The 61,801-nt window shown below is 37.7% G+C and overlaps 7 protein-coding genes and 4 pseudogenes across 9 annotated transcripts; 8 read left to right on the plus strand and 3 right to left on the minus strand.

Moving 5' to 3' along the window:
* Positions 1-3,727: 3,727 nt before the first annotated feature.
* LOC103930796 (2-hydroxyisoflavanone dehydratase-like) lies at positions 3,728-4,890 on the plus strand. Its single transcript, XM_018643391.2, has one exon. The coding sequence runs from the start codon at positions 3,794-3,796 to the stop codon at positions 4,757-4,759; it is 966 nt and encodes a 321-aa protein (XP_018498907.2). The 5' UTR covers positions 3,728-3,793; the 3' UTR covers positions 4,760-4,890.
* Positions 4,891-9,810: 4,920 nt separating this feature from the next.
* Positions 9,811-12,375, plus strand: LOC103930797 (annotated as a pseudogene).
* Positions 12,376-13,937: 1,562 nt separating this feature from the next.
* LOC103930798 (2-hydroxyisoflavanone dehydratase) lies at positions 13,938-15,125 on the plus strand. The gene has a single exon (XM_009340171.3). It carries the CDS (start codon positions 13,995-13,997, stop codon positions 15,012-15,014), a length of 1,020 nt encoding a protein of 339 aa, XP_009338446.2. The 5' UTR covers positions 13,938-13,994; the 3' UTR covers positions 15,015-15,125.
* A 6,451-nt stretch (positions 15,126-21,576) lies between these two features.
* Positions 21,577-22,718, plus strand: LOC103930823 (annotated as a pseudogene).
* Positions 22,719-23,693: 975 nt separating this feature from the next.
* LOC103930799 lies at positions 23,694-29,836 on the plus strand (annotated as a pseudogene).
* A 4,699-nt stretch (positions 29,837-34,535) lies between these two features.
* On the minus strand, positions 34,536-34,871 carry LOC125477295. The gene has a single exon (XM_048584251.1). It carries the CDS (start codon positions 34,869-34,871, stop codon positions 34,536-34,538), a length of 336 nt encoding a protein of 111 aa, XP_048440208.1.
* A 2,827-nt stretch (positions 34,872-37,698) lies between these two features.
* On the minus strand, positions 37,699-38,703 carry LOC103930824 (annotated as a pseudogene).
* An 819-nt stretch (positions 38,704-39,522) lies between these two features.
* LOC103930825 (hydrolase 3-like) lies at positions 39,523-40,032 on the plus strand. Its single transcript, XM_009340211.2, has one exon. The coding sequence runs from the start codon at positions 39,523-39,525 to the stop codon at positions 40,030-40,032; it is 510 nt and encodes a 169-aa protein (XP_009338486.2).
* Positions 40,033-43,237: 3,205 nt separating this feature from the next.
* LOC103930801 (40S ribosomal protein S16) lies at positions 43,238-43,915 on the plus strand. The gene has a single exon (XM_009340172.3). It carries the CDS (start codon positions 43,293-43,295, stop codon positions 43,728-43,730), a length of 438 nt encoding a protein of 145 aa, XP_009338447.1. The 5' UTR covers positions 43,238-43,292; the 3' UTR covers positions 43,731-43,915.
* Positions 43,916-47,256: 3,341 nt separating this feature from the next.
* LOC103930802 (RAN GTPase-activating protein 2) lies at positions 47,257-51,052 on the plus strand. 3 transcript variants are annotated; one of them, XM_048584388.1, is made up of 2 exons: positions 47,257-47,639; positions 49,003-51,052. In XM_048584388.1, the coding sequence occupies exon 2, from the start codon at positions 49,014-49,016 to the stop codon at positions 50,643-50,645; it is 1,632 nt and encodes a 543-aa protein (XP_048440345.1). In that variant the 5' UTR covers positions 47,257-47,639; positions 49,003-49,013; the 3' UTR covers positions 50,646-51,052. The 3 variants fall into 3 exon arrangements, with proteins under 3 accessions (XP_048440345.1, XP_009338449.2, XP_009338448.2); XM_009340174.3 differs by having other exon boundaries at positions 47,257-47,580; positions 48,990-51,052; XM_009340173.3 differs by having other exon boundaries at positions 47,257-47,580.
* Positions 51,053-51,629: 577 nt separating this feature from the next.
* Positions 51,630-60,553, minus strand: LOC103930803 (probable ATP-dependent DNA helicase CHR12). Its single transcript, XM_009340177.3, is given in 16 exon segments — positions 51,630-52,124; positions 52,126-52,299; positions 52,301-52,507; positions 52,509-52,699; positions 53,101-53,461; positions 53,463-53,704; positions 53,873-54,026; positions 54,116-54,323; positions 55,945-56,160; positions 56,364-56,623; positions 57,187-57,543; positions 58,187-58,336; positions 58,759-58,947; positions 59,181-59,245; positions 59,856-60,015; positions 60,331-60,553. Coding segments are annotated over 16 exon segments (3,252 nt in total). The 5' UTR covers positions 60,508-60,553; the 3' UTR covers positions 51,630-51,983.
* Between the last annotated feature and the right edge of the window lie 1,248 nt (positions 60,554-61,801).

The following is a 61,801-nucleotide window of genomic DNA, read 5'->3' on the forward strand; positions in this document are numbered from 1 at the left end:
ACGAAGTTCAATATCAAATTCGGCTTTCAATGTGCCGAATGTAGTAACTTGTAACAACTTACTTCGCTGAGAAGGCTAATGAGATGACCTCTGCCAATTAAGATTCGAAAATCCTTCTCGACCGAGACTTAGATAGATAACCAATCAGCCTTGACGAAGTGCTGTTTGTCTAAACTGAAGGTGTTCCGCGGTTGAATGGTTCTACGGTAACAGTGCTTGTTTATCCAAACTCAAAATGTTCGCTGGTTGCCTTCACAGTGTTGTTTATTCAAACTGAAGACGTGTTGGTGGAAAAAGAAAATAAAAAATCTCAAGATGTTTGAGAGGTTTGCGCAGGGTAGTTGTGTGTTGAATTGGAGGTCCCTTTTCCATTGCCATTGCATCTGTATTTATAAGGCTAAAGTACTTGCTTTGCACGATCATATAATGTTGCAGAGTTTAATTGCAACTCTAATACCTGAAGTTGATCCGCATCAGAAACCAGGGCATATCCTTCAAATTGAGCCGTGGGATTTGTTCCAAGACTTTTCAAACCTAATAAAAGTCCATCTAGGCTTATCACATCACATTTTTGGCCCACCTAGGCTTCTCATAAAAACCCATCAGTAGCCATGCTTTATCTGATCATCAAAACATCATAGAAAAAGGGCGAGCCTACTTAGGTTCCTTGCGTTATCATTATCTAAGACCATGATTTTCCCTTATCCTATTATTCCTCGTGGTTCTGCATGCAAATCCATTCAAATATGGAACTGTGCAACTAACTAAATATCAAGCTGCATCCATCACCTAACCTTATTAGGTTTCCTATTCACCATTATCTTCGGCTTGCAGATCCATGTTAAGCCACGTGAAGTGTCCAAGAATTTGTACAATTTATTTTGCATAAGAAGATTAAGATAATTTATTAAAAGATAATTATTATGAGTAAGAACCATAATATTATCTCTTAACAATAGCAAATTATCCTAACTTTCTTATCCGACGATTAAGAACCATGCTTACTCAACGACCTCGATCGCTTAGGGCCGATGGTGTAAAATTGAGTCAAAACATTGCCCTCCAGTTTTCTTGAACTTCGGCTCGTAAGACGAATGTTTAAGGAAATTAACCATTTGTCGCGAACGACATTTCATCGTATTGCCAAAGCAAATTTTGTTCCTCGGCATCAAAGTCACCTCTGTTCTGCCAATGTCGTGATCTCCTTCTGCTAATTCACCGTTTGTCTCTTCCATGCACATGCATGCATTAACATTTGATGGGTACCAATTATTTTCAACAGCCCATTTACAATGGTAGAAAAGCTGCAATGTAGAGCAGAAGGCAGAAAAGAACTGGGGTCGAGCTCGGCTGACGGGTCGAGGGTAAAGTAAAGCCAAGAAGAATTGAGGTCGAGGTCGATAAAAACCGTTCCTGGAGCTCGGCCTGCCTACATACACATATCTATAAAAGTAGCATGATTGTTTGATGTGATCTGCCAGCCATGCAGTTGGCATGTATATATATATACACGGTACCAAAGCCATAAACTCAAATCTTGGCCTATTGGCTGTAATGATGATGTCTGCCATGCATGTCTCTTCGACTTCGGCCTAATGGTTGGTCGAGCGTAGGCCTATGTCAAAATTTTTATTTATTTATTTATTTTTGGGCCGAGACTATTCCACCGAATGGGTCACAATAACATCACCATATTTTAGTCACATTAAATCTCTCTTACCTGCCCCAAGGCTTTTCAAACCTAATAAAAGTCCATCTAGGCTTATCACATCACATTTGTAGCCCACCTAGGCTTCTTATAAAAACCCATCAGTAGCCATGCTTTATCTGATCATCAAAACATCATAGAAAAAGGGCTAGCCTACTTAGGTTCCTTGCGTCATCATTATCTAAGACCATGATTTTCCTTTATCCCATTATTCCTCGTGGTTCTGCATGCATATCCATTCAAATATGGAACTGTGCAACTGACTAGATATCAAGCTACATCCATCACCTAACCTTAATACGTTTCCTATTCACCATTATCTTCGGCTTGCAGATCTATGTTAAGCCACATGAAATGTCCAAGAATCTGTACAATTTGTTTTGCATAAGAAAATTAAGATAATTTATTAAAAGATAATTATTATGATTAAGAGCCATAATATTATCTCTTAACAATAGCAAATTATCCTAACTTTCTTATCCGATGATTAAGAACCATGTTTACTCAATGGCCTCGATCGCTTGGGACGATGGTGTAAAATTGAGTCCAAACAAGTATCAAGGCTCATGTAAGATCATTCTCTACAGAAATTATTTAAAATAATTTATGTTAAAATCAAATCTTTATTTTTTTTATTTAAATTTTTGGAATAACCGATATTATCTACATAGGGAGGAGTGGGCTAGCCTCACAATAGGCTAGTAATAATGTGGTTCAAATTTGCCTTTGGCGAGAATCAAACCTAAGATATCTCACTTACAAGTGAAGAAGAATACCACTAAACTGTATAAACCAAAGCTTATAAAAGATTGATTTTGTAATTTAAATAATAAAAATGATTTAATAAAAACAGTTAAATAAATAAGGAAGAAAACAATTTTTTAAGTAAACCAAATTGTAGAAACACGATTTTGGAAAACAATGATAAAAAGAGATTATAGTTTTGACGTCACCTTAACAATTTTATGTAGTTTTACCATTTACTTAAGAATTACACATGCAACTTCGAAGATTAGGTTTTCCTAATGCATATTCCACTTCTGGCATTCACGTTAGAACTTATATCAAACATAGAATCCTTTTATGGCATTCAGATCAAATATAAATATGCATAACTCAAATAAACCCAAAGCATCATTTTGACAGCTTCATGTGCCGATCCTTTATTTCATAGCCATAAATTTGGTAGAAAAATCTGAAACTTTTACACGAACAAGTTAAAAGACTCACAAACAACCTCAAATTGGAATTACTCCAATATTCATCCGTTTGTTCACTTTTTGCTCAAAAAAAAATTGTATGTCCTACATTTGAATTATAATTCAAAATATCAAAATATTATCAAGACAATTATCAAAATATATTTAAAATAAGAAAAAATATATAATATAAAATCGAATCATCGTTGTGCCTCTTGAAAAACTGACGAAAGAAAACTGGAGTTGGATTGGAAGAACATACTAGAAGCAAGTGGAAGAGCCCAGCTTCGTCAGCCTCCTTTAAGGAAGAAATGAAATAAATAAATAAATAAATAAAGAAAAAAAAAAGGGCAGATGCGGTAGAATACACAGTATTTTAATACAAATGGGTTTTATTATTTTATTATAGTTAATTTGATCGTTTTACCTCTGAAATGTATCTTCAACAACCTCAAAAGTTTATCAGCCGTTGGATTCATTAAGTGCCCTCCTACAAGCTAATGATGGAAATTATCAGCCGTTGGATTCATTAAGTGCCCTCCTACAAGCTAATGATGGAAACTTTCTGTTCGTGTAGGGAATTAGGTAGGCTGAAAATTATTTAAAAAATTATTAAAATTGTTAGCAAGTTGTTTGTTCATCGTCGAGTGATTAAAAATTATTATAATTTTTTTATTTAAAATTGAATAGAAATAGTACTTGATGAAATCTGACCGTATGATATACGATGAACGAACGTGATTAGAGGATTCAGAAATCTTCACCAAGAAGATACGAGAGGGTTCTCATACGTTACTAACATATAGAAGCAACTAATGCTGCACGCCCCAACAAGAAATCTGATATTTTTCAACGACGACAAAGGTGCGCATAATTCTCTGAAACTATGGCTTGCATTGCCAAGGAGGTAGAGACAGAGCTTCTCCCCTTTCTCCGAGTCTACAAGGACGGCTATGTCGAGCGACTCTTAGGCTCTCAATACGTTCCCCCGTTGCTCGATGACCCCGAAACAGGAGTCTCCTCCAAAGACATCACCATTTCACAAGACCCTTTGATCAAAGCCAGAGTCTTTCTTCCAAAACTCGATGAACCACATCAGAAACTCCCCGTCTTGGTCTACTACCATGGTGGGGGTTTCTGCGTTGAGTCCGCCTTCTCATCCGATCACCACCGCTATCTTGACGGGTTGGTCTCCCAAGCCAAGGTTGTTGCTGTGTCGGTCGAGTATAGGATGGCTCCTGAACACTGTCTCCCTGCTGCATATGAAGACGGCTGGGCTGCTCTCCAATGGGTCGCCTCGCATTTCGCTGAAAACGTCATTGATGACGAGCCCTGGTTGACAAATCATGGAAATTCGGAACGTTTTTTTCTTGGTGGAGATAGTGCAGGAGCCAATATGGCTCATAACATTGCCATGAAAGTTGGGAAGGAGGGCTTGCCTGGTGGTTTGAAGGTGTTAGGAGTCTCTCTCACACACCCTTACTTTTGCGGTTCAAGGGAAATTGGATCGGAGACTTGTGAAGATCCTGAGGACTTTGGAAGTCTGGTTTGGAACTTTGTATACCCTTCAGCGCCAGGCGGTGTTGATTGTCCGATGATCAATCCGGTGGCTCCAGACGCACCGAGCCTGGCGGGACTCGCGTGTTCGCGGTTGTTTGTGAGTGTTTCTGAGAATGATGAACTGAGACACAGAGGCATAGCTTACTATGAAGCAGTGAAGGAAAGTGGGTGGGAAGGAGAAGCTGAGCTGGTTGAAGTTGAAGGAGAGGATCATGCATTTCATATTTTGAAATTTGAGACTCCAAAAGCTAAGGATTTGACCAGAAAAGTGGCCGACTTTCTCATCAAGTAAAACCGCCATTTTCTGTTTTTTTTCACTTGATTTGCACTGTAATTTCCAACAAGAGTTTATCCAAACCCCCACCTTTTCATGGCTGTAATCTCTATTTGAATAATTGGAATCAATAAAGAGTTTTTGGTTTTTTTTTTTTTTTTTTTCTGACAAGATGATATTCTAACTAGTGTAATTCATAGGGAAATTTATTATAATTTTAGATGCAAGATTGCAGAAGTGCTACCCTAACTAACTACCAGTAACCACTTAAACCTAATGAAATTGTCTATGGTGCTGTAAAGTCATCACCTACTCCAGTATTACGAATTTAGAAGTTAAAAACATAAAAATAAAAAAAATAAAAAAAAAAAGAAAACGTTTTAGGGGTCAAAGTGACCACAATGTTTGAATTGAATATGGAAAAATATGAGAACGATCGAGGCACCTCTCCTTGGCATATCCCTTTAGCCTCAAAATTCACGTTCAATTCCATACTTTTTCTTTATCTTTTATCTAAAATCTCTCCAATGTCTTCCAGCACCAAATTAATGAGCACACTTATGGAACGCTTTTGGGCTCTCCATACGTGCCCCATCTCCAAATCAAGAAACCTGTCTCCTCCAAAGATATCACAATCTCAGACAACCCCAATATCTCTGTTCGCCTTTACCTCCTTCCAAACCTTCCTCAAAACCAAACCCAAAAACTTGCCATCTTGGTCTACTTCCATGCCGGTGGGTTTTGCATTGAATCCTCCTTCTCATTTCTTGACAACTGCTTGGTCTCGTGATATGAGTAGGGATAAAAACACTTAAAAATACTTACAAGAGTACAAATTTATCGTAGTATTGTAGCTCAAGTAAGGTTGTTTTCCACAGAGATTGAATGAATAATTTGTATATAAAACCAACTCTTAGTTAAACTAAAGTTTGGAAAATGTTGATTTTGGAATTTAAAATACTAAAAACGAATTTTATATAAAAACAATTAAATAATTCAAAAATCAATTTGAAAGAAAAGGGTTTTATTTTTTATTTTTATTTTTTACATAAAAATAAATAAATTGTAAAAGCACCAGAGTTTCGCCGTCACCTTAATAGTTCTATGTAGTTCTCCCAATCACTTATGAATTACCGATGCATATTTTGAAGGTTAGGTTTTTCTAAAGTATGTCATACTTGGAACGTCCAACATAGAACGTATATCTGACATGCAACATGTCCGAACGTTCAAATCAAATATGAACATGAAAGACTTATTAAGTTTTGTGAAAACACTTTGAAAAACCATGCAACCCTTAAGACGTGGTATTCATCCTAAGTGAACTTACAATTATTAACCACAAGAAGCCATCGACAATTTCAGAGAACCTTCTAACCAAAATTGCATCAAATTATTTTTCTAGATATTCTAATGGTGGCCAATCATCAAGACAATTAGATAGTTTCAAACGCGATGATTAATAATTCAAAACATGCATGCATAATATCACAAGTAAATTGAAAATAAACTACATATTCTTGCTTAGGCTCGTGACCTTGCCCTAGCAAAAGCAATTAGTTACAAACAATCATAAAACAAAATATTATTAAGAATATGGATAGAAAACACCTTATAAATAAACTTAAATTGTCAATAGCTCTCTAAGCCGAATTCTCCAAAGTAGTGCGTCGCTCCCTAACGGCTAATATCCTTACTTATACTAATACAAAATAAAATCATACCTAGAAAAGGTCTTAGAATAAAACTAGGAAACATAGTAAAATAATAAATTAGCAATTAAAAGGTTTTCTATTTAAACTGAAATTTGGACTGTAGAGAAAATCAGACTTTTGACCAACCAAATCAACTCTGATTTGATACCAAAAGGTCTCTTTTGAAGGATTTGGATCTCATATGGATCCAAATTATAGAGATCTTAGGGATTCTCACATTCTAGCCGATCATCATACATCGTGTATCATAAATCATTTTGAATTTTTTTATTTAAAATTAAATATAAATAATATCTAATAAAAATTGGCCGCACGACGTATGATAAATGGCTAAGATGTGAGGATCCCTATGATTCTCGCAAAGAGGATCCGGAGAGGATTTTCATCCTCTTTTGAATTGTCACCAACAAATCCTCAGAAAGAATCTTTCTCAAAATATGCCATCTTGATCTCTAAAATAACCAAAACGTCTATAAACGCCAATCTGGGAAAGCTGCCCGGTAAGTCTTCTTTTCTTCGCCGTAGTCAAACGGCTTAGTTGAAAAATTTAGAATTTTGAAACAATCATCTTTGAAGACTCATGAACATCCTCGAATTGAAATTACTCCAAAATTCATCCGTTTGATTACTTTATGCTCAAGAGGAAGTTGAATATCCTACATTAAAAATATAAATCAAAGTATCAAAATCTCACCAAAATAACTAATAAATTATAACTAAGAATATGGTAAAATATATAGTAAAATATTGACTCATCATCTCGAAAGCCAAGTCCTAGCTATCTCTGTTTGTGAGTTAAAACAATCACCGTTGGCTCGTAGAGTAATATTTTTTCTCAGTGGATATAGGCTTCACACTTTGGCCTATAGACCCTTCAGAAGCTAAAATATACAAGTTCAAAGGTTGGCCCCTTCTTGGTGGCATCAAAACAGGAGGTTCTGCCATATACTGCTTAATTTCATTAAAAGCTTTTTGGTGACAAAGTCCACATACAAAGTTTTCTTCCCCAGATAATCAAATGGTGAATCCGGCAGGTGAGGGTGCACCGAGCTTGGCTGGGCTTACGTGCTCTCGGCTGCTTGTGTGTGTTGCTGGAAAGGATGAGCTGAGGTATCGTGGAGGTGTTTGTTATTACGATTAGGTGAAGGAGAAAGGGCGGAAAGGTGAAGTGGGGCTGTTTGAAGTGGAAGGAGAGGGTCATTGCTATAAAATCTTGTGTGAGCTTGAGACTGAGATTGAGAATGTTAAGAAAATGATCAAATGTTTGGCTTCTTTTCTTGTCTAAACAATCATTTCAAGATAGTTTGTAGGATAAAAACAAAACTTCTTGTTTGAATTGATCATATTTGTGCATGTGGTCCAATATTTTAGTAGACAAAGTGTAGAGTTTCTACCCATAAGTCCCGGGTTTGGACTACCCCTCCCCAGAACAATCGTAAATTTTTAAAGTAAAAAAATTTGATCAAGCTTGTGTTTTCAAGGGGGTTTTGGCTTTTCTCAACCAGATTCCGCAAAATATGATTCCCTAAATCAAGTACATCACTAATCAATAGAGTGATTCAAAATCTTTTTATCAAGGTATTAAATATCAGTACATTCAAAAATATTAACATACTAAAATTTTGATCAAGCCTTTGAGCCAAAATCAATCCCTTTATTTTCCATTGGAATTGCAGACCGTCTGTTTTGGGCATTATTTTGGTGATCCGTTTGGTAACCATTTCAAATTTAGTGTTCAAAAAAATGTTAATGGAAATTAAAACCAAGCCAAAATTTGAAACCTCACAAAAGTATAGCCATTACGTTTTTAGTTTTTCGTTTTCACCTTTTGAGGCAAACATGGTGCCAAAATATATGAACGTTAGTTTTGATTTTGTGTGCTTTTTAATTATACATTATTTTGTACATGTATCCACCATTCTTTCTCAATTATTCTATATATATCCCTCATTTTTCCCACGTAAGCTGAAAACCAAAAACAAAATGATAGGACTATTTATGTTAAATTTACTATGTAAAGAAGAAATTGATGGCTTAGTCAAATGTCACAGACTATTTTTGATATAAATCCAAAAGAATATACAAAAAGTTTTGAGGGGTGAGAAGATCTCAATGGGCTTCTTAAATGAGCTTCTTGCTAAATTTTAGAGAGGATTTCGAAAAAGCCATCTACAATGACACTCTCTGTCCACCTCCTAAGATCGGGATTCTCCTAAGAGCTCATAAATCTAGGGAGTAAGAAAGAAGCTCCTAGCATTGCTTACTAATATTTTAAATAAAAACTCTATTCCTATTGTAAAATTAACAAAGAGACAGGACAAAGGTCCACTTCCAACAACACCGATACTGTCCCCAACTTGGTAATTACCACCTGCATAATCCGTCAGGTATGAGGTATTAGTTGGAGTGGGGTCATGATATTTAGACCATTCTTTCTTTATTTCTCTAGCCGATGTTGGATTTCAACACTCCCTCTCACGTGGGACCCAATTAGTGGTTCACATGTGGGAGATTCACACATTGGCAACCATGTGGAGCCGAGGAGAATCACCCTACACGTGGGGCCAAGAGACCCACCATTATCGCGCGGGGCCAAGAGGACCCACCCATCATGTGGCAATACGTACAAGCCCGCTCTCTGACTCTAATACCATGTAGAATTATCAAAGAGACGGTCCAAGGGCCCACTTCCAACAATACCGATATTGTCCCCAACTTGGTAATTACCACCTGCACAATCTTTCAGGTGTGGAGTTTTATCACAAAATGCATCGGTATTAGTTGAAGTGGGGTTAAAATATTTAAACTCTTCTTTCTTTATTTCTTTAGCTGGTGTGGGATTTCAACACCTATTGGTCCACAATTATTATGACTCTAACCAGAGAGTGTGATTGGAGTACAATTTTTAGAGAGCTCCAAAAGTAACTTTATAGTCCTTTTAATTAACTTTTTTTTTTTGAGTACATTAATATTTTTACACTAAGGGAAGGAGGAGTTCGGCGAAGCCACACAATAAGGAACCTAATTTGGTATCGAATTTACCATCCACGAGATTCGAACCTAACCTAAGACCTCTCATCTCTAGGTGAAGAGAAATACCACCAGACTGTAGTACTGAAGGGCAACTAAAAATTAATTAAAATATGGAAAACATAATTAAAGATGCTGCATAATTTATGTTGCTGGATGATGACCTAGCGGCTAATTTGTTTGATGTTACTGCATGGCAACCAATTGTCAACCATGGAATCTCTCTTTATTTGTTTTCTAATGAGTTAATGCAAGCTCCTATATTAATAGGCACATTCACACCCTCAAGTTTCACACATCTTCATAACTTATCCATCTTCTCTAATGGCTTACATCACATTTGAATTAGCCTTTAAAAACCAACCTTTCCTCAGAGTCTACGATGATGGCACAATGGAACTGCACAGTTTCGATTCATATGTGCCCCCATCTCCGGATCAAGATCCGAAAACTGGTGTCTCCTCCAAAGACATAACCATTTTAGACAACCCCAACATCTTCGCTCGCTTTACCTCTTGATAGAGATTTTTACCACCTATAAAAATAAGGATAAAAACACTTAAAAATACTTGTGAAAGAATAAGGTAGTTGTAATATAAACGGCTCAAGTAAGGTCGTTTTCCGTAGGGATTGAATGAATAATTTATGTAAATGCCAAATCTTAATTAATTATATAAAAATAAAGATTGGAAAAAGTTGATTTTATGAGCTAGAATATTAAAAACGAATTTTAAATTAAAACAAATAAATAACTTGACAAAGTAAAGAAAACAAAAGGAAATAGTTTTGAAAACCAAATTGTAAAAGCCTAGGGTTCCGCCAGTCCCCTTAACAATTCTATGTAGATTTATCAATTACTTATGAATTACCCGTGCAACTTTGAAGATTAGGTTTTCCTAATGCATATTCTACTCATGGTATTCAAGCTAGAACGTATATCAAACATGCAATCCGTCCGTTTTTAGATCAAATATAAACATGCATGACTCATTACGCTTTGTGAAAATCCTTTGAAAAATCATGTAACCCTTAAGACGTGGTATTCATCCTAGGTGAAATTACAACTATCAACGACAAGAAGCAATACTCAATCCCTTGGTGGTATTCCGATCGAATTGCATCCGATTACTTATCTAAACATCCTAATGGTAGTTAAGCATTAAGATATAGAGACAGTTTAAAGCACAGTAATTAATAATTCAAAGCATGCATGCATAATATCATAAGCAATTAAATAAAAAACTACATATTCATGCTAAGGCTCAAGACATCGCCCTAGCAAACGTAAATTAGTTACGAACAACCATAAAACAAAAGGAATTTTATTGAGATAGAAAAAAGATAGAAAATACCTGGAAAATAAACTTCAAAAACCCTCTAGAGTAGTGCGTGCGTTCTCCTCCAATGTTGCCTAGAGAACCCTAATGGCTAACAAGCCTTATTTATACTAATACAAACTAAAACCCTAAAAAGTCTTAGAGTAAAACTAGGAAACATAATTAAATACTAAAACAGAAAATAAAAGGTTTCCCATTTGAATTAGAATTCGGAGTTATCAGAAAATCACACTTTTGACCAACCAAATCAACTCTAATTTGGTCCCAAAAGGTCTCTTTTGAAAGTTGAAGACGTCCCCTTCTCAAAATACGCCATCTTGACCTCCAAAATATTCAAAACGTCTAGAAACGTCAATCTGAGAAAGCTGCGCGCTGACCTTAATTTCATTGCCACGGTCAAACGGCTTGATAGAAAAATCTAGAATTTTGACACAATCATATTGAAAGGCACACGAACATCCTCCAATTGGAATTACTCCAAAATTCATCCGTTTGATCACTTTTTGCTTTAAAGGAAGTTGAATGTCTTATGTTGAAAATTCTACCAAAATAATTACCAAAATATACTAAAAATAGGGTAAAATATATGGTATAATATGAACTCATCACCTCCCAAACATCCATCAAAACAGAACCCAAAAGCTCCCCATCTTGGTTTACTTCCACGGTGGTGGGTTTTGTGACTCGTCTGCCTTCGGAGTCTTCAACCACCGCTATCTCAACCGCTTGGTCTTGGAAGCCCTGAGTGGTAGCTGTCTCTGTTGACTACAGACTTGCTCCAAAGAACCCACTTCCTATTGCTTATGAAGATTGATGGGATGCTCTTCTCAGGGAAGCAACAAAGACTCAGCTGGTAACAAAGAGCCATAGCTAGTCAACTACGGAGATTTTAATAGGCTTTACATTGGTGGTGACCGTGCAGGTGGAAATATTGGACATAACCTGGCTATGAGGGCAGGAGTTGAGAGCTTGAGTGGTGGTGTCAAAATTTTGGGTGCATATTTGGGCCACCCATTTTTTTGGAGTTCCAAGCCAATTGGGTCAGAACCCAAAGGTGAAGATTTTGAGAAGAGTCCAATTCGCAAATTTTGGGACTTTGTTTATCCATCAGCTCCTGGAGGGATTGATAATCCAATGGTGAATCCAGGGGGTGAGGGTGCACCAAGCCTGGCTGGGCGTACGTGCTCTCGGCTGCTCCTGTGTGTTGCTGGAAAGGATAAGCTGAGGGATCGAGGTGTTTGGTATTATGATTTGGTGAAGGAAAGCGGGTGGAAAGGAGAAGTGGAGCTGTTTGAAGTGGAAGGAGAGGATCATTGCTTTCATTTCCAACCTGAGATTGATCCTGATAGTGAGAATGTTAAGAAGGTGTTCAAACGCTTGGTTTCTTTTCTTGTCTAGTTAATTTAATATCATGCTAATAAGTTTCATCATGGAGCATACGCATGGCTTCTTTTCTTGTCAATTTTATATCATGCTGATAAATTTCTTCATGAAGTAGAGATTGACTGTACTTTGTTTGGCAAATAAATAAATAAAATTAAATCTGAATTTATACATTGTATCTTGTTAGAATGTACGAAGTATCCCAACTGCCTTTGTAGATCAAAGTAAAATAAAAAGTGACCTAATTCTGGTGTACTCTCCTAACTTCTTATGAAATATTACTGGAGTGAGCAATTTCTTTCAATCCTAACTGCTCAATCAGCATTGCTAATTATAAATATTTTTATTACCTTTGTTATTCAATTATTCATTTCTTTCGTCATTTAATCGAGCTGCTTCAAGTGATACCATAGCGGGTTTATTCCGAATCTGTCATCGTTAGTTTTACATGACAAGCAAATACAGTACTGGAGTTAAACGTGTCTGAGTGACGTTCCAATGCAAAAGACAGTACACCAAATCGAATTTTCCTTAAAAGCAAACCATTTTTATTTGCTTGCGTTTGTTGGACGGTGGGTATTTTCCATTATTTCTTAGTTTTCTAATTTAATGAGTTTGTTTTACAAATCTGTTCACTCAATTCTTTAGCTTGTTAAAGTAAGAGTGGCAAAGAATCTAATTTCATTTTCTTTTCGCACAATTACTTATATGTGAAATAAATCAAATTCTTGGTGCACTATCTTTATTTAACAAGGATGGTGTCCAACAACAAACTCATCACCAATCCATCACGCAACTAAAAGCTTAAAATGCCTAATAAATTCTGTGATGGTGTAATCGATCAATTATCTATTTGGTTTGATGAGTATGACAACAATGTGTGATGACTTTTTTTGAGTGTGAATTGTTGGAGCAATATTAGAAAATATGAAAAATAACAATATAATTTCAATGATAATAATTATAAAGAAATTCACAACATCAATTATATATAAGATTAATATAAACAATTAGAGAAGGTTAGAAAAACTGACAAACTTGAAGATTGAGGCTTGCATAAATGCAATATCCTAAAGACAGAATTTCGCCCATCCTCTTGTGCTTGTAGTCCAGTAAGCGTTCGTCTCCTTGGATTCAACAATTTATAATCCAAAGTTGAAGCACTTCAATATTCGAATTCTGTCGAACTTTATATATTCCGTACTCTCAAGACACAACTCGATATTTGACAAACGAAGAATGAGAGAAATAGAGTGGAGAAACCCTATTTCTCAAGAGTAAAAATTAACTCTAATTTTATATATTAAATGATAATGGTTTCATGGGTTTATATAGAATCCATTGTGTTGTTTGGTGTAAGGATGCAACTTTGCATCTATGTAACCTACACCACTCATCAAACTACACGTCCCAAATTACAAATAATATGATGCAATTCTTTGCATCAGACGCAACACTTAAGAATAAACAAGATTAATTTTTTCATTCAATATTTTGAAATTAAATACTATAATATCCAATAAATATTATAATATAAATTTCCAACATGAATTTCGTGAAAACAAAATGCAAAAAGTTTCAAGAGTGAGAGAACCAGAGTTATTGACTAGACGAAGACGCATGGTTGCTACTTTCTTTGCTGTTACGTATTGCATTACATCTAGTTTCAAACGCGACGTCTCTCTTCATCTGTTTCCTAATGAGTTAAAAGGAAAACGCTCCCTCTATTAATAGGCACATTCACACCGTCAATTTTCACACATCTTAGTTATCTATACATCTTCTCTAATGGCTTCCATCGCCAAAGAATTAGCCTTTAAGTCCTATCCTTTCATCAGAATCTTTGAAGATGGCACTGTGGAGCGCATTCCTTTTCCGTATTCTTCGTATGCGCCCCCATCTCCTGATCGAGATGCAGAAACTGGCGTCTACTCCAAGGACATCACCATCTCAGACAACCCCAAAATCTTGGCTCGCCTTTTCCTCCCAAATCTCCCTCAAAACCAAACCCAAAAGCTTTCCATCTTGGTTTACTTCCATGGTGGTGCCTTTTGCATGGCCTCTACCTTCTCATTCCTTCACCAACGTTATCTCAACCGCTTGGTCTCAGAAGCCAAAGTTTTAGCTGTCTCTGTTGAGTACAGACTTGCCCCAGAGAACCCACTTCCTATTGCTTATGAAGACTGCTGGGCTGCTCTTCAATGGGTTGCTTCTCACTCAACTAACAAAGGCTCCTCAGATGGTAACAAAGAGACATGCTTACTCAACTATGGAGATTTTGACAGAGTTTACATTGGTGGTGATAGTGCAGGTGGAAATATTGCACATAACCTAGTTATGAAGGCAGGAGTTGAGGGCCTGTGTGGTGGTGTGAAAATTTTGGGGGCATTTTTGTCCTGTCCTTATTTTTGGGGTTCCAAGCCAATTGGGTCAGAGCCTAAAGGTGAAAACTTCGAGAAAACTTTGCATTATTTGGTTTGGGACTTTGTTTATCCATCAGCTCCCGGAGGGATTGACAATCCGATGGTTAATCCAGCGGGTGAGGGTGCACCGAGCCTTACTGGACTAGGGTGCTCTAAGCTGCTTGTGTGTGTTGCTGGAAAGGATGAACTGAGGGATCGAGGTGTTCAATATTACGATTTAGTGAAGGAAAGCGGGTGGAAAGGAGAATTGGAGTTGTTTGAAGTGGAAGGAGAGGATCATTGCTTTCATGTCTCGCTTGGGATTGAGGCCAAGACTGATCAGACGGAGACTACGACTGAGAATGTTAAGAAAATGTTCAAACGCTTGGCATCATTTCTTGTGTAGCTAAATTTATGTCATGCTAATAAGAATCCTCAATTCCTCATGAAGCACAATGTAACTGTCATTGGTATACAAAATAAATAAATAAAACTAGATATGATGAATTATGTATAACATCTCATCTTGTTAGCGAAGTAACCCAACTTGCAAAATAGTGACTCTCCTAATTTTATATGAAATATTTATCTATCTATTCATCATTTAATTAAGCCGCGTCAAGTGGTACCATCGTCAGTCTCACATAATAAGCAGATACACTAGTGTAGTGAAAGGTCTCTGAGTTATTTCCAATGCAAAAGAAAGTGCCTCAATTGGAACTTTTTTTAAAACAAAACAATTCTATTTTCCTGCTGTTGTTGGAGGGTGAATTTTTTCCTTAATTTGTTTGTTTTCCAATTAATGAGTTTGTTTCACACATCATTTTGCTCAAGAGTGACAAAGAATCAAATTCTTTGTGCACCATAAGCATATGAAAGTTCTTTGTATGGCGATCTAAATTTTGATCTTTTTTTTTTTTAATTTTTTTTTTATATTTGTGTTCTTTAATTCATTATGAAAGTCCTAGGATGAGTACTAATTTAACCTAGAGCTGTAAATAGATTCCAACTTAAAACTAATTCAAATTATAATTTAAATTAACCAGTTTACAAACTAAATCCTACACAAATATTCATCATAAATATAAAGAGCACATGATGTAGGATTTAACGAGGCAAAACCCACCATTAGAAAAATCCTCGGACTACCAAGCCAGGAAGCACTAAGAAAGAAAGAATACATAAAGACTTACAAAAACTCATCAACTAGACACCCATACTAGCTAGCAGCTTTGTCTTCGGGCTTTGCGACTCAATCTTTCGTCAACCTTCGAGTTGAAGTGGCACGACACTAACGTGGTCGTCAATCACCTTTCCCTCGAACTTTGCAAGATACTAACTCAATCATGCATAATGTATATATGATGAAGTGTTTGTTGAAAAACAATCAATTACGAAAATCACAAGACACATTTTCATAATGACATTCAATTAAAAACTCAAATGAAAGTAGCATGAAAAATAATATTTTCTCTTAAAAACACATGCTGTCGAAAACATAAGATAGCAGCACTATAAAAATTATTTTTCTTGCTCAAAAATACTCATGCATGTTTTCTCCAAAGACCTGACTTCTCATATATAGACAAAAATCACTGCACACAAGATAAGAACATGAAAACCATATCAACATCCAGATAAACAATAAGTTTATTTTGAAAGCATGCAATCAGATAAATCGCACCAACAAAAGATGTGTTTTAATAATAAATGTAGAAAGGATAACTCATCTTAAAGAGATAAAACACATGATGGGTAAAAGTCCTATCCCAAATACAATAACATGGGATATTTGACGAATGTAGTTGGATGCGTGCATGCAAACGTACTTGAATAAGTATCTCTTTACATAACATTCTTGCGATCGAAAGTGTGAGAGACATCCTTAGACGTAAACAATTACAATTGAAAATATGTAACAAATCTAAGCTATTACAGACTCAGGCATTTTGCACTAACACATTATTTTGAGAACCAATATTGGTTCAGTAAACTTAACAACGTATGCTGGTTTATAAATTTTTGGTTGTATATATAGTCATTTTCATATGCTTATATGACAGTCATAGAGAGTAGCATTCTTATGCAGGCATGTCTTTCTTCTTTGAACAAAAGAGATCATTTTTGGGAGAAGGATGAAAGACATGCCTACATAGAGGAGGTTTTATTACAATTTGTGAAAAACTTGTTTAGATATAGATGCCTTTTATCCGTTTTCTTTTTACTAAATATTTGTGTGTTTAAGAATATGTTTAATTTTCCTAAGTATCACAAACAAATGAGTTATTCTTAAATTATGAAAGGTTCTCAAACCCAAAACCCGACCCACTGCTTTTGTTTTTCCCTCACCCGTGACACATCTCTCCCTTCTTCCCCTTGCTTGACACCTACGTCGCACTCACTCTCTCTAACTCTTAAATTCTCTCATTCTCTCTCTAAGCTCCGAGAGCTTTAGCCTTGCTCTCACTTTGATTCTCTCACAAACCCAACCCCAAAATCACATATTTGGAATCCCCGAGACTCAAGGAACTCAAATACATCCTTGCATGTACCATCAGAGCACCATTTGAGTGATCCACCATTGGAGTCGAGAGCTTCAAACTTCAAAACTCAAAACCCATGTGAGATTTCTCATTTAACCTTTATATTCATGGGTTAAACCCTATCAGGTGATGATTTGAGGTCGAGTTTTGGACTATCTATTCATGCATGCACTCTGCTTTCTATTTCCAGATTTCTGGTGAGGTTCCAGCTAGTTGCAGACCATTACTTTGTCTTGTTATATCTTTGGTATAATATGGTTCCTCATTAGTTTAGCTTTGTCTTAATGTTTAAATGTTGAATTTTGGTCGAGTTTCAACCCTGAATTGGAGCTTGGGAGTTTCCCGGCCAAAAGTTCGGTTTTTTTCTTCGATTGGTTCTGTGACCCGTGAGCTATTTCAAGTCGACCCGACTCACAACCCAAACTTAACCCAAATCCAACTTATCATCTGGCCTAGTCCACTAACCTTTAAACCTTTAACCCAGGCCCAATCCTTTATACCAGGCCTAAAACCCTTAGCCCAACCCAGCAAACCCGATTCAACCCATCAGACCTGAGCCAGATCTGACCTAACCCCAGCCTGAAACCCAGATTCCATGGCCGACGTGTGGGTTGCGTGTGGGTCAGCGCGTGGGCGTTGCCATGGCCGGCACGTGGAGCACACGCTCCTCTGCCGTCGTCCACGACGACATTGGTGACTTTTTCGGCCAACTTTTCAATGACCTAACTCGGCATGTGGCCTTCCAGGTTGCTGCTTCGTGGCGTGCGCGTGGGGGAACTCGAGGTCCCTCCTTAGGTTTTTCGACATGCCGAATCCAAATTCGTTATCCGTTTTCTTAAATTCCATCGTTTTAGTAGCATGTTATTAAATAGTCTCTTTTTGTGTATAGGTGCATCGGATGGAAATGATCCAGTCCTCCCTAGTTCGAGCGGCTCCCCAAGAGCGGAGTATTTATGAGTGGACCCCTTCTCAAATTGAATATTTTATAACTATTGGTCTAGCATGCATTTCATATTTCATGATTTGAATATGTCTTATATGATGCTTTACTTTATGGAGTTCTACATTTATGATTTATCGAGTTTACATTTTATGAACGTTATGAAATGTTTCACTCACACTTTATGAAAGGTTACGACTATCGCTTTTATACTTTATGAGATTTTACTAATTTTATGAACATGGTTTTTGATGATGATTTGAGCTAGAAAGTTTCTATGATTTTATGAGTTGATGCTTTGAGCATTTGAGCTTCAGCGCTTGATACGAGTTTTAAGATATGTTTTTATTGATTATACAGTGGGTTATCATACGACATATACACACAACACGGGTATTAGTCTATGGCCATAAGACATAGTTGAGGATACTTATGTTATACCCCTAGCTTCACTGGCGAAACCAGTGTTGGATAGCTTCACTAGCCACGGCTAGTGTCGGTGTGTTATGCTATATATAGATATATTTCTTCTCTGGCGTAACCCAGAGTTGTACAGCTTCACCTTCGAGTGATGGGGCCTACCATATTTCTTCACTAACGTAACCCAGTGTCATATAGCTTCATCTTTGGGTGATGGACAGGTACTGCCTTCGAGCGACTATGATACCTCTAGAGAGTACAATTTTGATTAGATTTATGGATTTGCCGTCGGGTGTTTATATATCATTTTTAGAGATGATTTTATGATTACAAACATTTCTTACATGCTAGAGTTTCAGAAAAACATATACGTAGTATATTATATGTTTTCAAAACAGGGGGTTATTATGTTCATAAAGAATTCAGGTTTTGAATATTATTAGTATTAATATAAATTATGGTCCACTCACCCTTGTTGTTTTTATGCCCCCTCAGGACATAGTAATGAGGAGTACGACCCAAGCATCGAGGTATTTCCCTACCAGTGACTTTGTGACCTTCCATTTGTGTATGATTCTCTTATGATAATTGTAATTTGATTTCTTATCTACACTCGTACTTCTGTGTTATAGTGCACTCTGGACATAATTGTGCATCTTTTGTTTCGGATTTGAAATTGTTGGTCCTTCCGTTGCACTCACGTTTAATTCGAAATCTTATTCTTGTTTCTCGGCATTTGTATATTCAGAATCATCCTTGTTTGTTATATGACTTTTGAATTACAAGTTCTCTTATATTCTTGTGTATTTATATATTTATGGCTTTTATCACCCTTGAGTATCGGCCAGCACATGCCATTCAGGTATCATTAGGATATATGGGTTGGGGCGTGTCATTGAGCTTGCCTGGCAACCCGTTTGTTGGTTTTTTTTTTATTCTATTTTTTCAGATAAATACCTAAGCCATTTCTACATCATTTCTCATATCCTTTTCATCTTTCCATACTATATTATCTCATTTTAATCCAATTCTTCACATTTTGTTCACCTTAAACACTTTTTTCATACACACCCTTCTCTTACCTCTTCCAATAATCTAAATTTAAAATTTTCAATATTTTTTCAAATGACACTCAAAATATGTCTGGATAACCTTATTCATTTAGCAACAAGTGTCACTCAAAATGGTATTTTAATTCAATTAACCAATAATGTTAAAGAAGATCTTTAAAAATAATAAATTATTGAGGGGTCTGACACTGTTCATTTAAAAATAATATCTTATAGGCTATAATTTTGGACGGTGCTAAAGATAGCCTATTCGGTTGGAGATGGCCTAAGATATGAATTCTCCAAAGATCTCCTAAATCTAGTGAGTAAGAAAGAAGCTCTAAGTTCCTGAATCTCACTTAAATGCCTTCTCTCTCTCTCTCTCTCTCTCTCTCCCCTAGTTTCTCTCTTTAGAAACCCAGATCCAGAGCCTCTTTTTCAGCTTCAACTTTTAGCCACCGCCCTTTGCTCTTGCTCGGGGTAGGCGGCAACCCGCTACCTCATCATTCTCTCTTTCTCTCATTCCCTCATTTGCCTTTTTCTTCTTTGCCTCCCCTTTCACTTCCTCTACTTCATCCCCTCCCTTCATCCATATCTTCCTCCCCTCTTTGCAGTCTCCTTATTTTGTTTTAATCTTGGTTCTCTCTGAGTTTATCTTAGTTTTCCATGAGATGGGTCTCAACTATCCTCTATATTTGTCTCAGATCTGGGCTCAGTGCCTCTTATTTGGCATCTTTTGCCTAATTTTACGGTTTTCTGTCTTTTAACTTTCTGTCCTCCCTCCTCCTTAGTTGTGATACTACATTCGCATCCCAACATGTACCCAGATAGGCGGGCTCTGATCAGGAAAAGGATACCAAATCTACTACCCTTCTTCACTTCCCTTCCCTCAACCGACATACCTATGACGGATCCCCATCAAGGCCAAGTGTTGGGTATTTTACATACCCTTTTAGCCTCACCCTTCTACCCGTATGATACTTTTCTTGTATATATTTGCAGGGGTTCGTGAAGGAGATTTGGATTTGGTGTCTTCTTTCCCGATCCGGAGTTTAGCTTTATCCGAGGATGTGACGGTGATAGTGATGTGGTCTTTGCTACTGGAGATTAGGGTTTTCTACTGCCTTCGTGCCTAAGCTTATGTGGGCCTCCTGTTGTATCTTGGGTTGCTACTCTTATTTTGCTTGAACCTTTTACTTTCCCTATAGTTGTTTACCATATCCTTTTTGGGCCTTGTACTGGTTTTTATCTTAATGAAAGTTGACTTTCTGATATATATATATATATATATATATATATATATAAACAAAGAAACTCCAAGCATTAACTACTAATCTTTTAATAATATTTTAAAATATATATAAACAAAGAAACTCCAAGCATTAACTACTAATCTTTTAATAATATTTTAAATAAAAACTCTATTCCTATTGGTCCACAATTATTATGACTCCTGAACTGGAGATTGTAAATGGAGTATAATTATTTAGACAGCTCCAGAGTTTATGTTGCTGAGTAATGTTATTCATACTATGTTTTTATACCACATTTCTATACCACCTTAGGTAACATTTGATGTGGATAGCCACATCATTTGAAATATATGCAAAACCCAAGGAAAGAAAGGAGAAAGACTCATCGTATACCACAATCATCATTTAATTAACTAGTTTTTCTTAATTATCAGTTTATTAACTAATGAACTAAATTTAAAAATCTGATTAATTCAAATGATGTGGCTGTCCACATCAAATTCCACCTAAGGTGGTATGAAAATGTGGTACAAAAACATGGTATGAATAACATTACTTGGCTATCGACATCAAATGCTAGTACAAAAACATGGTATGAGTAGCATTACTCGGCTGTTCACATCAAATGCTACCTAAGATGGAATGAACATGTGGTACAAAAATATGATTTGAATAGCAGATGATGACCTTGCGGCTAATTTGTTTGATGGTACTGCATGGCAACCAATTGTCAAATATGGAATCTCTCTTTACTTGTTTTCTTAACTTATCCATCTTCTCTAATGGCTTCAATCACCCTTGAATTAACTTTTAAAAACCACCATTTCCTCAGAGTCTACGATGATGGCACAATGGAACTGCACAGTTTCGATTCATATGTGCTCCCATCTCTTGATCAAGATCCGAAAACTGGTGCCTCCTCCAAAGACATAACTATCTCAGACAACCCCAACATCTCCGCTCTTCTTTACCTCCCAAACATCCATCAAAACAAACCCAAAAGCTCCCCATTTTGGTTTACTTACACGGTGGTAGGTTTTGTGACTCTTCTGCCTTCGGAGTCTTCAACCACCGCTATCTCAATCGCTTGGTTTCGGAAGCTCGAGCGGTAGCTGTCTCTGTTGACTACGGACTTGCTCCAAAGAACCCACTTCCTATTGCTTATGAAGATTGCTGGGATGCTCTTCAATGGGTTACTTCTCAGGCAGGCAACAAAGAGCCACGGCTAGTCAACTACGGAGATTTTGATACGCTTTATATTGGTGGTGACAGTGCAGGTGGAAATATTAGACATAACCTGGCGATGAGGGCAGGAGTTGAAAGCTTGTGTGGTGGTGTGTCAAAATTTTGGGTGCATATTTGGGCCATCCATTTTTTTGGAGTTCCAAGCCAATTGGGTCAGAACCAAAAGGTGAAGATTTTGAGAACAATCCAATTTCTTAATTTTGGGACTTTGTTTATCCATCAGCTCCTGGAGGGATTGATAATCCAATGGTGAATCCAGCTGGGGAGGATGCACCGAGCTTGGCTGGGCTTGCGTGCTCTCGGCTGCTCGTGTGTGTTGCTGGAAAGGATAAGCTGAGGGATCGAGGTGTTTGGTATTACAATTTGGTGAAGGAGTGGGTGGAAAGGAGAAGTGGAGCTGTTTGAAGTGGAAGGAGAGGATCATTGCTTTCATTTCCAAACCTGAGATTGACCCTGAGAGTGAGAATGTTAAGAAGGTGTTCAAACGCTTGGTTTCTTTTCTTGTCTAGTTAATTTTATATCATGCTAAGTTTCCTCATGAAGCAGACGCATGGCTTTTTCTCGTCAATTTTGTATCATGCTGATAAGTTTCTTCATGATGTAGAGAATGATTGTACTTTGTTTGCCAAATAAATAAATAAAATTAAATCTGAATTTATACATTGTATCTTGTTAGAATGCATTAAGTATCCCAACTGCCTTTGTTGATGGAAGTAAAATAAAAAGTAACCTAATTCTGGTGTACTCTCCTAACTCCTTACGAAATATTACTGAAGTCAGCAATTTCTTTCAATCCTAACTGCTCAATCGGCATTGCTAATTCTCAATATTTTTAATTACCTTTGTTATTCAATATTTCATTTCTTTCGTCATTCAATTGAGCTGCTTCAAGTGATACCATAGCCAGTTTATTCCGAATCTGTCATCGTTAGTTTCACATGACAAGCAAATACACTACTGCAGTGAAACGTGTCTGAGTTATCTTCCAATGCAACAGTACAGTGCCTCAAATGGAATTTTCCTTAAAAGCAAAGCATTTTTATTTTCTTGCTGTTGTTGGACGGTGGGTTTTTTCCATTTTTCCTTTGTTTTCTAATTTAATGAGGTTGTTTTAGAAATCGGTTCACTCAATTCTTTAGCTTGTTAAAGTAAGAGTGGCAAAGAATCTAACTTCATTTGCTTTTCGCACAATTACTTATATGAGAAGTAAATCAAATTATTGGTTCATTTGCTTTTCGCACAATTACTTATATGAGAAGTAAATCAAATTATTGGTGCACTATCTTTATTTTATAAGGATGGTTCCAACAATAAACTTATCACCAATCCATCACACAACTAAGCTTTCAATGCCTAAGAAATTCTGTGATGGTGTAATCACTTATCTATTTGGTTTGATGAGTATGAAAAAAGTTTACTAGGGTGAGAACCAGAGTGAGAACCAGAGTTAGTTGACTAGACGAAGACATATTGGTTGCTACTTTGCTTGCTGTTACGTTCTGCATGACATCAAGTTTCAAACGTGACATCTCTTTCATCTGTTTTCTAAGAGTTAATGGAAAACGCTGCCTGCATTAATAGTCCCACTCACACACTCAATTTTCACACATCTTAGTTATCTATAAATCTTTTCTAATGGCTTCCATCGCCAAAGAATTAGCCTTTAAGTCCTATCCTTTCATCAGTATCTTTGAAGATGGCACTGTGGAGCACATTCCGTTTCGTATTCTTCATATGTGCCTCGATCTTCTGATCAAGATCTAGAAACTGGCGTCTACTCCAAGGACATCACCATCTCAGACAAGCCCAAACTCTCAGCTCGCCTTTTCCTCCCGAATCTCCCTCAAAACCAAACCCAAAAGCTTTCCATCTTGGTTTACTACCATGGTGGTGCTTTTGCATGGTGTCTGCCTTCTCATTCCTTCACCAACGTTATCTCAACTGCTTGGTCTCAGAAGCCAAAGTTGTAGCTGTCTCTGTTGAGTACAAACTTGCCCCAGAGAACCTGATAAAGTTTGTTTGTTTTGGTGTTTTGATTGGTTTGTTTGGATTAGTTTCTTTGGTTGAACTTGACAGAGAATGGAGATGACCTTTTGGAGTGTGTTTTACAGCTTCAAAGGCTGTGAAAAATCCAGCAGCACTGATTTCATTAAGTAAAGGAAATCTTCTAGGGTATGGCGCATTGCCATGACCCATACTTGTTTAAGAGAGTGATTGACAAGAGGCTTAACAATCATTTCAACCTTACTACCCCAGATTCAATCCTAGCCCTTTATTTGGGTTTTAAATGATCTAATTTGGAGTGTACACTTGTAACTCACACATACATTTAAAGTGAAAAACTAGCCGTTTAAACCTAAACCCTTCATTTCTTCTTTCTTCTTCAATGCAGACAGCAGCCATGCTCGGGAGCTCCTTGCTGCCTTTGATCCCTCAACTCCAGGTGCTGTTTAGCTTCCAACACTCCCTTCTAAACTACTTTGGTGAGTCATTCCGAGCAATCCCCTCAGGTAATTGAATCTCTCATTCAGTAATGCTTTTGTGAAAATGTCTGCGATCTGATCTTCTATGCTGCAATAAATTAGCTTGATTGTGTTGTCTTGCAATGCCTCTTTGATGAAATGATATATTCTTTTGATGTGCTTTGTTCTCTGATGAAATACTGAGTTTTTGGTCGTGGCGATTTCAGAGGTGTTGTCACACAGAAGTGGTGTGGCATCAACATGCAATTCGCTTAAGTCTTTAAGTATGAACCTTAGCCAAATAGCTTCTGATGTAGCTTCTGATGCACTTACATACTCTGCCTAGACTATGGACAGTGCAACACTTTGTTGCTTCACAGAGGCCCACGAGAAAACCCTGAACCAAAAGTGAAAGCATAGCCCGATGTGCTTCTGGTATCATCTTCATTACCACCCCAGTCACTGTCACAAAATCGAATTAGAATAGTTGACTTCCCCATTTCATACTTGATGCCATAATCAAGTGTTCCTTGCACATATATTAGAACTCTTTTTGATGTCTTCATGTGTATCTTGCTAGGATTCTGCATAAACCTAGAAAGTAGGCTTGCTGAGAACATTAGATCCGGCCTTGTTGTAATTAGGTACAATAGACTGCCAACAATGCTTTTGTAAAGACTAGCATCCGTAGGTTCACTTCCATTATCATTCTTAAGCTTCTCATTTGCAATTAGGGGTGTAGAGACCAGTTTGCATTTCTTCAATCTAAACTTTTCAAGCAAAGTTTTAGCATACTTCCTTTGATGAATGAAGATGCTACTTGTTTCTTAAATTACCCTAATGCCAAGAAAGTGATGTAAGAAGCCTAAGTCAGCCATTTCATACCTCTTCATCATCTCTTCTTTGAACTCTTCAATCATTGCAGCATCATTTCCAGTGTAGACAACATCATCCACATAGATTGATACAAGGAGTGTGTTGTTGTTGCTTTCTATCTTGGTGTAGAGTGTAGAGTGTAGCTTCATTAGGATTTTTCTGAAATCCTTGCTCAGTGAAATAGGAATCAATCTCACTGTACCAAGCTCTTGGAGCTTATTTTAGGCTATAGAGAACCTTCCTTAGTTTGTACACCTTCTCTGGAAACTCTTGACTTGTGAACCCTTGAGGTTGTTCCACAAACACCTCATCCTCTAGCACTTCATTTAGAAATGCAGATTTGACATCCAATTGATACAACTTCGAACCCTTCTTGGCTGCTAGGGCTATCAAGGTCCTTATGGTATCTAACCTTGCTATTGGAGCAAAGGTTTCATTGAAGTCTACACCAGGCTTCTGTGAATAGCCTTTAGCTATCAATTTGGCCTTGTTCTTCTACATAGAACCATGTAGGTTGAGCTTCACTTTGTACACCCATTTCACACCAATCACTGGCTTATCACTTAGTCGATTTACAAGTTCCCAAGTGGCATTCTTCTCAATTATTTCAAGTTCTTCCTTCATTGCTTTCTTCCAAGCTTTGTGTTTCTCAGCTTCTTCATATGCTTATGGTTCCACTACACAGTAGTTATATGTAGCATAGATCTCATCCAAACTTCTCAACCTCACTGGATTTGAACTTGGAGTTGTTATCTGTGATTGACTTGGTTGTGGACTTATGCTTGCTTGCTGTGGAGTCCCTTGTATGTCACCCATCTTTGTGACTTCTTCTTGAACTAAGGTCTCCATAGGCTTCCTTGTTTGCCTTTTGTTGAGGTCAAGTTGTAGAGAGACACTGTCCTTCTTTTCTACCCTTGTTTCCCAATTACATGTTGGGTCTTCATCAAAGATAACATCCCTTGATAGGATTATCTTCTGAGTTGATAAATTGTAAACTCTATACCCTTTCTCACTGGCTTTATAACCCACAAAAACACCATTGTTACTTGATTTCTCCAACTTTTGCCTTAGTTGTTGAGGAATGTGGATGTAGCACACTGAGCCAAACACTCTCAGATGCTTCATAGAAGGCTTCCTTCCACTGAACACTTCAAATGGTATCTTCTTATCCAATGCTTTAGTAGGGCACCTATTCAATAGGTACACTAAGGTGTTCACATCTTCACCCTAAAATGTATAAGGCATGTTCTTCTCATGCATCATAGACTTAGCCATTTCGACTATAGTCATATTCTTCCCTTCTGCAATCTCATTCTGTTGTGGTGAATATGCCATAGTGAGTTGCTTCTTCAACTTCACATCTTCACATAATGCATTGAACTTATATGAGGTGTACTCACCTCCCCTATCACTTCTCAGTCTTTTGATTTGATATCCACTTTGCAATTCCACCATTGCCTTGAACTTCTTGAATATTATGAACACCTCAAACTTAAACCTCATGAAAGACACCTCACACATCTTGAGTAGTCATTAATGAAGGTTAGGAAATACCTGTTTCCACTGATTGTTGTTGTTTGCATTGGTCCATACACATCCGTGTGAATCAATTCAAGTGGCTTTGTTACCCTCTAAGCCCTTCAAGCTTCAAATGAATCTGGATGATGCCAAACACACACCCTTCACAGGTTTAATTGCATTGATCCATCTTTGGTATACCTTGCACCATTTCATTCTTTTACAGATTTTGTAAGCTTGTCATGTTTAAATAACCAAGCCTCTTGTGCCATAGCTTTATAAAACCTGTCACACTTGCTTTCCTTGCCACTTCCTCTAGATACTTCAGCATAAGTGGGAAGCTTCTGTTTTTCACTTCCACTTTAGTCACTAGGTTTGATAGGGACCTGTCATCATAGATCTCAACCACAATTCCCCCAAAAAGTAGGAAATAGCCATGCTCCATCATCTGACCCACACTAAGTAGATTCCCATCCAATCCAGGCACTAGCATCACCTCCCTTATGTATCTTTTTCTTTTCTTGGTGTTAATGACCAGAGTTCCTCTTCCAGTGGCTTTGACAATGTTTCCATCTCCCATTTTCACTTTTCTAGTGAAGTTTATGTCAATATCAAGGAGTAATGACACATGTGTAGTCATGTGATTGCTGCAGCCACTGTCAATCTACCACACTTCATAGTTTTTCTCCATTTTTGCACTGAAAGCACATCAGACATTTGCTTCTTCTTCCACTTAATTTGCATAGTTCACTTGATGTACATTCTTTGATCTGCAATCCTTCATGATATACTCGAACCTGTTGCATTTGTGGCACCTAAGCTTGTCCTTGAACCAACTCTCTAAAATGGAATTTGTCATAGTGCTTGCATTGCTGCTTGGTTCTTGGGCCTTCATTTGAGTATCTACCTTGGTTAGGTCTAGGGTTTTGATACCCCTTTCCTTCCCATTTCTTGTTATTGCCCTTCTACTGTGGTTTTTGTTTACTTACACTAGCTTGACTACTAGATCCAACATTGAGTGATTGAAAAGTTTTCTCAGGTGCAAAATCAGCATACCTCTCAAGCCTTTGGTCAAAAACTCTTAAAGATGTCATCACATCTTGCACACTAAGAGTTTCGGTGTCTTTGGTTTCTTCAATGACACTCACTATTAAATCATAGGGTTTAGTCAAACTAATCAACAGTTTCTGGATAATTCTTTCATTAGGCAATTCTTCACCATATGTTTTCATCTTGTTTACAATATCAAATAGCCTAGTAAAGTAGTATTTTAACAGCTCATTATCCATCATTCTTGTATACTCAAAATCTCTTCTAAGGGATTGAAGTTTTACCTTTGTAACTTTGGTGTCTCCTCTGTACTCTTGTTGTAAAACTTCCCAAGCTCCCTTTGCACTTTCTTCATTTATTATCCTCAGGAAAATGGTGTCTAAGACAGCACCTTGGATGATTCCAAGTGCTCTAGCATTTTCCATCTAGTTCTGCTTGAGTGTTTTGAATTGTGTTTCTATGATGTCATCTCTAGAGCATCGACCTCCATCTCAGGTAGTTTATACCTGTATTGAACCATATCCCATGGATCATATGACTTGAAAATGGTTGTCATTCTTATTCTCCGAAAGTCATAGCTCTCCCCATTAAAAACTAGAGCTTTTAGCTCACTGCTACTACTGGATCTCTTCATTTAAAGGGTTGTTTGTTGGTTATTGCTGTTGAGGACACTACGTAGGTGCTCCACAGATCTTAACTTGCACACATTCCGCCCAGAAAGTTGTAAGATCAGAAACTAAGCTCTAATACCATGATAAAGTTTGTTTGTTTGTTTTGGTGTTTTGATTGGTTTGTTTGGATTAGTTTCTTTGGTTGAACTTGACAGAGAATGGAGATGACCTTTTGGAGTGTGTTTTATGGCCTCAAAGGCTGTGCAAAATGCAGCAGCAATGATTTCATTAAGTAGAGGAAATCTTCTAGGGTATGGTGCATTGCCATGACCCATATTTGTTTAAGAGAGTGATTGACAAGAGGCTTAACAACCATTTCAACCTTACTACCCCATATTGATTCCTAGCCCTTCATTTGGGTTTTAAGTGATCTAATCTGGAGTGTATACTTGTCACTCACACACTCACACATACATTTAAAGTGAAATACTACCCGTTGGAACTCAAACCTTCATTTCTTCTTTCTTCTTCGATGTAGACAGCAGCCATGCTCGGGAGCTCCTTGCTGCCTTCAATCCCTCGACTCTAGGAGCTGTTTAGCTTCTAACAGAACCCACTTTCTATTGCTTATGAAGATTGCTGGGCTGCTCTTCAATGGGTTACTTCTCACTCAATTAACAAAGGTTCCTCAGATGGTAACAAAGAGACATGCTTACTCAACTATGGAGATTTTGACAGACTTTACATTGGTGGTGATAGTGCAGGTGGAAATATTGCACATAACCTAGTTATGAAGGCAGGAGTTGAGGACCTATGTGGTGATGTGAAAATTTTGGGGGCATTTTTGTCATGTCCTTGTTTTTGGGGTTCCAAGCCAATTGGGTCAAAGCCTAAAGGTGAAAACTTCAAGAAAGCTTTACCTTATTTGGTTTAGAACTTTGTTTACCCATCAGCTCCTGGAGGGATTAATAATTCAATGGTGCATCCAATAGGTAAGGGTGCACCGAGCCTTACAGGACTAGGGTGCTCTAAGCTGCTTGTGTGTGTTGCTGGAAAAGATGAACTAAGGGATCGAGGTGTTCAATATTATGATTTAGTGAAGGAAAATAGGTGGAAATGAGGATTGGAGATGTTTGAAGCGGAATGAGAGAATCATTGCTTTCATGTCTCGCTTGGGATCGAGATCGAGACTGATCAGACTGAGACTACGACTGAGAATGTTAAGAAAGTTTTCAAACGCTTGGCATCATTTCTTGTGTAGCTAAATTTATATCATGCTAATAAGAATCCTCAATTCCACATGAAGTACAACGTGACTGTCCTTGGTATACAAATAAATAACTAAAACTAGATATGATGAATTAAGTGATAGCATAAACACAAAACCAAGATCAAGCAATACAAATTACTATAACCAAAACACAAACCAAAAACCATTAGCCAATGCTCAAAGAAGAAACAAACCTGCAAATGAACTCGAACCGATTGCCATGTCTGATTTTTGTAACAATGCTGCAATGCACATTTTCTTCTCTTCAATGTTCAAGGTTCTCAACTAATAATAGGTCTTAATCTAGAATAGAGCACACACACTATGAGAGCAGAGGCCACCATATATATACTACATAATCCTAGCCAAATTCCATAAGGATTTCCCTATTAAAATCCATATAGAAAACCAATTCCTAAGAAATATCAATTCAAGCACCGATATGGATTCATAAATCGAATCCCAACAAGACTTCCTATTCAGTCTCTAATCCTTTAACCAAGTTCACAGATTTATACTCATGCTCATATTCTAACATTCTCCCACTTGAGCAAGTATAAACCAAGAAAACCAGTTCAATTAAGACTATAACAGGGTGATCACTGAGTTTTTTGAGCAACATCATGAACAATCTACCTGTGCATCTCAAAACATAGAATCTAAAACTCACAGTCACAACCATTATTCAACTGGTGCTTCTAGATTACTCATGTCCAATCTACACATATAACATTATGATCAAACTGAAACTTAGTGGACCTTAATATCCACTCCCACTATTTCTCAACTCAATTCAAAACAATCAAGTGCATCATAAACAGTAAATTGTTTGGCTGTAATTCTCATGAATTCAAAACAACTACTTGAGTCAAATCACAAAGATTCCTCAAAGCATCAACTGAATTCAAAAATCACACACACACACACACACACACACACACACACACACATATATATATATATATATATATATCAGATTAAACAATTACAAAAATTAAATCTCTTAATACAACTAGCTCGCAATTATACTATCTGTCAATAAAACAAACTAAACCAGAAAACTAGCTTTAAAAGAAGAACATCATTGCTACAAAAGCTCTTTGAACTTCACAATAGCAACATTTCTCAACTTTATTATCACAACTATCTTTAATAAAAAAACTACTCTTACTAATCAAAAGACACCTATTTTAGAGATTTGTACCTTTAATATACCAACAAGCAAGGCTTTAGTTAAGGGGTCAGCAGCCATTAAACTTGTACTGATATGTTGCACATCAATGGTTCCTTGCTTAACCTTATCCCTTACCTTTAGAAACTTAACATCCATCAACCTTGAAGCAAAAGTTCTCTTGTTGTTCTGTGCAAAGAAAACTACAGAATTATTGTCATAATACATTGTTAAGGGTTCTGCATTGATCTCATAATCCTTAACTCTGCCACAAAATTCTTCAACGACACTCCCTACTTCATTCTTTCAAAACATGCCACGAATTCTGCCTTCATGGTAGAAGTCACAATGACAGTTTGCTTAGCACTCTTCCAAGACACTGCATTTTCAAGGTTGATTTTTTGTCATCCAAATCCCCTACTAAGTCAAAATCGGTGTACCCTTTCAATTCAAGTTCTTATTTTCTACTATACACAAGCATATAGCCCTTGGTTTGTTGCAGATACCTTAACTCTTTCTTGGCAACACTCCAGTGAGCTTCCCTTGAATTAAATTGAAACCTGCCCAAAATTCCTACTATGTATGCAATGTCAGGCCTTGTACAAACATTTGCATACATTAAGTTTCCAACTAATGATGCATATGGCCTCTCATACATCTTCTTGACTTCGAAATCAGTTCTAGGACATTGTTCCTTTGATAACTGATCTCATTTGTTCACTAGAACATGGCAACCATTGCAGCTTTCCATGTTGAACCTGGTCAAAATTCTTTCCATGTAAGCTCTTTGAGAAAGTCCTAACAACTTTCTGTTTCTATCTCTAGCAATCTCAATCCCTAAAACAAAATGTGCTTCACCAAGATCCTTTATTTCAAAATTAGCATTGAGCAATGATTTTGTCCCTTTTAACAACTGAATGCTCGAACTAGCAAGTAATATATCATCAACATATAGGACTAAGATTATGAACTGTGATCGTCTGAACTTTAGGTAGATGCAATCATCAAGTTTATTCTCAACAAAACCATTAGATGTGACCACTTGATCAAACTTTAAGTACCATTATCTTGAAGCTTGCTTGAGACCATAGATTAACTTCTTTAACCTACAAACCATATTCTCCTTCCCCCTTTCAATAAATCCAGGGGTTGAACCATATAAATGTTTTCTTGAAGATCACCATTGAGGAAGGCTGTTTTTACATCCATTTGATGTGACTTTAAATCATAGTGTACAGTTATTGCCATAATGAGTCTCAATGAATCTTTAGAGGACATGGGTAAGAAGGTATCATTGTAGTCAATTCTTTCTCTCTGAGTGAACCTTTTAGCAGCTAAACGAGCCGTATATCTTTCAACATGTCCTTATGCATCCCTTTTGGTCTTATACACCCATTTGCACCTTATGGGCTTTATATCAGATTTTTGCTCCACCAACAACCAAACCTAATTCTTATACATCGATTCCAACTCCTCTTTCATTGCATTGTACCTTAAAGGTGATTGAACTCTTCATGGCTTGTGAATAAGTTATAGGATCATCAATGTCTCTAATATTATAATCAGTTTCTTGGAGATAACAAAGAAAGTCACTTGTAATTGCAGGTTTTCTTGATCTTGTGGATCTTCTGATTTGAGGATGCATTTGAACATTGTCATTTTGCTCAGCATTATCAATCTGTTCAATGGCATATTGATTCGGATCATGCTCTAGTTCAGTTTCATCTAGTTGCTCCATTACTTGGTCAGGTTCTTCATTGTGATTAAACTCAATGTCTTGATCCGTGGCTTGAGAATACACTAAAATGGGACAATGACCACTTGAAGAAGTTTCATTCGATGACTGTTCTAATTCTTCAAATACGAAATTCTCAATAGTAAAATCTGAGACATCTGATCTTCAAAGGTGTTTCTTTGATTCTAGTATGAGATTGTGCACAATAGAACTTAAACCCCTTTGATTTCTTTAAGTAGCATATGAAATAGCATGACTCAGTTCTCGGATCTAGTTTTCTTTCCTCTAGATTGTAGAACCTAGCTTCTGCCTTGTATCCCCAAATGTGAAAATTACCAAAGCTTGGCAATCTACCATACCATACTTCAAAACTGGTGGTTGACATTGATTTGTTAAGGACTCAGTTTAATATGTAATTGGCAGTTTTTAAAGCCTCACCCCATAGGAAACTAGGCAACTTGGACCTTGACATCATGCTTCTCACTATGCCAATCAATGTTCTATTCCTTCTCTCTGATACTCCGTTTTGTTGTGGTGTACCAGAAGTTGTGTATTAAGCCACAATTCCTTGTTATTCAAGATAAAAAGCAAAAGGGCCTTTCTGTTGTCCAGACTTTGTGTACCTGCCAAAGTATTCTCCACCCATATTCGATCTAACAATCTTAAAGGATTTGTTTAATTGTTTTTCTACCTCAGTTTTAAAGATTATGAAACATTTAAGAACAACTAACTTTTCACTTATCAAATAGATATAACTAAATCTTAAAAAGTCATCAATGAAATTAACAAAGTAACTGTTTCCACAAATCGTTTTAGTTGGGAAATGACCACAAATGTCAGTATGAAAAATCTCAAGTAAATCTTTGCTTCTTTTGGCTTCAAAGTTTCGAAAGTCTGTTAATTTTCCTTTGAAACAATCCACACACTTAGTTGCAGTTTCAAAATCAAGTGAAGGAATCAAGTTGGATATGTGACCTATTCTCTTGTGCCAAAGAATGTAAGAAGTGTCAGAGTTTTCATTCTCTTTATGCTTGTGTTTAGTGCATGATACTCATTAAGGACCACACTACACTCCAACTGCCATAAGTTTTCAACTAACCTAGCAGTCCCTAAAATGGAATCAAAACAGTTCTTTTGAAAAAGTTTCAAACATTCATCATCCCTAGGAAAGAAAAACCATTTTTGACAAGTTTAGAGGCGGAAATCAAATTTCTTCACATCTTTGGCACATATAGCTCATCACTTAGTTGTAAAATGAAACCAGAATTTAGTTTTAATCTGACTGACCCAATAGCTTTGACTACAACTTTTGTCCCTTCCCCCACAAAGACATTAAAACAGTTAAAACTAGCATCCTTTTGTTTTTGAAAACATGTAGTGAGTTAGTTATGTGAACTGTGCAGCCAGTATCAAACCACCAAGAATTGAATGGAACCTCAATTAAGTTTGACTCTACACATACATCAACTAGTCTCATTTCCATTAGCTTTTAAGTAGTCCTTAAATAGTTCACAATTTTTTCTTAAATGACCTCGAGTTTTGCAGAAAAAACATTTGAGTTTAGCAACATTTTTCACTTTTGGTTTAAGATTGTTAGATCCTCTAGAAGTTTCAAATAGTTTAGTAGATATACTAGTCTTATCAAAAGGCTTAGGGTGCTTAAAGATTTTACCTGAATTGTTTCCAGTATTGTTGAACTTTCATCCTTTCCCTCCTTACACAAAATTCACAATCTCAATGTCTTTGCCCTTCTCTTGCCTCTGTCGAGTTTCTTCTTGAAGACACTATGCAATGAGCTCATCTACATCCCAACTCTTGTCTTGTGTATTGTAGGATACCTTTAATTGAGAGTACTTGTTTGGGAGAGCTTGAAGAATCATGAAGACCAACTGTTTTTCACCAATGTTAACATCCATAGAGTTTAACTTTTCTGTAGCATTAGTCATCTTCATTATATGATCTCTAATTGAACCAGCATTGTCAATTTTGTAAGTTGTCAAAAGTGACATGTATTGATTGATCTCAGCTTTCTTTGATTCCTTGAACTTCTTTTCTATCGCATTCAAGTATTCTGCAGCCAACTCATGTCTCTTGATGCCTCCTTGAACTATGTCAGTCATCCCACTTTCAAGAATTGAAAGTGCAACTTTGTTTGCCTTTGTCCACCTCTCATAATCTCCCTTCTGGGGTCTACTATACTCCAATGGCTATATCATACTCATTGATTGTCAATAGTAGTCCAATTTCTCTTCTCTATTTCTTGTAGTTACTCCCTCTAGTGAGGATCGGGATATTTGCTAAGTTTAAAGTCTTCAAGGATATTGCAAATGCTGCAAATGAAATCACAAACATGAACCAGTTAGGTCCTGATTTTCTTGTGCAGATTGCACATCACAACTCACATTAGTAATTCATACATTTAGACTTAACAACATATAGTTGATAAGCATACATAGAAGAACTGACTTATCATAAACTCAGCAAATTCATAATGAGATGTGCAACAACAGACGGCCAATAAATGTCTCATGCATAATAATCATTATCCATCATTCAACAGAAACATAAAACTGCATTACAATTGTCAGATCACAAGATAATCGCATACTCAATCGCAATTGAGCATTTATTGGCCAAAGATTACTGATCATTGATTTCAATTAGTTGAGCCCATGTTGATTTTGTTACGGAGATTTAAATTTCTTAAAAACTTAACAAAACTATGACTCAATTTGTAGATGAAAGAAAAATTATGCAGACAAAGGTGAAGTAGTGCAAATCATCAAACATATCTTATGCAGATCCAATTTGAAATGGCACAACGAAAATAATCATCCAAATCGATCATTTAATTTAGAGGTTAAGGAATCATATCCCAGAAGTATGTTTTGTGAATAGTGTTTCTAATCGAAAAACCCTATTCGAAAGAAAACCTTAGCAATGGAGTTGCAGAAAATCCAATGGTAACATTCTTTTAAAGGCCAGCGGTAATATTTTAAACAGGTTTTGTCGTTATTAGCAACCCTTACACCAAAACTCGTGTTCGATTCCCTAACGCCGCAAAAAGGCATATTTTTCTTAAATTTTATTTATTGTTTTGAACCCATTGATTTTAATTACAAAACTCGCCGACTTATAATCAAGGCTCTGATACCACATGATAGCATAAAGACAAAACCAAGATCAAGCAATACGAATTACTGTAACCAAAACACAAACCAAAAACCATCAGCCAATGCTTACAGAAGAAACAAACCTGCAGATGAACTTGAACCGGTTGCCATGTCTGATTTCTGTAACAATGCTGCAATGCACCTTCTCCTCTCTTCAGTGTTCAAGGTTCTCAACTAATAATAGGTCTTAGTCTGGAATAGAGCACGCACACTGCAAGAGCAGAGGCCACCATATATATACTACATAATCCTAGCCAAATTCCTGTAAGGATTTCCCTATTAAAATCCATATTGAAAACCAATTCCTACGAAATAGCAATTCAGCACTGATATGGATTCATAAATCCAATCCCAACAAGACTTCCTATTCAGTCTCTAATCCTTTAACCAGGTTCATAGATTCATACTTATACTCATAGTCTTACATAAAGTTCATCGTATCATCTCATCTTGTTAGCGAATTAACCCAACTTCCTTGTTGATCAAAGTAAAAATAGTGACCTAATTTGGTGTACTTTCCCAATTTTTTATTATCAATCTTATATTTTCATCATATAACTAAGCTAAGTCAAGTGGTATCATCGTCAGCCTCACATATATAACTAGAAGATACACTAGTGTAGTGATAGGTCGCGAGTTATTTTCCAGTGCAAATGAAAGCGCCTCAATTGGAATTTTCTTTAAAACAAAACAATTCTATTTTCTTGCTGTTGTTGGAGGGTGATTTTTTTCCTTAAGTTCTTTGTTTGCCAATCAATGAGTTTGTTTCACACATCAACTTTGCACAAGTAAGAGTCGCAAAGAATCAAATTCTTTGCGCACCATAAGCATATGAAAATTCTTTGAATGAACGTGACCTAAATTTTGATGTTTTCTTTTCGTTCTTTAATTCATTATTTTGAGAACCAATATTGATTCAGGAAACTTAAAAACTGTGTGTTGGTTTATAAACTTTTGATTGTATATATAGTCGTTTTCATATGCTTATACGACAGTCATAGAGAGTAGCATTCTTATGCGGGCACGTCTTTGTTCTTTGAACAAAAGAGATCATTTTTGGAAGAAAGATGAAAGACAATGCACACATAAGAGGAGGTTTTATTACAATCCATAGCGAACGATAATAGTGTAATACAATTTCGTCCAAGTATACCTTGATAGTGCAATAGAACGTCCACACCGTAGCGAACGATAATAGTGTAATACAATTCCGTCCAGGTAGACCTTGATAGTGCAATAGAACGTCCAAAATGTAATACAATTTTAAATAACATTGTTTCGTGTAACATTGGAGTATAAATGTTAACGCTATAGTGTAACCTTACCTTTCTTGTAATTCATACATTGAATACTAATATCACAAAGCTTGGGGCTTGTTTTATGGGGCCCTCGAAAAATGTTGGTCGCTAATGACTAATTTTTTGTAGTGACAACGATCATATGAAAGGATGAGATGACATGATTTAACAAGATAAAATAATCCTGAGAATCACAATAACATTATCATAATGATGTTCAATTAAAGCATGAAGGAAACGATGAAGGGTTTTCTAGTTTTCCTACAAAGAATGTTGTTGGGCTTGAGGACTTTTGTACTCGACTTGGTTTTTTTGAAGAAAGACTGTTGGCAGCAGGTGTTGACATTTTTATTATTCTACTTACTATTAAACATGATTACTTATTACTTTTACATCATAGAAAATGACACATGAGGGATATAAAATCCCGAACCAGAGCTCTATATTCAACATACGAGCAAACTAACATGATTATTCTAGACAAGAAAAGAAGCCAAACGTTTGATCATTTTCTTAACATTCTCAGTCTCAGTCTCACGTAAGATATGAAAGCAATGCTCCTCTCCTTCAACTTCAAACAGTTCAACTTCTCCTTTCCAACCACTTTCCCTCACCAAATAATAGTACCGCACACCTCGATCCTTCAACAGATTCTTGCCAGCAACACACAAAAGCAGCTTAGAGCACCCAAGTCCAGCCTGATTCGGTGCACCCTCAGCCATTGGATTGATCATTGGATTATCAATCCCTCCAGGAGCTGTTGATAAACATAATTCCAAACTTTATAATGCAAAGTGTTCTCAAATTCTTCACCTTTAGGCTCTAACCCAATTGGCTTGGACACCCAAAAATAAGTGTGGGACAAAAATGCCCCCAAATTTGCACACCACCACACAAGCTCTCAACTCCTGCTTTCATAGCTATATTGTGTGCAATATTTCCACCTGCACTGTCACCACCAATGTAAAGTCGATCATAATCTCCGTAGTTGACTAACCATGGCTCCTTGTTGCCATCTGAGTCTTTGTTGCTTGAGTGAGAAGCAACCCATTGAAGAACAGCCCAGCAATTTTCATAAGCAATAGGAAGTGAGTTTTATGGGGCACGTCTGTACTCAACAGAGACAGCTACAGCATTGGCTTCTGAGACCAAGCGGTTGAGATAACGTTGGTCAAGAAACGAGAAGGCAGATCCAAAGCAAAATGCACCACCGTGAAGTAAACCAAGATGGAAAGCTTCAGGGTTTGGTTTTGAGGTAGGTTTGGGTGGTATAGGCGAGCAGAGATGTTAGGGTTTTGTGAGATGGTGATGTCTTTGGAAGAGACATTGGTTTCTGGGTCGTGAGGAGATGGGGGAACAAATGGAGATTCCATTGGGCGTTCAACCGTGCCATCTTTGTAGATTCTAATGAGAGGAAGGAACTCAGAGATTTTTTCTTTGGTGGTGGTGGTGGTGGTGGTGGTGGAGGAGGAGGAAGCCATTATAGAACAGAGATATAGAGAGATAAGTATTGAATTGACATGTGAAGCTTTGAGAGTTGGGATGTGCCTCTTAATATAGAGGGACCATTTGCCATTAATTCATTAGCAAACAAATCAAGTGAGCTATCTTGTTTGCCACTTAACTATCAAAAAGGATAATTACATTTAACTAATATATACATACAACTCCCAACAAATAAAGACCAATTGCCTTGTAAATGTAGTGTCTTTATGGATAGAGTACTGACTAGCTAGGGCTGCCCCATATGATCGTTGCACTCTTGCAAGCTTGTGAGACCAAATGATCATTCTGCATTCAAGGCATCGAAGTCAATCGGTGCGTCTTTCGTTTTCATTGTCTTCCAAGACTTTCTCTATATAAATTATTTATGTATTCAACTTTCTCATGCTGTTGGTCTACTCCTCTTTCCATATAGGGTGTAATCTTGTGTGCATCTGTTAATAAAAATTGAGAAGTGCTACGAGTTATTAACACTAAAGAGAGGAAAAGTACAAAATGATTTTTTCGAAAAGCTAAAGTAACAATTCTCAATGTCATTTATAATTTAAAGATATATGCATATGCATGCACTGTATATTTACGAGGGGCCATGACGTACGTATAGTTTGACTCACCGCGCGGGAGGACATATGGTGGCTACTTTGGTTGCTATTGCTACTTTCTGCATTAGCTGTCAGTCTTGAGCTCCTCTCTTTCTCATTTTCCTAACAAATTTCAATTCAAACCACCGCAAAAGAAATAGCTTCAGAGCTCCTCCCCCTAATCAGAATATACAAAGACAGCCGGTGGAACGCCTCATGGGCTCTCCCTATGTGCTCCCATTCCCTCGTGACCCTGAAATCAATGTCTCTGACATCACCATCTCACAAAACCCTAGCATCTCCTCTCGCCTTTACCTCCCTCCTCAAAACCAAAAATATCAACAACCCAAAAACCCTATCCCCGTCTTGGTTTACCTCCACGGTGGTGGGTTTTGCTTTGAATCTGCCTTCTCGTCCGACTACTACCGTTTTCTCAATCGCTTGGTCTCGCAAGCCCAAGTCCTCACCGTCTCAGCCGAGTACAGGCTCGTCCCGGAAAACCCATTTCCCATGTGTTACCTACATTGCTGGGATCGATGCTTTTCAATGGACTCTTCCCACAAACCCCACAAAGAATCAGATGCTAGCAATGCTGACAAAGAGCCATGGTTGGTCCTGTCTGGTAGTTTTGATAAATTGTACATTGGTAGAGACAGTGCAGGAGGAAACAGTGTGCATAACGTGGCTATTGTTAAGCTATATCAAATGATCAAACATATACTGTAATCCTGTATATTGAATCAAGAACAGAGAGAAAGAGAGACTAGAGAAAGAAGTTAGAGAGAGAGAAGAAGAACAATCTGATATATTTTCTTAATTGGTAAGTAATTACATGAGATAGTCTTATATAGAGCTACAGATAACTAACTAACTAATACAGTAAGATTATGACAAGTGTCACAATCTAAAGCACTATACTCTAACATCCCCCCTCAAGATCATGCTTTGAGGAACCAAGCATGAGATTGCAGCAATGAGTTCTGAAAAGAGGACCACTTAACCCCTTTGTACGAATATCGGCAAACTGCTCTTGTGAAGACACAAACTATACTGATAGTTGTTTCTGTGATACTCTTTCGCGAACAAAATGCACGTCTACTTCTATGTGCTTGGTCTTTTGATGTTGAACAGGATTAAAAGACAAGGCAATTGCTGACAGATTGTCACAAAAGAGTACAGGTACACTAGGTAGTGGAATGTGCAAAAATGCTAATAATTGTTTGATCCAATCCAACTTTGCTGAGGTAAATGATAACGCTCGATATTCAGCTTCGGTTGATGATCTGGAAACAGTCTGTTGCTTCTTAGAGGACCACGAAATTGGATTGTTACCCAAAAATACCACCAACTTAGTTGTAGATCTCCTGTCATTAGGGTTCCTTGACCAATCAGCATCACTAAAGGCCTTTAACTGCAAATTTCCTCTAGAATATGATATACCAAACTGCATTGTGCCCTTCAGATATCGTAATATACATTTAACTGCAGTAAAATGGGACACCATTAGATTATGCATAAACTGACAGACTTGTTGCACAGAAAAAGTAATATCTGGCCTTGTGAAAGTTAAGTATTGTAGAGCCCTCACAATACTTCTATACAACTTAGGATTTGAATAAGGTTGCCCATCCTCTTTGAGTAACCTGTTGTAAGGGAGATATGGTGTATCACATGGTTTAGCTTCAAACATTTCAGATTTAACCAACAGATCCTCAACATATTTGGTTTGTAACAGAAACAAATCAGTTGCAATTTTAGTGATTTGAATCCCTAAGAAATAGTGAAGTAACCCCAAATTCTTGATATCAAACTTAGTAGTAAGAGCACTAATAACCTGTGTAATTGCACTAGAAGCACTGCCAGTTATAATGATGTCTTCCACATAGAAGAGCAGTACCACAATCTCATGACCAACATGCTTAACAGACAAGGATGAGTCAAAGTATGTGTTTTCGAGTCAAAGTATGTGTTTTCAAATCCTAAAGAGGAAGAAACTGAGTGAATCGTTCATTCTAGGGCCAAGGAGCCTGTTTTAGCCCATATAAGGATTTAGACAGCTTACACACTAGATGAGGATGATTTGGATCTTCAAAACCAGGAGGTTGAGACATGTAGACCTCCTCTTGTAGGATGCCATGCAAAAATGCATTTTTGACATCTAATTGTCTAAAGGGCCAATTGAAATGTGTAGCAAGAGCAAGAACTAACCTGACTGTGGTAGGTTTCACCATAGGGTTAAAAGTTTCCCCATAATCCAATCCAGGTTCTTGACTGAAACCCTTAGCAACTAACCATGCTTTGTGTCTGGCAATAGACCCATCTGAGTATCTCTTAATCTTGAAAATCCATTTACATCCAACCAGGTTCTTGTTTGCTGGTAAGTGAACTAGACTCCAAGTGCCTTGCGCATGTAAGGCATTAACTTCTTCTTGCATGGCCTTTAACCACACAGGGACTTTGATTGCAGACTTGTAACTAACTAGTTCAACCAAGGACATATCAGTTCCCCCAGAGTCCTGAACACTTGCTAAGAGAGCCTTCTTTTTAATAATCCCACTTTTGAAAGAGCAATTAGTATTTGCATAACTGATCCTCCCACATTGGTAACAAAAATCTTGCAACATATCATATCGAAATTCCACCCAAGTATCCTTATTATTCTCCGTTGGTAGCCAACAGCCAATGGTTAAGGGGTTTATGGTATTAACAACTAACTTCGCCCATAGAAACCCTCGTGCTTTGGATGGATTCTCAAATTCCAAAAATTCACCAATTTCCTTAGAGAGGCGTCATACATTAGTTTCTGAAGTGAGGCAGAAAGGCACCCCCCCTTCCCGAATCTGAACCCAAAAAGGAACCATTTCCATCTTTATTTCCTCCAAGGCAAGTTCTGGAGGCCATCTGTTTACAGAGAAGTTTTGTTTCATCACTGCCCACGGTACCTAGCTGAGGATCTTTGTTGTTGTACTTTCATCTTGGACTGTTATGATAGAAGTATTATCCCCGACCCGTTTGACATCAACCTCCCTAAGCTCTTTCCAAGGGGACCGAAGAATGTTTCTAACACCCCACTTGTTCAGATTTCTGGTAACTAGGGCCACACCAACCAGTTTGACCCCATGTTCCATAGTCGACAGATCCATGGATTTTTCCAAGTGAACCACCAATTCATCAACATCTTAATGTGCCATTTGTCCCTCGCTATGACCTATGCCTTGGACCATTTGTACAGAGGTGTACAAGAGATAGATTGTAGAGGCCCTACCCAAATGATCTTTTGAATGGTTGTTTTTACTTTTCCTCTCAGCTCCTCTCTGTTTTGTCTGTTTTTTTAGTATAAAGACCACACATAAAATTGTTGTTGGAAAATACCTTATCCCTGTGAAAAATGAACTCCTAGAGCTTTTAATTTCGGATCCAAAAGTAGTTGTATCCATCTTCACCTTATTAATTGCTAGAGCTATTATGCTTTCATCTTGGACTGTTATGATCGAATGTGTCTAAATTCTTAATATTCTCGTTACATTTTCGTCTTAATCCTCAGTTTGCATTGAGAATGCTCCATCTACATCTCGTTTAGTTGTGTAATCCAAAAAGAAAGTGACATCTACATCTCAACTAGTCAATTTTAATGGATACAGTAATATGAGTGGCATTTGCACCATGTTTTACAAAATCCAAATTAAAAGTTGCATGCGTTGGTGTGAATTATTCATAATTTTACAACCCAACATAAAGTATGGGCCTCTAAAGATGGGCCGGATGGAAACAATGTAATGGCTCAGTCCAGAAAAAATACATTTTCCTCGGTACCCATCTCACTGTTGCTTCACAAAACAATCTCAGCCGTCCAATCAACCAAAAACCCTATCTCTCTCTCTCATTTAAGATGTCCCGCACTTCCGTCTCGCGCCTCCAAGCTCGTAGCGCGCAGAGACACACAGAGCCCCCAGGAGAGGAGACCCCAAACCCTAGAGAGCAACACCATGGCGGCCCCAGCTATCGAGTCCGTGCAATGCTTCGGTCGGAAGAAGACGGCGGTGGCAGTGACCTACTGCAAGCGCGGACGCGGCCTGATCAAGATCAACGGCTGCCCAATCGAGCTCGTCGAGCCTGAGATCCTCCGATTCAAGGCCTACGAGCCGATCCTGCTGCTCGGACGACAGCGCTTCGCCGGCGTCGACATGAGGATCCGAGTCAAAGGCGGAGGCCACACCTCCCAGATCTACGCCATCCGTCAGAGCATCGCCAAGGCCCTCGTGGCGTTTTACCAGAAGTACGTTGACGAGCAGAGCAAGAAGGAGATCAAGGACATCCTGGTCAGGTACGACAGGACTCTCCTCGTCGCTGATCCCCGGCGCTGCGAACCCAAGAAGTTCGGTGGTCGCGGTGCCAGAGCCAGGTTCCAGAAGTCCTACCGTTGAGAGTATTGCCCCTTTTTCAATTTATGTTATTTCTATCGCTTTCGTATCGAAATTGATCTCAATCGGTGTTTTGTTTTAATTCCTAGTTTTAATATTTGCTATGGATTTTGAAAGTGCTCTGGATGTTTATGCTTAGTTATAATTTGGTGATATTTTGAAGAATGATTGAATGTTTCCGGGTTTGATTTTTCGGGTTTTTGATTCTTTGCTTAGAGAATGTTGCTCTTACTGTAGTTGATTGAGGCAGGGTTTTTGCTTTGAGATTTAGAAATAAACTTAGGCAAGCTTTTAACGTTAGGCATCCTTTTATTGCTTAGGTTTAGTGAACCTAATTAGCTTATTCGTTGTTATGAAATTACAATTGAAGTTGTAATTTTATGGAACCAAACTTGGAACAGGATGCCGTATTTCTCGAATCGGGAAAAAACATGAACCAAACATGTTTAGGGTAGTTGGAGTTAGGGTTGCAACTCAAGCGGGTTGGAAGGTCAACCCAATCTTAACCCAACTTTTACAATTCGGGCTTGGGTTCAGGTTGGATTTGGATTTCATTTGGGTTTAATTGGGCTAGGGTTTAATTGGGTTAGGGTTTACTTGGGTTGGGTTTGGGTTGCCCAACTTTTTCAAGTTTAATCTTGCAACAACTTAGTTTCCAAGAATTCCTAAAAAAATTAACCAAGTAGCATCAAAGCTAGCTAACTCTAATTTCATAAATCAATCTACTATAAAGCTTAGGATTTAGAGACTATGAATATGGGCTAACTAATCAAAGCCTATTATTCCCTAAAAGCTTAAGTAAATTTTAAAGGGTAATTTATTAAAAAATTATTAGAAAGGGCATTGGTTTTTGGACTGGCACACTTGGGTGTAGTATGAGCAATAATTGATTTGGGTTACAATTTGGTTAGATTGGGTTTGGTTAGTTGGGTCAGGTTGGGTTGGGGATGGACGGGCAAATGATCAACCCAACTCAACCCAATCAATGAACGGGTTGAAATTGGGTTGGGTTCGGACGGGGTTATAACTAAAAAAAAAACCCGCTTGTTCAGGTTTAAAGTCGGGTTGGACATTGGCGGGTTCAGATTGGCCCAACCCAAGTTGCACCCCTAGTTAAGGTTAGGGTCAATTGGGTATGATTTTCATTTGATCTTTGCCCTAGAAGAAATTGGAAATGCATTTGCTTATTGTAATGTTCAAACCCTGATCTTGGGTTTTATAGCCGCAGATGGTATAACCAGCTTCTACTATCCTTCTAACCTTTGCTTTAATTGGCCTAGGTTTCTTGCTCAGTTTTCGAAATGCTAATTTTTGCATCTGCCAGTGCCTATATCGTTTAATTGCCTTCAATAACGAAGAGCCATTGTCTGATGATTGCATTTTCATGTGCCTAACGAAGTTCTTTAGAAATTTCTGGGAAATCTTGATTAGGTATCAAAGTTCACCTCTGTTAAGTAGCCGTTTGATCAATCTCAACTGGACTTTCTGACCCATCAGAAAGTTGGAACCCAGAGTTGCCCAGCTCATCCCCCTTGTTCTGCGCCACCACCCTTACCTCTACCCCACCATCTCCCCAAACCTTGTTCAACCCCAACCGGCCCAAACACATCCACCCAAAGAATATAACCAACTGGCCACTGTACCTCTGAATAACTTGTCTACTGGGATATCGGTTAGAGGGAGCATCCCAGTAGATGAAGTGTAAGTAACGCCTCCAGACATCCAAAGCAATCGTTTCCCCTTTACTTGAATAACAGAAATCAATCAACGAGTTAGCAACTGTTTTCTGTGCATAAAGGATGAAGAGGGAACGGCGCATTCATGTCATCGCTCATGTAACAATGCTGATGACGGCCTTGCCAAAACATGAAATACATTTCACCCACTGCAAACAACACCCAAAAATTATAGTTATCAACCTGTTAGGCATGTTTTGGAGACCATATAAGAGAAAATTCATCTAACCGATTCAACGACAACTTTCGGTCACTTGTAAACGCGCCCTCGCATCATTGCATTGCTGTGTACGTACTACGTGTACTCATTTGGACGATATCCCTTCTCGATCATACCCTTGTTCCTTTAGATCGCTGAAATCCCGTAAACCCTGAAGCCCCTTTCGCTTTCGTTTCTTACACACCTAATTGATTACCTCCTGATACGTATAATTATCTAGGACACGGTTCTTTGCAATTGGTGCAGGAGTTGGGACACTAGTATATTGCTTCTACTTACAAAACCCAGTTATCATGAATTTAGTGAAAGCAGCATTTCCAGGGACTAGTCCATCTACCAAAACCTGCCAAAGATCATAACCTCTTTCAAAACCTTGTTATCAACCGCCTCCTGAATGCTTCTTTGCAGCATTGTAGGCCTTAGCCGTAATCGTTCAAATAGGAGGGGAGATAATCTTACACCTTCTTTGGTGCTTCAAAAGCTCAGTGAAACTAAATGAAGGGTACTTGTGTCTTAAGGCGGTTATAAGAGTGGCTTATGTTGTGATCTATAAATGCCACAGTTGTAATTACCATCATCAATAGAAAAGATTGAAATTCAGTTACACCAAACTTTCCCTCTCCTTCGATTGCTCCCCTTGTTCCTTTTAGCTTGTTTCTCAAAAACTTCAGAAAAGTTGGCAACAAATGCACCTAACGGATAGTCCCACGAGTTTAACATTTTAACTGTTTTCAACTCCTCGTTATCAATGCGTGGTCCTTGTTTCTAAGCCCCTTCTTGGAGAAAACTAACCCACTTGGAGTCCTGTTATACGTATTTGTATAGATTCATTACTGCTTCATAAGCAAAGCTTTTTATGACATGTAGTTGGAAAAGCTACTACTTTTATTACCTACGACTCCCAACACTCCTATATAGTGAGCTTTTCTTGTACCACACAAAAATCAACATTTTACATCAATATTGTGTGCTTGCCCCAAAGCACACAATATCTTATTACGTGGATCGGGTTATGTTATTTTAACTCATGCACTATAGGCTTGTCATGCTAACTCAATATGGTTGCAACCTAGAGATAGAGAGGGAAGGGTGGGTGAGCATGGCCATGGGAGGCCACCAATACCGGTGGAACGGGTAAAAGGATGGTTTGGGTTTGGAGCTGCTGCCGTTATGCGTTTTTTTTTTTTTTTTTTTAATTTTTAATTTTGTTTCCAATAGTTGATTTATCTAATTTCATGTGTTTCCTTGTAAAATTTGGTTTGTCATTGTAAATATCTCGCTGACCATTCTTTGGCAGTTGTTACGTATATATAGAAAAACTCTTTTAATTTTATCGTTGAAATGAGAATCTAACCGCGTAACTTTCACCTGCACGTATGGAATATTACTGTTGAAAAGATAAGCCCTCGCTTTTTTAAAATTCAGATGACATGTACTCATTGACCGCCAATTCCATAGTATTTCGAATTTTAAAGTATTTATAGTAAATATTTTGTACATGTATTTCCAAACGTATTTACACTTTTCTTTAAAAGCATGAAGAAAGGGGGAAGAACATTGCAACAAACTCATTTTTGCGTCTAACAAAAGAAGAAGGAAATTGCCAAATAATACTACTCTCTCTGATTCAGTTTGGCAACCAAACCCTATCCGCATATGTCACATTGCTATCTTGCCTTCCAAACATCAAAAGTAGCGGCCGGAAACGCACATGATAATTGACACAATGTTCCCCTAAATATTTATAAATCCAAAATACCTACACGCACTCCGCTGCCCTTAATTTTCAGTTTTTCCCTCCACTCTCTTTTCCCTCTATTGCTTTCTTCCATTTCAGAGCTCCGTTTGAATCTCTGAAAATCCCAGAGTACCCAGAAAGCGGGAGAGAAAAAGAAAGGTACCCATCTCTTTCTCTTCAACTTTTGCTTCGGTTTTACCCACTTTTCCAGTTTTAGGGTAACGTTTTGTGCTTGATAGTCTGGCTTTAATTTGAAATTTATGAAGCTACTGAACCCCATTTCGTTTTCTTTGACTGATTATCTGTTCTGGGTTGTTTTTTGTTTTGCTTGGAGGGTTCAGATTCATTTGGGTTTATATTTGATTTCTAGTTGATAATTTTATATTTGTTGCTGATTATATTTACTGTGGAAGTTTGAATCTTTGTGGGTTTTTATTGGTAGTTCTTTGGTACCTTGACATTTATCCAATAAATAAGTTCATGACATTGGTTATTTGACAGTTTTATGTTTAGTTTTGGAGAATGGGGTTGGTTCAATGAGATTGTTGGATCCATCGGCTATAGCCAAAATTACAGATATGATTTTTTTTGTCGTAATATATATGAGTGTGCATTGGAGATGAGAAAAGAGAGAATGAATGACATGGTCTGCAGTGGAATCAATCCCGTGGCCGGGGACTGCAGGGCTGTAAACTTTTGGATCTAGTATGATAATTGGATAATTGAGCAGCCCAGTGAGGTTCTCTCTTTGGTTTTTATGATCTGTTGTGAGTGTGCCGTATTGACCGGTTTCAATTTTTTATGATCCTTCTAGATGGAGATTGGACTGGAGTGTTGTAGGGTGAAAAGTTATCCGAAAATAATGGAAGGGAAATTTTCCGTATGGTGATTCTTTAATTGTATGATAATGTTTTCAATGTTTTAGATTATAAGAAGCAGAAAAGTCACTGCTTCACTTTATCATTTGCATTTCTTGACAGGTACCTTTTACCAAATGGAACTGTGAAATTTCCTCGTTGTTTTGGTCTGAGTGAAATGTCCTCTAAACCCTCTGATTGCTAGAAAGGGGGGAAAGGGAGGGGGGAAACTGAAGAAACTTCATTGGTAATGCTTATTAAGGGGCAACATAACATATGGGGAATCTATATATATGGGAAAAAATTGGTTAAAAGTTAAAAATGAAGTGAGTTGCATGATAATAGTTATGAAGGTTTTAATTGTGTGCTTTAGTTTTGTTTGCGTTACAAATTTTCTCCTCCCGTGAAGAGGAAGAGAAGTTCTATTGCATCATTGTTATTTTCTAAATTCCGAGTCTCTTTCGCAGTTTTTAGGTCAATAATTATCATCTGCATTTATTAACTTAATTTTTTTTCTGTTGTCAAGAATTATGTTGGGTAAAGGATGTTGTTTCTGATATTATAGGAGTTTTATCTCTCATATCCTGAAACATTCATTTTGAAAATTCTTGATGGTTATCATTTAATATCTTGGAACTTTATATGTATGTCATAAGTAGGTTGCTTATCTTTTCATTTTAGTGTTTATGAGTGTCATTTACATAACCGCAGCCTGCAATTGTAGGTTTTGTTGCAATGGATGCCACAACTCTGAATTCAGAACGTCGTCCATTTTCAATTAAACTATGGCCTCCTAGCCAAAATACAAGGAAAGTGCTTGTGGAGCGGATGATAAACAATCTTAGTTCTAAATCCCTTTTCACTGAGAAGTATGGCTGTCTGAGTAAGGAAGAGGCTGAGGAAAATGCAAGACGAATTGAGGATGTCGCTTTTGCTACTGCAGATCAAAACTATGAAAATGAACCTGATGGGGATGGAAGTTCTGCAGTGCAGCTTTATGCCCGGGAATGCAGTAAGCTCCTGCTTGAAGTTCTCAAAAAAGGACCTAGAAGCAAGGAGGACGGAAAAGTGACATCTGGTACCACACCCACTGAGACCTTGTTTGATATATCGAAGGCCCAACGTGCTTTTATAGAGGCTGAGGAAGCTGAGGAGCTTTTGAAGTCACTGAAGGAGCCAGGGAACACTTACACCAAAATATGCTTCAGCAATAGAAGCTTTGGTCTCGGAGCAGCCCGTGTTGCTGAGCCCATATTGGTTTCTCTTAAGAACCAGTTGAAAGAAGTTGACCTTTCAGATTTTATAGCAGGAAGACCAGAGGCAGAAGCTCTTGAAGTCATGAATATATTTGCCGCTGCCTTAGAAGGTAGTGTTTTGAAGTATTTGAATCTCTCCAACAATGCCTTGGGTGAGAAAGGTGTTCGGGCTTTTGGGGCACTCCTGAAATCACAAAGTGACTTGGAGGAACTCTATTTGATGAATGATGGCATTTCAGAAGAAGCTGCTCGAGCAGTTTGTGAGTTGATTCCTTCCACAGAGAAGCTTAGAGTCCTCCATTTTCATAATAATATGACAGGAGATGAGGGGGCAATTGCTATTGCTGAGGTTGTCGAGCGTTCTCCCCTATTGAACAATTTCCGTTGCTCCTCCACGAGGGTTGGCTCTGAGGGAGGAGTTGCCTTATCTGAAGCACTTGGGACTTGTACCCATTTGGAAAAGCTGGACTTGCGGGACAACATGTTTGGTGTAGAAGGTGGAGTCGCATTGAGTAAAGCTCTTTCCAAGCATGACAATTTGACAGAGATTTACCTTAGTTACTTGAACCTAGAAGATGAGGGTGCAGTTGCAATTGCCAATGTTCTCAAGGAATCAGCTCCTGCACTTGAAGTCCTTGACATTGCTGGAAACGACATAACAGCTAAAGCTGCTCCTGCTATAGCAGCTTGTATAGCAGCCAAACCACATCTGGCCAAGCTGAATTTAGGTGAGAACAGCCTTAAGGATGAAGGCACTATTCAGATCAGCAAGGTGTTGGAGGGCCATGCGGAGTTGCAGGAAGTTGATTTCAACACCAACCAAATCAGAAGAGCAGGGGCTCGTGCTTTGGTGCAGGCTGTGGTTCAGAAGCCCGGTTTTAAGTTGCTCAACATCAATGCAAATTTCATTTCTGATGAGGGCATTGACGAGCTGAAGGATGCATTCAAGAAAACTCCCGACATGCTTGGATCTTTGGACGAGAATGACCCTGAAGGAGAAGATGACGATGATGAAGATGAAGATGACGACAAAGAATCTGGAGAGGGCGAAGGCAATGAAGATGAATTGGAATCAAAACTGAAAAACCTTGAAGTTGGCCAAGAGGAATAGAGGTCCTCTCGTATGTCTAGGTGTTTTTCTCTTTCCTGATTAGGGTCCGCAGAGTTAATACCCTCTTTAACATCAATTACTGATGAGGGTATTTGCAGCTTTTAGGAAGACTATTGAATCTTATTATGCATCAGTTGGCACCAGCTGTTTCTTAGAGCTGTGTGATGACGGGTGTTCGTAGAATTGGGTTTAAATTGCTTCTTTTATCGTTGTGTAGTCAGTTATCATTGTTAGTTCCTGTTTTTTGTGATAGATGTGGCTCTAGTTGATTTCTGATGTTGCTATGTATGAGGGTTATTCTGGATATTATTTTATGCGACGCAGCAAAGCATTGCTGCTGGTGTTAGAACAGAATATATCATTCCAATTTTATCGGATGTCTCCCTAGAGGAACTGTTAGAACGAAATATGTGATATTATTACTGTTAAATGACGTGATTTGATGATTCTGATTTGGCTTTGTTCCATGAGTGAAAAGGCTTTGTTCTCTTCTCTGAGAGGCTTTACTCATGGAAGTGGAGCACAGCCTTGATGCTTTACTCCTTACGGTTGTTCTTTCCCACATTGTGTCTGCGGGTTGTTGCTTTAAACGCATGCCATTTACTGCTAGTAGGTTTGTTCGCTCGTTTAGGACTACTTCTATAGGAAGCACTTTTTATCGTAAGTATTTTGCTCAAAGTGCTTTTATTACAAGCACGTTAAAATTTTTATGAAAGTACTTGTAAAAATACTTGAACTTGGTTCGTGAAGAAGCGTTTGATTTTCAAAGAAGGTTTCTTTGACCTATAAAAAATGTTACTTTTGTACCATCATTTCTACAAGAAAGATGGTACAAATACATGGTAAGTGTACAGTACTCATGGCCTATAAGCATTTTTAGCTTCATCAGCCAAAAGCCATCATAAGCGTTTTCTATTCTTAAAAATCGCTTTCAAAAGCAATCACGTAAACTTACGAGGAAGAAGTTTCTGCTTGTAAAATAACTTCTCTGAAACGGATGCAATCTCTAATTAATTGTAAACCAAAAGATTATCAATTTATACATTTTCCTACCATAATTCTTCTTTGATACATTATCCTACTGAGCCTGACAAAGAGATCGGAATGTGCTATCGATAATTCCGAGCTCATAAAGTTCACGCTGCTGCTCTACGTGCTGGACTTCTTACAAGAACCAGAATGTATGGAGGTTAAGTCAGTGTCACCCATGACCAGATCAGTCTACAAAGTACGTGAAGCATTTGCGTAAACTGAGCAGCTGCAAGCTGGTCAATGCTCAAGACCATGTACAAGACAGCAACTACAATCATGCTCAGGTAACTAGCTGAGCCAATTCGATTAAGCCCATCCATTTCCTCTGACATTGGCATTTTGCCCTCTGCCATCAGAGGATGAACTTGGGTTAACATAGCTTGATCTCTTCTTCCGATGTATCTTGAACGTCAAGATGGGCCCATTCAAACCACTTCCTCCAGCTGCAGTGACTTTCGTGTTTCTCTATTTTAGGCCCTTCAGACTTGTGTCTCTTCGAGGCTGGGGTCAATGCGTAGGTATCTTCACTATCTCCCTCTCTCACCAATGGACCATTTGGAATCAATTTTGTAACTTTTTCCTCTGTTCCTGCATTACCACTAACTAATACAACGCCATCTGATTGAGCAGTGATTTCTCTTTTTTACTCTGCCTGAAAGATTCGATATGTCTGCTCCATTTTCCACAGCTTTCATCCACTGTAAATCACTAAGGCCATCAGAATAAGACTGTACCGCCTTTCTCCTGCGCTTTCCTGTGATACTGCCACTGTCAAAGCCTTTCGTAGCAATTTGCTTATCAGGTGTTGAATATGCCCACTCAGGAACCTCACTGGTCTTCCATAAGGCGAGATCTGTAGTTCTCTTTTCGCCTTCTATCCTCGTCCATTTTCTCAAACAGCCAGAACTCCTCTTCTGATCTGGCAGCAAGGCGGTTGATTTCTCGCTCACTTGGCACATCTGCCCCAAGCGATCTTGTACCCTTGCGCATGATTTCTTCCAACATCTCTCTTCTGTCCTGAGCTGCAAACACAAGGTATATCTTTTGTCAGAATACAGCCATAGTGGAGCAGAAAATAAAGAAAATGAGTTTATCTTAACCGTGCAAGGTGCAAGACATCCCTTCCCTTCAATCTCTGATGCAATTTACCGTGAGTGAAAAAGGAAACACAGTTTTGACCTTGTAGTTTATGCGGCGTTCAACAGCAAGCTCAAGATCGATAATAGTTGCAACTCAGTGCAGTGGTTCTGACTTTGGAACGACATGCATGTGTATTATGAAACTACATTTGTACGAACGTGATGCATGTGTAGAAAGCATGTGCAGGCAACGTAATAAAGCAGTCAATAAAACCTAGTTCTTTCTTGCTAGAAGTAATGACATTATAGCAGAAAAAATTGCATGAAATTGAAGTACAACCAACCTGTGGAAGTTGTATTAAACAGTCCAGCCTGGATGACCTTGGCATCTATGCCCATCTTCTGTTTAGCACGCTCTAAAATTACTTCTTCAATCGATCCAACACTAACCAACACAAATACCCTAACTTCTTTCTTTTGACCTATACGATGAGCCCTATCCTCTGCCTGTTGGTCCATCTGGGGATTCCAATCACTGTCGAAAATTATTACCGTATCTGCTGTTTGTAAGTTCAAACCAAGGCCTCCTGCACGAGTGCTCAAGAGAAACATGAAATAAGGAGAGTCTGGAGCGTTGAATTTCTTAAGCAGAGTCCCTCTTTCCTCAGTTTTTGTTGAACCATCCAGTCGAAGATACTTAAAGTCAGTGAAGTTGCATATAAATTTCAAGAATGTCCATGAGACGAGTCATTTGTGAGAAAAGCAGGATTCTGTGCCCCGCTTTGTAGAGTTTTGGGAGTAGACGATCAAGTAGTTCAAACTTTCCCGATGCCCTGATGATCTCCTCCTTGCGCCACATGTTATAATCTCCCACAAAAAGGTATGGGTGGTTACAACACTTCCTGAGTTGCATTGTCAGGTTCTGCAAGCTCTTTGATTTTCCAGAACCTACAAACAAGTTATCATCAGTAAATTATGACAGAATAAATAATCATTGCAATTTTAGACTGCTTTTCAAGGACGTTAACTATCACAATGTTTCAACCTAGATTCAGGTAAGAAGAATGGTGAAACGCATTAACATTAATGTAGAGGATTTCCAACAAAGCTACAAACCATTATCGAGCCCAACTCTGCCCACATCTGTAACTTGCTGATAGTATACTTTCTGCCATGCTGACATGTCACATTTCAGTATGACTTGAGATTTTCCAGGAAGGAACTTCTCCACCTCATCTTTTTTCCTCCTTAGTATGAAGGGCCGTATAACCTACAACATAAAGAAATTCTTCAATTTTTTTTAGAAAACAAAAAAGTCCACAAAACCAAAATAAACAGAAACTGGGAGCAAAGACCCACATGATGTAGACGGCGAATGATCAATAGCTGTTCTTCATCGGTAAGAGAAATACTGCCCCGATCCGCAAAAGGTGCATTAAACCAGTCCTCAAAATTCTGAACTGAATTAAAAATGTGTGGGAGAAGGAAATTAAGCAGGGACCACAACTCCTGCAAGCTATTCTGTATTGGGGTACCAGTCAACAGAAGTCTACGTCGCATATCGTAACTGTGTACAAGTAAAAAATTCAATTACAGAACCCGTCATATTATAAAAAATAAAATGTAGGAAAAAAAGAAACCAGCAGACAGTAACCAAAATACCTGTCAAGAACTCAAAGGATAATAGATTATTAAATTTATGGAACACAAGTCATTTATGTATTTGCTAATGGAGGCAATAACTTGCATTTAATCTTCATAAAAACTCAAACACTATTGAACCTATAGGACCGAGACTTAGTTCAAACTTGCATCAAATCAGTATACCAAGACTTAGTTCAAACTTCAAATATAGGACTGAGACTTTCTTTTACCTGAACAGAGAAAGCCCTTTGCAAAGTAAACAGTCTCAGTTCACATTTCATGAGCGTAGGGAGCCTACGAAGTAGGGACAAAAAACTACGCCACACCCTCAGAGAAAAATCACATTGGTATTATTAGATTTGTTCATTAAATCATATGATGACACAACGGAGAGCAACCACCAATTTAGACAAGTTTAGGAATGCTCTGGCTGCCGTCAGATACATTTTAGATTTTTACATGATCTGCACGAAAAATTTGTTTCTTTCTTTGTTTCTTTGGAAGTACATTGATGATCTCAGTCCAATTTTACAACCAACCTTTAAACTTAACCACAAATGTATTGTTACAAAGCAGCATTCCCACAAAGTTTAAGAAGATTTTTTTAGGTATGGGCAAAAGTACGAGCAATCGGAAAACACCCAAGTTAAAAATATTCGGAAAGAAGAAAAAACGGGACAAAGTTTTTCTTTTCATCTTTAAAGTTTGTTCACCCAAAGGTAGGATAAACAGCTTTTTTGAATCATCAGATTAGGATATAAATAGCTAAACAGCAGCTTTCTGCCCATCCAAAAACAGAAAATAAATAAATCCTTTTTTTTAAGAGTAAATTGTAGCAATGGTCCCTCAACTTTAATCAAATTGGAGCAATGGTCCCTCAACTAAAAATCCATTATCATTGGTCCCTCAACTTATCAAAATGTGTAGCTAAAGTCATTTTCATCAATTTTGTCAAAATTTTGTCAAAATAAGTTATGTTGGAATGACCATTTATATAATAAGGGTCCCTCAACTCATCAAAGTGTGTAATTATGGTCATTTTCGTCAACTACATCAAAAATTTTGTCAAAACGAGTTATGTTGGAAGGACCATTGCAACAATTGAGTTAAAGTTAAGGGACCATTTCTCTAGTTGAATTAAAGTTGAGGGACCAATGGTAATGGATTTTTAGTTGAGGGACCATAGCTGCACGTTTTGATGAGTTGAGGGACCAATGGTAATGGATTTTTAGTTGAGGGACCATTGCTCCAATTGAGTTAAAGTTAAGGGACCATAGCTACAATTTACTCTTTTTTTAGAACGAAAATTTTTTATTGCCATAAATTATTAAACTACTCAAGGAGTGGACAAGATGACCACCATTTGGAAAGCAAAAGCATAAAATGAAGCATCGAAGCAAGTGTTCTCACACTTAAGAGGGGCGATAACAAGGTTAATATATAAGCCCTACTGAATTGGTAAAAAACAAAAAATTGAAAGAAGAAACATAGACTTATATAAAGCATCAAAAGAAAATAGGCTTCTATTGGCATGTAGCACGTACCCTGCAAGTGTTTGTGCAAGAGCACACTCGTGATTCTTCAATCTATGCCCTTCATCAACGATCAGGTAGTACCAGTTGATTTTTTTCAAAAATTGTTTATCCCTCATAATAAGGTCATAATGTGTGATCAACACATTAAATTTTCCTTCCCCTGATAATTCTTCTTTCATTGCCTTCCTTTCGTCTTGACGTCCGTCATAAAGAACGGCAGCAATACTGGTCAAGAAGAAAATACATAAATGATCCATTATAATTCTTCTTTCATGTTATCATGAATGTAGGTAGGTATATATCATATCTTTATATGTATATATACACAGAGAGAGAGAGAGAGAGAGAGAGAGAGAGAGAGAGAGAGAGAGAGACAGAGACAGAGACAGAGACAGAGAGATCACTGTTTAAGGACCCTGTAAACATACCTAGGAGCCCATGTTGCAAATTCATTAACCCAATTAGGTAGTACGGCCTTCGGTGCCACTATCAAGTGGGGTCCAGTAACACCCTTGTTTTCAATGAGATATGCAATCAATGATATAGTTTGTATGGTTTTACCCAAACCCATCTCGTCAGCCAAAATACCATTTAAATTGTTATTGAACAAGGAAACCATCCATTGTAGGCCCTCAACCTGGTAAGGTCTTAATTCTCCACCTTGAAGCATGGAGGGTTGCTCAGTCACCTGTTGAATTTAATTATTAGAAAATCCTCTACTCCAAAGCACTCAGCAATTCGAACATTGTCACAAATAGAACTTTTAAAAAGCTTTCAATTAGATCACAGGGAAAATGAGCCAAATGGACCACCCCTTATACTAGTTAATTCATACGCATAACCCACCCACATACAATATAATAGCCAAGAAACTAACAATGAAAGCATGGTCGAAGGCCAAGGAAATTCCCAAAGAAGGGTCTATTCAATATCCTTAAGACAAAGAAAGCATATGCCTGTCTTACAGATTAAGTAATTCAAGCCATGTTGCTCATTTGATTAACATGAGCTTTCATAAATCCATAAAGTTCACAAAAAGAACTTCCACATGAGTGATTTGTGTCTTAATTTTATGCTAAGACCTAGGAAGCCCAAATTAAAGCTGCCAAGGTCTGATACCAATACCATTCAAGAAAGTAGTTAAAACAAATAAATTATAAAGGTCAAATTGTACAACAGTGGAATATAAACAATGGAGTGAAAAGGATAAAAGAAAACTATAATGGCAAAGAATAACACTTTATCTTTTACCTGTTCCTGAATAGAATGGATGGCTGAGTTATATTGCCGCTGACCTTTAAGCAAGTCACTACTGTCATCATTACAATCAGAATCAATGAGCTCCACATCTTCTTCCAACTCAGTCAAATCACCTTCAGAGTCTTTCATTTCTTCGGTACCCTCTAAATGTTTAGAATCTTTCTGCCGTTGAACAGCAGCTCCCAAATTAACGAGGAGTTTATTTGTTTCTTCAAGAAGCATTGTCAGCCTTTCATTCTTGCTCTCCTTAACCATTCTCATGTATGCTTCCTGATCATCAGCCTTTAAGGCTTGGAACCTCAATTTCTCAGCCCGTGTGGCTCGTTGTCTTTGCTTTCCATGCCAACTCTGTCAAAATAAGATAATGATAAAAGGACTCTTTCACCATGAATATGTAGTAAGAATAGCAATCACCTTATTCCATTCCAACATATTTTGTATTAGTTCAGGCCCTTAATATAACAAGTCCTGTCTTCAGGATGTAAAGAAGATTTAAAAGACTGCTGTTTTGATGAAGTTGGGCTCACATGTGATCCCTTTTGCTTACGAGATCCTCACTTAAAGCATCTCTGATACAGATGTATACATATAATATGGGTGTGTGGGTATGTATATGTGTGGGGATGTGTGTGTGTGTGTGTGTGTGTGTGTGAGTGAGTGTGTACAGTCATCACCTACTCCTTGGGGAGCATGAAAATTTATGTTTGCGAGCTATTGGATCAAAATCCAACAGCTAACATACATTCAAAAAATAAAGTACTTTATCCGGATTCAATTATCAGTTGCCGGATTTCAATCTAATGGTGAGCATGGATATTGTGCCTCATCACTGAGTAGGAGATCAAGATTGTGTGAAAGATAAGGACTGTTCCTAGGTCTCTTCCAAAACTGAGCATGAAAATCCTTGATGAGTTTATCCCAATACATTTAAACCGAGACACTACAGGTGAAGGGAAAACACTAATAATTATGAAAAGACAAAAAAGCATACCAGGACATGATCATTCCTCTGTTTCCGACGTTTCATAGAAGCCTGAATTTGCAATTGGTATTCACGAACAGCATTAAGTATTTCTGTAAAGAATTTTCTTTTCCTAGTCTCGATATTGTTCTTCTCCTCCTCTTCTAACCTTGAGAGGCGCTGCATCAAAGGTATGCTACTGTATCAGCAGCTTTCAGGATGCACTGATGCACTAAACATACATATAAAAAATTATGAAATGCCCCAGATATTTTATAGCCTTCATGTCAACAAAATTAAACCTCACGTTTACTCGTTATTAACACCAAAAGAAGGTAGCCTGAAAAAAAACAAGGACAGCAATTTTGGCACTTCTCTTATCGCCATATGCACACCAAACTGAATACTTTACAATTTCTTCTACATTCACAGGCGGAGTGCCTAAGACTAAAAGAGGAGTGTTAAAATTACTAGCCAAATACAATCAATCAAAGACTGCCACCCCATTCTGTCAATTCTATGTTACTCTAAATACCCAGATTTCATTATCCCCATCGAAGTGTGACCATTTCAAATAAGTAAAGCATGTATTAGGATAGAACCTCAGCATCTCGTTTCTTCCTGAACTGATCATCAGCCTCCATGGCAAAAGCATCTCCAACACCATATAGTGGACGACGCAATCGCATCATGCCCCAGTCAAACAATGTTTTGTCAGGATGCTCACAATGCATACGGAGTGAGTATTCTGAACTCACTTCAGAGCGAACCTTCTTTTGCAATTCTGCAAGCTGCTAGAATAGAAGTCCTTGCCAACAAGGACATATGCATATCATCCATCGGTACCAGAAAATATAAAACATAACATTCTGAATAACAATCACAATAATGACTTTTTCCGTTGTATATTTTAGGAAAATGGAAAATGCTAACAGGTACATAAAAGTTTTTGACTCACAGGCAAAAACAAAAAGTGTCCTTCTGAAATGGAAATTTCAAAATAATTTCAGTACATCAAGTTTACCTTTAGCCCATAGAGTTCGAGCAAGCACTTTGTCTGCAGGTCCTCTCCTCTACTTGAAGGTAATTCTGATTCAAAATCAGTAGTAAGGCTAGACAAAAACTGCACATAAAAACACTAACGGGACTCCAAAAGCAATTTAGAACGCTACTCATAGGGTTGAAGTAATAATTTCTGGCTGATCATTGAATTAAGTACATTACTGGTTAAAACATGGCCCAAAGGTGCAAAAACGATGTGGTCTTCCAATTAAGTGCAATGCAGTTTAAGATATGAACAGATGACCACTATGGTTCTTTTGCAGGAAAAACTTGCAGACCCAAGACCTAGTCTAACCTGACCCAGAGGTCACATTATAATCAAATTAGTAACTTTCACATCTACTTTAAAATGTGGGTGAGAGGACAGTAGCCAACCAGATCAATCATAAAAAATATTCAACTTTTCCTTCTTCTTTTGTTCTTTCTTTCCTTCACATTGTTTGAATGCGCAGAAATTTCTACATACAACAACTAGGAGCCTATTGATAAAACATTATATCGCCACTCTACCAAACATACAAAAGTGCTATTAGATGCTGAATAAATATCATTCATAAAGTTTAGCAGGAATGGCAAATGAGCAACGGAATGTGAAACACCAGTGATTAGTTCTCATGAAATTGTAAAAGCTAGTCACCTTCAAGTTCGGTTAACCGATGCTGAATGTGGCTTTCATAACGTTTTTGTTTCGATTCTATTAATGAAGCACCGGAGATGAAATTTTGACGTTGTTCCAACAGTGCATCTCCAAGGTCTGCTAACAAATCCTCTTCTAAAGCAGAACTATGAGGGCCATCCTGCAAGCATTACATATCTCAAAGTTACTAAATTTCGAATCAACGAAGCAAAAAGATAAACAAAAACAAGCTGCAAAAAAAAAAAAAAACCCCTTCATATTCCAGTGAACAATTTAAATTGAGTTAACACATAAAGGTCGAAACTTTTTCCTCCAAAATCTCATATTTCACAACCTTCAACCAAACCCTGAAATCGAAACGAACCCAAACCGCTAATTCACACAAAAAACCAACCCAAGACGCCAAATTGGCAAGAACCCAAGAACCAAAACCCAAAACTTGGAAAAGCCAAAAGGGAGTGGGAAGCAACCGTACCAAACCCTCGTCACCGTCGAGAAGGGCATCCGGGGCGCATTCATAGATGGAAGAAACGACGTCGAATAGGTCGGGAGGGAGGGGGAGGTTGCGGGAGAGGAGGTTGAGGGCGCAGATCAGGGACTTGGTCTTGTGGACGTGGTCGAGGCTGGCGCTGCTGCTGTCCAGCTCGGCCATGGGGGACCTTGGCGGGAGAGAAAGAACGCACGGACCCCCCCTCCCAAATACGATCTGATTTCAAACGGTCGTTTTTTGAAATGAATTATTTTTGGGGAGGAATTTTTATCTGTGAGATGTTGCCTTACAAATATCACACGCTCTCTCACTCTCTCTCTTCCCCTCTCTCTCTCTCTCTCTCTCTCTCTCTCTCTCTGTTTATCAGATTACTTTGGTTGTTGTCTTCGTTTCGGCGTTCGGGTGGGTTTTGTCGCTCCCTTTTTTCTGTTTTGGGTTTTATTGGAAAAATCACGACCGAATTATTGTACTTGTGGTGTTGCCAAACACGGTTCTATGTTTTGTTGTTTGACGGAAATACCCCTGGGCGGATGAGAAATAGTGACAGTTATACCTAGGGGTTGAAATTTTTACCAAATTACGGTAACAACCGTCCTACTATCTATACCATTCCAAATTATTACCAAAAATTTGTACCAATTGGTAATGGTACAGTACTTGTACCATATTGTTTCGGTACGGTACTGGTATCCAAAACCAGTACCGGTGGTATACCGTACCTACCAATATTACTAATATTATATTATGTATTTATTCATATAATTATTTGAGAGTAAAATTAATAATAATTATTGTAAAAGTGTAAAAAATGTAAAAAAAAAAAATATATATATATACACAATTACTCATAGTGACAAGCTTTACAACTTTTATGAAAGGTCAACTTCAAAATCCAACACTATAATCCATAAACCTTAAATTTATATTTAACCGTCGATTGTCATTTACACTTTATTCTTCTTACTGAATTTCATTTATAAAATTTTGTTTTTTGAAAACATGATCATCTAGGCGGATGTAAGAAGATGAACGGTTCAGATCTTTGATATCACGTTTCGATATTTACGGTTAACTGAAATACGAGTTAATGTCATATAGTTTGTAGAAGCTTTATAAACATCAAGCAATATTTTCACTAACCGTAAAACTCTGAACATAATATCAACGATTCAAACCGTTCATCTTCCTACATCCTCTAATAAATCATGTTTTCAAAAAAAAAAATTCAAAAAAAAAAAAAATTTGATGAGAAAAATGAAGCGTAATTGTAAACAACAATCAACTGTTAAATTTTGATCTATGATTTATATGATTATAATGACAAATTTCAAAGTGAAGCTCTTCACGAAAGTTGTAAAGTTTGTTATTACGAGCATTTATATATTTTTTCTATATTTTTTACACTTCTACATTAATTAAAAAATATTAGATTTTGGGTAAACTAAGTGGCGTAAAA

The sequence above is a fragment of a genome, unplaced genomic scaffold (genome assembly GCF_019419815.1).
Source record: "Pyrus x bretschneideri cultivar Hongxiangsu unplaced genomic scaffold, Pyrus_bretschneideri_v1 Contig21, whole genome shotgun sequence".
Taxonomy (NCBI): Eukaryota; Viridiplantae; Streptophyta; class Magnoliopsida; order Rosales; family Rosaceae; genus Pyrus; species Pyrus x bretschneideri.

Coding starts and splice junctions, on each gene's coding strand:
- LOC103930796 (XM_018643391.2), top strand. CDS start 3,794: ATGGCTTGCATTGCCAAGGAGGTAGAGACAGAGCTTCTCCCCTTTCTC.
- LOC103930798 (XM_009340171.3), top strand. CDS start 13,995: ATGGCTTCCATCGCCAAAGAATTAGCCTTTAAGTCCTATCCTTTCATC.
- LOC125477295 (XM_048584251.1), bottom strand. CDS start 34,871: ATGACTGACATAGTTCAAGGAGGCATCAAGAGACATGAGTTGGCTGCA.
- LOC103930825 (XM_009340211.2), top strand. CDS start 39,523: ATGGGCTCTCCCTATGTGCTCCCATTCCCTCGTGACCCTGAAATCAAT.
- LOC103930801 (XM_009340172.3), top strand. CDS start 43,293: ATGGCGGCCCCAGCTATCGAGTCCGTGCAATGCTTCGGTCGGAAGAAG.
- LOC103930802 (XM_048584388.1), top strand. CDS start 49,014: ATGGATGCCACAACTCTGAATTCAGAACGTCGTCCATTTTCAATTAAA.